The sequence below is a fragment of the Cupressus sempervirens genome, chromosome 5, assembly GCF_028749045.1.
Source record: "Cupressus sempervirens isolate cs-2001-9-10 chromosome 5, ASM2874904v1, whole genome shotgun sequence".
In the NCBI taxonomy this organism is placed as follows: Eukaryota; Viridiplantae; Streptophyta; class Pinopsida; order Cupressales; family Cupressaceae; genus Cupressus; species Cupressus sempervirens.
In genome coordinates this window covers 38215420-38287508 of record NC_143122.1, presented here as the reverse complement: position 1 = coordinate 38287508, position 72089 = coordinate 38215420, and positions in this window count along the sequence as shown.

The following is a 72089-nucleotide window of genomic DNA, read 5'->3' as shown; positions in this document are numbered from 1 at the left end:
ACCTTTAAACTTGAGATTTCCAAATATGAACACTAATAAGTCTTGGGGGCATAACATAGGCCCTCTGAACCTAGGAGTGAATCCTACAACACTGCCAAAATGAGGGACTAAATTTTTACCTATGTTTAGTGGTAATGACAAGGTATATATAGATGATTATTTGAGTGCCTTTCATACAACATGTGGTGTTATTAGTGTACCCACTCAAGAAATAGTAGTAGGACTCTTTGTCCGAACACTCACTGATGCAACAAAGGATTGGTTCAATCATTTACCTGAAGCTTCCATAAGCAATGGGATGACATGAAAACAAATTTTGAACTAGGTTTGAAACTCTTGAAAATGAGTGCACCTCCTACTCCAATTAAGTCAATTGAAAAAGGAAATTCATGAGCCACGAGCGAGTTTGTAGCCAAGTTCAATAGATTGTTCCAAAGAATTCTTGTAACCTCCAAACCTAGTGATGAGAATAGAAAGATCTCTTTGAATGATGCTCCACCTAATATAAGTTTTCACTTATTAAAAGATGCAGTAGACTATCTAGCTACTACATAGAGATAAGAAATCTAGTTAGAAGAATATTTTATTACAACGAGTAAATGGAAGAGAAGTGCAGACATCTAGGGATCATTCTACATCTATCCCTACAGACCCTCTCATATAGAGGCTAATGAATCACATGGCCATGCTTAAGAGGAAACAAAATAAAGCTAGCACACCATATTAGTCATCTTACCAATATATTAGCTAGAGACATCACAATCCATCTCATGGTAAGACTCCTTTTCTAAAAACACCTCAAAAAAATTGCAAATTGAAGAAGCTCTTAGAGAAACTATTGGTTCTTTTCATCTAACTATGGATCATGATGGGCAGACATGTTTGGATTGGTTGAGATGTGTTAAAATTAACACCACAAGAGATGCCATTAGTGGAGAACATCCAATGGAGAGTGAAGGGGTAGAATTTGAAGGCTCATGGTCATACTTCTCGGAGTATGAATTTGATTCAGATAAGGGAGGAGACATTTTAGTAACACTGTAAGATCTTGCATATGTGATCCTCACGCAAAATCAAAGAAGTTAGAAATTTAATATTGGTGCTAATGCCACTAGTGGAAATTCTAAAGGAAAAGATTAGGTATAGAATGATTCCTCTTCAAATACCAAAAGTTTAGAATTTAAATTTTTTCCCAAAAAAAAATCAACCACTAACCCTTCTACTTTTGGCTTTGTTGAATTTTGGAAATCCACCACCATTTCCATTTCCCCGGTCGAATACCTAAGGATGAATCCTAAAGAACTCGACAAATTGATTCAATATGTGAGGAAAGAACCTAGTTCAAATGCAAAATTCAATGTATCCTTTATAGCTAAAGCTTCTACAACCCATTAAATCCCTACTTTTATATTATAAGGTGCATCACCAGAATCTAACAATAAATCTTACACCCATGCTGTAGAAAATGAAGTAGAAGAAAAGAAACCCAATGCTTTATACACTTTTTTTTTCATGAAATGGGCAAGAAATTAGTAATTGTATTATAGAATTAGGAGCCTTTGATAATATTATGCCTTCCCCTGTTGTCAATGCTCCTAGTCTCCCCCTTACATAAACCTTCGGGCAACATTATTCCATGGATGGGAAACAAGTGCCACTCATGAGACAAGTCAAAGACATACAAGCTATTCTTGTTGCCTATCTAGAAAAAACATTAAAATTAACAATATTAATGATCAATATTCTTGAACTTTTTGCAAAGATATGGGAGGAGAAATTGAGATGGATTGTTTAAAGGCATTGATCCTAGTGGGAAAAAGAAAGATAAAGCTAGAGCCGGAACCCAAAAAAAAAAAAACTTTGGTCCCTTCTGACAACCCTAAAGCTTAGATACTATATGAAGAATGCCAACTTGGGAATTATGTGAACCTTCATGATGATGAACCTGAAATTATTACAAATTATCTAGAGATAAGGAAACTGTGGATAATGGATTTTGATGGTAGTTGTTCGAACTCAAGATCTGGCAATGGAGTAGTACTAGTTCCTCCTTTAGGAGAGTCTATTCCCTTCTCATTCAAACTAGATTTCAAGAATATTAATAACATAGTGGAGTATGAAGCACTATTGCTAGGATTGCAAGAAACCAAGTCAAAAGGAATAAGAGAACTGGTAGCTAAAGGTGATGTCAAATTGATTGTAAAGTAGGTAAGGAACCAAATTTTTGTAAAGAATGATAGGTTAAAGCACTATAGAAATTTGGTCTGGAATGAACTAGAATCTTTTGATGCTTTTTCCATAAATTTTTTTCCCCGATCTCAAAACTCTAGGGTTAACTCTTTAGTAGTTTTTGTTTCATTGCTCTTGCCTCATGTTGATTTTAAAATTGGCACTTATAGGGTAGAAATGATATATAGACCAAGTGTGCTAGATAGTGTTGACCATTGGTAGGTATTTGATAATGACTCATAGTTGAAAAGTTTTATTAGGTGTATCAAATTTTTTGTTGAATTGTTATTCAAAGGTTCCAAGGTAGAAAGAAAAGATGTTGGTGAAGAACTTAACGAGACTCACAAGGTGAGACAATTGAAAGGAAATAAAATTCTAAAGGGACTAGTTTCTCTTAAAGACCTATTTCAAAGAAAATATGATAGTGCTATTAAGAGGAATAGGAAGAAAATAGGACCTATCAATCAATGGAGAATAGGGAGAAAGGAGATCCTATGGTCTTGCTATTTGAGAAGTAAGTACTTGAGATTTGAAATAAATAGAAGGTAAATACTTACCTTGAAGTAGGATAAATCTTGAAAATGCTGATTTTTAAAGTTTGTGTATAGTTTTGGGGATCTCTACAACTTGTTTCAGATTGGAAATGTCAAGACAGAGAAAAATCAGAAAAATTTTGTCCTTTTGAAGGGAGGTCGACCTTGACACAAATAGAGGGGCACAATCTTACCTCAATGCACAATTGTACTATTGGATACAATTATCTAATTGTGTGTTATCTTTGATGTTACACAAATGTCATATCAGTTATTAGTCAATGTATACCGAGCTTAGTTGGTCAGCAAAGCAATTCCCAGTATCTATCGAGCTCAGTTGGTCAGCAAAGAAAATTTTAGAGTCTATTGAGCATTACTAATAATTACTCTGTGGAAACAATTTCTACTGAGCTAACTCAGCCATCAAAGGATTTTGTGGTAGAATCCAGTGTTAACCAAGCTCAGTAGGTTAACAAAGGAAAGTTAGTGTTTATTGAGTTCACTCAGTCTCTAAAGGATTTTGCAGAGTTCGCAGTGTTAATCAAGCCTCTATTGGTTAACTCAAGAAATCAATTCTGAAGCAATGATTACCAAGCAGGGTCGGCCCATAAAGGATTTTATTGTTTTGGGAAATAAAGTTTAAATGTTTTATGTAATGATTGAAGCCGACTGATGTAATGATTATTGGTAATTATAAGTTGTAAATGAGTTGACTTGACAATTTGCAAGGTATATATGAAAGGTTGAGTTGAGAATTCTAAACCATGGATGATCAAGCATGCAAGTGTATTGATTAAAGAAGAAAGTGTGACCAAATTTTGAAGGATGTTCAAGTATCCTTGAGTAGCAGAAAAGTTTTATTTGATCAGAGAGGATCTAGTGGAGCAGAATAGAGATCTATATCAACAATTTAGTTGCATCTCATTTAGGCCATTTTCATTGTTACTTTCTCATCATTGTAGTAGTGATTCCTAAATCTCTTCACAGAGTTGGTTTAATAGCCATTTGTAAATCCTCTAACAAGGTGATAGTTCTATTGAATTGTTCTAAAGACATTTAGCATGGCCACTACTTATAGGGTGATTAAATCCTTTAACAAGGTCACACCTAACAGTGTGTTTTGTAACCTTTAACCATGTTGGCTCCTAATAGGGCTCACTTTAGAAGAGTGAAAATTAGTAACTAGTTACTTGGTGGTTTTTCGCATATTGGGTTTCCATGTTAAATCCGGTGTCTCATGTGTTCATGTTATTTCTTTTATGGTTGCATGTTAATCACTATGAATGTTTAAAATCAGTAATAAGTTAACATACAATGCATCTACCGAGTTACACCATTTTTCTATATGTTTACCAAGTGATAGCAGTAACTAGTTTACCAGACATCTAAGGGATCTATGTATTTGTTTTTGTGGTAATTGATTCATCCCTCCTCTCAGTTACTCCATCTATATTTCCAAAAATTGGTATTAGAGCTTTTGGTGCTTGTAGGAAGGATTTCAAGGATCTAAGCTAAAAGATCAGGATGTCTTACAAGAGGGAAATTCCAAGGCTTAACAAGCATAACTTTTCAGCATGGAAAGGACTAATGAGACTTCATCTAGCTTCCATTGGAGATATAGGATTGAAATACCTTGATCAAGAATACATAACTCCTTCTAATACACTATCTATTAATGATATTGCTAAGAAGAAGACTCATAACACCATGATGATTGACATTGTAGCTGCCCTAAGCTATAAAGAATTTGATGATATCAAGGACTGCAAAACTACCTTTGAAATGTGGAACAAGCTGAAGGATATCCATGGAGGTGAAGACAATGCAAGAAGAGCCAAAGTAGAGAGTCTAAGAGGAAAATTTGATTAGATGAGAATGAGAGAGGATGAAGACATTGCCAAATATGTTGAAAGAGTTAAAAGGAAGTGTCAGTGCAATCAAATCTTCTGGAGGAGATATAAAAGAGGAAATAGTTGTAAGTAAAGTTCTTAGAACATTGCTTCTCATTTATGCAATTAGAGTATCTAAAATTCAAGAAAGAAGATGTGAAGCAAATCATAAGATAAATTTGGATGCCATAGTAAGAAGATTAACTACATTTGAGCTAGGTAACTATGAAAATTATGTTCCAGCTTCCAAGAACATTAAATTAGCATTTTAAGCCAAGCTTTCACTTAAGGAAAATGGGAAGAAGATAAAGGAATCTCAGTTAGAAAGTGAAGAAGAATCAGAAGAAAGTTTTGACAGTGATCTTGAAGTTGTTGAATCTCTCCTTGCAAGGAAATATTCTATAGGCAAAGGAAAATACAAAGGTATGGTTCCCCTAATCTATTTTTCATGTGAGAAAATTGGTCATATTGCAGCTAGGTGCCCAAACAAGCAAAACAAGGATGAGAAGAAAGGTCACAAGTGCAATGGTAAGAAAGATTTCAAATCATTCAAGGACAAAGGAAAGAAAACATGTTTTATGGCTAAGGACTCTAAGGATTCTGATGATAGTGAAGATGAAATTGTTTACATTGTTGTGAAAGATGAATATGATAATGATGAGGAAGATAAGATGGCACTTATTTCTCATGTAAGAAAAAATGATACATGGATCATAGACAATGGTTGTTCTCATCATATGACTGGTGAAAAAACTAAGTTTGAACATTTTGAAGACTATGATGGTGGTAGTGTAAGGTTTGGAAATAATAAACCTTGTTGCATAAAAGAAAGAGGTCAAATCTCAGTGACCAAAGAACTTGTATGTGATAATGCCTATTGAGTTGAAGGACTAAAATATAATATATTGAGTGTAGCACACCTAATCAATATTGGATTCAAGGTGGAATTAATGAATGGAAAGGCTAGACTAGTGGATGACAAAGGAAAGCTGATTGGATCAGGCATACAAACAAAAGGTAACTTTTTTTATCTTGAACTTGGTGAGTGCTCATGTTTTATTGCTCAAATTTAAGAAAGTTGGTTATGGAATAGAAGGTTATGTCATGTAAATTTTGATAACATGGTAAAGATAAGAAAATTTAGGAAACTAAGAGGCATTCCTAGTTTAAAGAAACTTGATGTTGGTCTATGCAAGAATTGTCAGATTGGTAAGATGGGAAAGATTAGCTCTAAAAGTAAAAGCTATCAATTTGAAGATATTTTGTAAATTGTGAATACTGATTTGTGTAGACCTATTGGAATTGAGAGCTAAACTGGATAAAAGTTCATTATTCTTTTTGTTGATGACTACTCTAGAATGATGACTGTTATGTATATGAGAGAGAATTCAGTAGCATTTGAGAAATTTAAATGGTATTTGGCCAGAGTAGAAAAGGACACAGGTAAAATACTAAAATGTTTGAGATCAAAAAGAGGTGGTGAATTCATCTCCCATGAATTCAACAACTTTTGCATTGAAAGAGGAATTGAAAGACATGTATCAACTCCTGGAACTCCCAAGCAGAATAGAATAGCTAAAAGGAGGAACAAATCTATCATGAATTGTGCAAGGACTCTAATGATTGAAAAGACCATTGTTATACAATACTGGAAGGAAGCTATTAGTACTACAGTTCATACCTTGAACCGACTATAGTTGGAGAAGGAATCATTCAAAACTCCCTATGAGTTATGGTATGGCTATAAACCCAATGTAAGTTACTTGAAAGTATTTGGAAGTAAATGTTACATTTTGAAAGAATTTAGAAAAGGAAAATTTGATGTGAAGGGTGATGAATGTATATTTTTGGGATATTTTTGTAAGAGTAAGGCATATAGATGTTTGAATTTGTCTACTCACAAAATTATAGAAAGTGTACATGTGAAAGTTGATGAGTTTAAAGAAAGAACTGAAGAAGAAAGTGAAAAGGAACTAGAAGATTATAGGAGATTTATTTTCATTGAACCTGATACATTGCCAAATACATCTGTCAATCAAGTGACTTCTACTCCCAAGTCTTCAATCACTGAGTTGCAAGAAGTTCCAACTGAGTCATAGGAACTCGAGTCACAATCTAAAGCTATCGAGCTAATGTGTACCAAGCTAGAGCAGCTAGAATATGAAGTTGAAGTGCAAGAGGATGACAATGCAATTCATTCAAGAGACAAGGAACTTGTATTAGCCAAGTATGTCAGGTGACATCATCCACCAGATCAGATTATTGGAGACAAATCTGAAGGTACTATGACATGAAAAAAGCTAAAAGGTACTTGTTTAATTGCTGATTTTGAACCTAGAAATGTCAAAGATGCATTGGAAAATGAAAGTTAGATTGAGGCTATGAATGAAGAGATAGAGAAAATAGAGAAGAACAAAACCTAGACTCTTGTACCTAGGCCTAAAGATAAAAATGTGATTGGAACAAAGTGGGTATTTAGGAATAAGTTGAATGAAGAGGGTAAGGTATCAAGAAAAAAAGCTAGATTGGTGTGTAAAGGCTACTCTCAAGAAGAAGGAATTGATTATGGAGAAACCTTTTCTTTTGTTGCAAGATTGGAAGGTGTCAGGACCTTACTTGCATATGCTGCATACAAAGGATTTAAGGTATATAAGATGGATGTTAAATTTGCATTTCTCAATAGTATTTTTGATGAAGAAGTCTACATTAAGCAACTTGAAGGTTTTGTTGATCTAGAAAAGAAGGACATGGTCTGCAAATTACAAAAAGCATTGTATGGTCTAAAACAAGCTCCTAAAGCATGGTATCAGAGATTGCATAACTATCTTATTCAAATTGGTTTCCAAAGAACTAATGATAAAAATAGCTTGTACATCAGGGAAGGGCCAGATAACAAGATTATTTTGGCAAAGATATTTGTGGATGATACTTTTTTTTATAGGAAATGATGATCTATGCAAAGGTTTTTCAGAGAAAATGAACAAAGAATTTGAAATGTCTATGTTTGGCGAGATTATGTTCTTTTTTGGTCTTCAAATACAATAAAGAAAGAATGGTATCTACATCATTCAGTCTAAATATATCAAGGAGATACTCAAGAAGTTTGGTATGGAAGATTGTAAACTAGTTGGAACACCCATTTGTATTGGACTAATAGTTACCAAAGATGATGAATCAAAAGAGGTAGATCAGACCCTATATAGATCAATGATTGGAAAATTGCAATATGTAGTTCATACAAGGCCTAATATTGCTCTTGTAGTTGGCATAGTGGTAAATTTTTTAGCAAAACCTAAAGAACATCACATGATGACAATCAACAGGATCTTGAGATACTTAAAAAGCACTGAAGATTATGGTTTGTGGTATAAATTTGGAGGAAATTTGGACTTGAAAGTGTTCACTGATGCTGATTGGGTAGGAAACATTGATGACAAAAAGAGTACAAGTGGTGGAGCATTCTTTCTAGGAAAAAGGTTGGTATCTTGGACAAGCAAAAAGCAAAATTGTACATCCCAATCTACAACAGAAGTAGAGTATGTTGTAGTAGCAGTGAATTGTTCTAACATTTTTTGGTTTAAATAGTTGTTGGAACGCATGAAGGTTGAGGTTAAATAACTAGTTGTTATGCTCTATGATAATACTAGTGCAATTAACATATCAAAGAGTCTAGTGATGTATTTCAAAACCAAGCACATTGCTATAAAGTATCATTTTGTCAAAGAATTGGTGTAGGATAAGGAGATCAAATTGGAATATATCCATACAAAAGAAAAAATTGCTGACATATTCACCAAGCCATTACCTAAGGATGAATTTTTGTATCTATGAGGTAAGTTAGGGGTCATTCCCCTATTTGAATCTCACTAAAATAAAAGTTTTAGTGATGCATCAACATGAACCAAGTTGAAGATCTATCAGTTGATCCAACATAATCATGGGAACATTTCATATGAATCAATACTCAAGGTACATTGTTACTCATATGGTATGTGTTGTCTTTAACATGTGTTTTCAAAGAGGGAGAGTTTACTGTCATATCTTTCTAAAATTTGAATTTGTTTAAGGAAGAGATTGCCGTTTAGAAAAGAAGCTATGTAATTCCTTCACAGAGGGAGATTACTACATTAGAGAAGTTTGTGACATAAAATCTAAGAGGGAGAAAATTTTCTATTAGAAAAAGACTTGTTTGCAAATTTCATTGTGCTATGACATGTTGTGTTGCCATCAATGCCAAAGAGGGAGATTATTAGATATAATTATCCAATTGTGTGTTGTCTTTGATGTTACACAAATGTCATATCAGTTATCAGTCAGTGTATACCAAGCTTAGTTGGTCAAAAAAGTAATTCTCAATATCTACCAAGCTCAGCTGGTCAGCAAAGCAAATTTTAGAGTCTACCGAGCATTCCTAGTAATTACTCTGTAGAAACAGTTTCTATTGAGTTAACTTAAGTGTCAAAGAATTTTGTGGTAGAAGTTAGTATTAATCGAGCTCACTATGTTAACAAAGGGAAGTTAGTGTTTACCAAGTTCACTCAGTCTCCAAAGAATTATGCAGAGTTCATTGTGTTAACCGAACCTCTATTGGTTAACTCAAGAAATTTATGTTTACCGAGCAGGGTCGACCAATGAAGGATTTTGTTGTTTTAGGAAATAAAGTTTAAATTTTTTATGTAATGATTGAGGCTAACTGATGTAATGATTATTGGTAATTGTAAGTTGTAAATGAGTTGACTTGACAATTTTTAAGGTATATATGAAAGGTCAAGTTGAGAATTCTAAAGCATGGATGAGTGAGCATGCAAGTGTATTGATTGAAGAAGAAAGTGTGAGAGAATTTTGAAGGATGGTCAGGTATCCTTGAGGAGAAGCAAAGTTTTATTTGATCAGAGAGGATCTAGTGGAGCAGAATAGAGATCTGTATCAATAATTTAGTTGCATCTCATTCAGATTATTTTGATTGTTACTTTCTCACCATTGTAGCAATGATTCCTAAATCTCTTCATAGAGTTGGTTTAACAACCATTTGTAAATCCTCTAACAAGGTGACTGTTCTATTGAATTTTTCTAAAGACCTTTAGCAAGGCCACTCCTTATAGGGTGATTAAATCCTTTAACAAGGTCACACCTAATCGTGTGTTTTTTAACCTTTAACTAGGTTGACTCCTAACAAGGCTCACTTTAGAAGAGTGAAAATCAGTAACTAGTTACTTGATGGTTTTTCTCATATTGGGTTTGCATGTTAAATTTAGTGTCTCATGTGTTCATGTTATTTCTTTTATGGTTGCATGTTAATCACTGTGAATGTTTAAAATCAGTAATAAGTTAACATACACTACATCTACCAAGTTACAACATTTTTTTGTATGTTTATCGAGTGACAGCAATAACTAGTTTATAAGACATCTAGTGGATCTATGGATTTGTTTTTGTGGTAACTGATTCACTCCCCCCCCCTCTCTCAGTTACTCCATCTATATTTCCAACATGTACCCCAAAAAGTCAACCTTGACCTGCACAACTATGATGAACCTTATGTTCACGAATCTCACAAGTTCAATGAAAAGCGTATCCAAATCTGCTCTTTAATTCATTATTCCACAAATGTATCTACAAGAAAAATAATTTGTTTGTTTGGATGGGGAGATTTCCTTGGTCAGACTCTAGTTTGGAATCAACCTTGAAATATAATTAAAATTGCAATATGTATAAACAAAGTAAATGGAACTATTCACCTTGCTTATATTGAAATCCTTGTGGAGGATTTGAATCCTTGAATCCACAAGTATAGATGCTCTGAATGAATGTAGAAATGTATGTAGGATGTCCCAAATCAATGACATTAGATCTTCAACACCAATCTTAAATGTATCTTTGCATGGGAAAAGGCTTGAATGAATGTGGATGGAGAAATTTTCAACAAGAGGGCTCCATAGAGATGGAATCATTCAATAGCTAACAAAAGATCTCCTTGATGAATTTGATGCTTGAACACTTGAACACCTGAATGCTTGATAGATAGTAGATCTTCAATTCATAGAATAATAATTTTTCAATATCTCCTATGTGCATAAATTTCCAAATAGGTGTATGTCAAAATGAGGGAAGAAGGCTTCCTTATATAGAGATCTAGGGTACAAACTCCTAGAGAAGGTCGGCATGGGAGCATTAAATCCCCATTAACCTTAACCCCTAGAAATGGACCTAGATTAAATTCAATTTAAGAGTCTACCATTCTAAAATTTGAAACAACTAACCTGGAAGTGGGAAAGGTCAAGGTCATCATTGACCTAGGTTAGGGTCAAGGTCAACCTTGACCTAAAAGGTCATCCTTGACCCAAAAGGTCAACATCATTAGTTTCATAGAGAAAGTTATCAAAAAGAGGCTAGAAATGTAGGGAGAGAAGAAGAATAGGGGAAAAACAACCAGATCTATGCAAAGGCCCATTCAAGGCACTTGACATGACCCCAAACCACTTACTCGGAGAGCTAAACACTCTTAACATGGATGTGCTTCCATTTTAAGATGATATATTTAGCCCCCACTTTAGCAAGAGTATGGACTCCATGAAAACTCCTGGTAAAGTAGATTGTAATGAAAAGATAATCTTAATACAATCAAAGAGACAAAGATATCCTCAAGCCCCTAGGGACTCAAGTCTTCACCAACTCTAAGATCACAATAAGAGAGACATCGCTAGAAAAAAATAAAAATAAAAAGAGTGTGTTTATCTTGCCCAATGAGAACTTATATCCCATTGTGAACCACACAAGGAAACTACGCAATTGAAAAGATGGAATTGAATCATCTAGTGAATGTGGCTACTCACTAGTCAACCCATCAAGAATTTACTCTTAAGAATATTCTATTCTATAAGAGTAAAACCAAAAAGCAAAAGAGATCCAATCTTAAGGACACCTTCAACCTTAAGGGATCAAAATATGTTTGAAACTGGAGGGATCAAGAGATCCTAAAATATAAATCCATGCTTTAAGGATTAGTCACTAATCAGAAAAGGGAAAAATAAAGGAAGCATCTTGAAAATATATATATATATATATATATAGATATATGTTTTGAAAAGTGTGTGTATGCAATAAGTGAGCAGAGCATATGCCCCCATGTTAAAGTCATTGCTAACACTTTAAGAGGAGCAATGGATTTAATGGAAACATAAACAACTCCATTGATTACATTCCCACTACAAGATGTCCCCACATGAAGATAAATCAAGGGAAATAATACATAAACATGTAGAGAATATATAAGGGATCTACCTATTGTGGGGTTAGTATGGTCATAAGATAATATATATGATATTATTGCAAATGAATTGACATCATTCCCCAAAGAAAGTAGAACTACAATCACAAAGGAGGAAAGATCACATAAGAGATACAAAGGAGAATCTTTTTGGACCATGACCTGGAGACAAAAAATAATCAGTGCTACCAAGTCGTGAATCTAAGAAAATTACACAAGGAAACATATACTAACAATAGCACAACATAACATGAAACAACATATGTAAGAATAAATATACCTATAGAGGAATAGTACAATAGGTTTGATTCTTTTATCACCTTGCACCAACAAAGAAACAAAGATCGTATAAAAGAATTTAGCAACATTTAGAAAACACATCACAAGAGAAGCACTGTACAATAGACAAAACACACAATAAAGGCTACCATGGAGGACTAACCAATCAAGTGCACCACCTACTCTCCCCATCTCATTGTATATAATTTATTGAAGGTGGGTAACTTGCAAGAGGGACTATATCCAACATAGTAGGAATGATAGCCGGTTCCAAACAAGGATCCTCTTAAGAATCAAAATGTTCAATACTAGGTGTAAGTGTTTATTGTGAGGAAAGCATATTAGGTAAATCAATGTCAATGTCAATAGTTTCATATTCATCATTAACATCATCAATATCATTAAGAGTATCTTTGTCATCTAGATTAATCAAAATAGGATCTAAGATATGAATAGAATCATTAGAATCATGCATCTTAACATCATTATTAGCAATAAATTCTTTTAACACATCATGCATAGTTGTATCCAAAGAAGGTAAATCTTTTTGAAGAACCAAATTATGAGCTTTAGCTTACGCATGATATTTTTTATGATGTTCTCATTAGCAGATCAATTACATTTTGTCTTGCTTGAAATATGTTGAGAACTAGGAGGAACAATTACAAGATCCTTCACAGGTTCTGTAGGAGGATGAATAGGATTATCATAAAATTGATAAGCATTAGGAGGAGCTTGATTAACAATTGTAGAAGCCATATATAAAAGAGGTATGGAAGGTGTAGGAAAGACCATGGTTAAGATCCATAGGAGGTAAACTTAACTCAAGAATTTTACAATGCTTATAGCCTTGATATGAACGAAAAAGATGATCATCTCAAAAAGGACATGAATTAGGTAATGAAGGCCAAAAGAAGTAAATGGTAGAAAAATTCTTGGGCCTAGAAGTATGATATAAACTATGATTAACTATCTTCATTTTTCCATAATAAAAAAACTTAAGATATTTATGAATAGGGGAAGCAACAACATGCATGACATTTAACCACGACAAACCAAGCTTAACTTGAAATTGATCAGAAGTAGGAACAAAAAAAAAGTTAGTACTCACAATTTTTCCACAAGGTTCAACTAATAAATCAATAGAACCAAATGATGGATAAAGAAAACCATTACAATTTTGAATCCACACATCTAATGTATCATAAAAATCACATTGCAATCCTTTCATAAAAAGATTTTCTTTTGTAATCACATTAACTAAGGAGGTAGGCTCAACAAGACAACCACAAGTGAGTATCTCAGCAATCTTAGCATAAATATAAAGGGGACAATTAGGAGCTTTAATAGTCTCAAAATCATCAAAGGTAATCAAAAGTTCCCGAGGTCATTTTTTCTTAGGTTGTTGTTGAGGTTTACGTTGTGGCTTCAATTTAGGCTCAGGGTTTAGTTGTGGTGGAGTTGAAACTTGAGATTGAAGAAGAGGTTGAGACTGAGGTGGAGATACAGATTGAACCACATGCTCAACTTGATTAACAACATGATTAAGATCATCCATCTTTGAATCATACACAATATCCATAGAAGATGGCTAAGCAATAGTATTAGTATCATGTGTAGGTAAAGCATTCGTTTAAATTTGAAGATTTTAATTAGGAGGATAAACATATTTATTCCCACTACCATAAAAATTATCAACAAATAAAGCATTAGAATCAATTAAATCCAAAACCTTATGTTTTAAAGAATAACATTTCTCAGTATCATGACCATTATGGTGATGATATTGAAAAAAAGTTTTCAAATCAAAATATTTAGATGCCATTGTAGTAGGTAAAAGAGGTCGAATAGGAGGTAAAGTAATCATATCAGTAGTTAACAATTTATTCATAATAGAGTGTAAACATTTAGAAAGAGGAGTAAATGTATGATTCAATTGAAAAGCAATGGATGCAGAAGTGGAATTATGAGATGCAACATCAACTTGATCAGCAACTGCATTTTCTTGTTTATTTATCTTGACATAGTTGTTGAATTTTTAAACTTTATTTGCATAAGGAGAAGCATCACCTTTATCAATTGAAACAGGAGCCATTGGAGTGCTACTCTAAAAATGACTCACTTATAATTGATAATGATGAAGCACTGCAAAAAGTTGTTGAAAAGAAGTAAATCCAATAAGAATAATGTTATCTTTAATATCCTTTTGCAAATTTGAAATAAATATATGTTGGATATCAATATCAGGAATAGGATAGGAAATCTAGCACACAAATGCTTAAATCTACAAATAAATTCAATCAATTATTTTTTAGAATTGTGTTTACAATGCATCAAATCAGTCAAAGACACTTGCGGTCCAATGTTGTTTTGAAATTGTTGAATAAGGGCATTAGCAAGTTGAGGAAATGAATTAATAGAATAAGGAGTCAAGAAACAAAACCATTGTAAAGCCTTGTCACAAAAAGTTTGAGCAAACAACTTAGCTAAAATCCTATGATCATGAGAATAATCACTACAAAGGATTTGAGATGTTTTAACATGATGAACAAGGTCTCCCTTACCATTATAATTCTCAAGATGAGGCATATTAGCCTGCTAAGGAATGGGAGTATGAATGATATCTTGAGACAAAGGACTTCCCATGTCACAAGTAGGAATACTAAACTTATTTTGAGTCAAGGATGCAAGTTTTTATTGTAAAGATGACACAGTTTGAGCCAAACTAATTAATGTGGAATAATGAGAGGAAGTATGAGTAATAGCAACATTAGAAACAATAGGTAAAGTGTAAGAAGTTGTAGGAATGGAAGATACAACTAGAGGAATGCTAGGAACTACAATTGGCAAAAGAGTAGAATAAGTAAAAGGAACATCATGATAAGAAGGTTGTGATATAGGAAGGGACACAGGAGGAACACTCATAGGGATAGAGGGAACCGTCATAGTCACCAAAGAAGGAGTATAGGTAGGAACACTAGGGAACAAAACATAAGAAAGTTCTACACTAGTGACAGGAGGAATCAACCCTAAATCTTAAGCTTCTTGAGCTAAAGGTTTCACATTGGAATTCACAAGGTGAGTAATACCACACAAGAGATTAACAAATTGGTCACTATCACGAAGAACTTTCTTAAGATTCTCTATAGCTTGAATAGAATCTTGATTATAGCTTTCTTAAATAAGATAATCACCCATTTTATCAAGTTCAGTTGAAAGTTTTTGGACTTGTTCACAAGGAACTCTTAATGCATCATCATCATCATGAGACGAGTGAGAATTTGTTTGCTCCATAAGAGGATTAGAATAAGAAAGAATCAAAGTCTAATATGGAATCCTAAGGAAAGGAGAAGAAGACTTGGGATCAAAGGTACCCATAAGTCTATGATTGTGTCTAACCCTAAGATTAGAAGTAGGACTAGAAGTAATAAAGATCATAAAATAATGCAATGCAAATGAACTAAAGTAATAAAAAAATAAAGCATAAATATTTTTTTATTTTGAAATAAATTTTGCAATATTTTTTGTATTTTTGAATTTTAAAATACAAGAGCATAAACTAAATATAATCTTAATGCAAGAAAAGACCTAACAAATATGAAATAAAATATAACACCAAAAAATACAATAGGGTATCTAATTCCACAAAAGAAAAGAGGGTAAGTGTGTTAGTTTCACTAAAATGAATAGGAAGAAAATAGGACCTATCCTCAACCCAAATTCCCAAAAGGAATGATCCAAATTGATTAACTACGAGGAAGTGATCAATGCATAAATGGATCAAGCAATGGATAATAGGGAGAAAGGAGATCCTATGGTTTTACTATCTAAGAAGTAAGTACTTACAATCTGAAATAAATAGAAGGAAAATACTAACCTTAAAGTAGGATAAAGCTAGAAAATGTTGATTTTGATGTCTGTGTATAGTTTTGGGGATCTCTGCAACTTGTTCTAAACTGGAAATGTTGAGATGGAGAAAACCTAGAAAAAATTTATCCTTTTGAAGGGAGGTCAACCTTGACCCAGATAAAGAGGCACAATCTTACACTGAGGAACAATTGTACCCTAGAAAGTCGACCTTGACCTGCATAGTGTTGACAAAATTTATGTTCATGATTCCTACAAGTTCAATGAAAAGGGTATCTAAATCTTCTCTTTAGTTTGTTGTTCCAAACCTGTATCTACAAGAAAAATGGTTTTTTTGTTTGGATGTGGAGTTTTCCTTGGTCAAACCCCAGTTTGGAATCAACCTTGAAATATAATTAAAATTGCAATATGTATAAATAAAGTAAATGGAAGTATTCACCTTGCTTATATTGAAATCCTTGTGGAGGATTTGAATCCTTGAATCCACAAGTATGGATGCTCTAAATGAATGTAGAAATGTATGTAGGATGTCTCAAATCAATGGCATTAGATCTTCAACACCAATCTTGAATGTATCTTTGCATAGGAAAAGGCTTGAATGAATGTAGATGGAGAAATCTTCAACAAGAGGGCTCCATAGAGATTGAATCCTTCAATAGCTAATAATAGACTTCCTTGATGAATTGGATTCTTGAATAATTGAATGCTTGAATGTTTGATAGATAGTATATCTTCACTTCGTAGAATAATCATTTGTTCAATATCTCTTGTGTGTGTAAATTTCATAATAGGTGGATGTAAAAATTAGGGAAGAAAGCTTCCTTATTTAGAGATCTAGGGCACAAAATTCTAGAGAAGGCCAACATGGGAGTATTAAATCCCTATTAACCTCAACCCCTATAAATGAACCTAGATTAAATGAAATTTAAAAGTCTACCATTCTGAAACCTAAAATAGCCAACTCAAAAGTAGGAAAAAGAAACCTTCCCAAGCTCGATATCCTGACTCCCAAAAATTGAAAATTGGATATGGGGTCAGGGAGGAGGTCAACCTTGCCCTAGCTTGAGGTTGAGGTAGACCTTAACCTAAAATTTTGTCCTTGACCCAAAAAATCAAAGTCTTCAGTTTCACAGAGAAAGTTGTTAGGAAGAGGCTAGCAATGGAGGGAGAGAAGCATAATAGGGGAAAAACAACCAGATCCATGCAAAGACCCATTCAAGGTGCTTGACATGACCCCAGACCACTTACTTGAAGGGTTAAACACTTTTACCATGGAATTGATTCCATTTTGAGATGATACAATAATGAAGTTTTGAAAGAATATGACAAGATTGATATTGACCATGAAGGTGACCCCAAATGGATCTCAATTGGAAAGACCTACTCTATGAGAGAAAACAACAATCAAAAAAAAAAATTAGTGAGGTACATGGTTTTTTTTGGCTAGAGATATGAAGATCTAAAGAATTTCATAAATGGAGAATGTAGGCATCATATACCTCTGAAGCCTAGTGCAACACCTTGCCGTAAAAAACTCAGGAATTATAATCCAAAGGCATCAAAGGTCTTATTAAAGGAGGTAGAGAAGATGTTGAAGTAAAATCATCTACCCCATCCATAATTAAACTTGGATAGATAATATTGTACCTATGAAGAGGAAAAATGGAAAAAGCAAAATTTGTGTAGATTTTAGAAACCTCAACAAGGCCAGCTTGAAAGATAATTATGCACTTCCAATAATGGAATACATTCTACAGTTAGTATTAGGTTATGAGGTTATGTCCATGTGCGATGGCTACTTAGGGTATAGAAAAATAAGTGTATCCCAAGAAGATCAACATAAGATAGCCTTTCTAACACCCTGGGGTATGCATGCCTACAATAGAATGCTCTTTGGACTGATTAATGCATGAGCAACATTTCAGAGGACAATGAATTCTTCATTTAGAGTCCTGTGGGATAAGATCATTGTAATATATTTAGATGACTTGATTGTTTATTATAAAAGAAGGAAACACCATTTGAGGAATCTTGAAGTAGTGTTGGAGAGCTGTAGGAAACATGACATATCCATAAATCCCAAGAAATTAGTTTTCTTTTTGGAAGAAGGTAGACTTTTAGGACACATTGTTTCAAAAGAAGGAATCAGAATTAATCTCAATAGGGTCAAAGAAATTCAACAACTCTCTCTTTCCATAAATAGGAGCGAACTAATGTCTATCTTTGGCTTGATTAATTTCTTGAGGAGTTTTTTCCCCAAATTCTAAAAAGGGTAAGGCACATGTTGAATATGACTAGTGAAAAACACCCACTTAAATGGGTCAAAGAAGGGAAGATTTTAAATAGTGGGGCATATACTTCAAAGGACCCTTGAACCCACCATCTAGTGTTGGTCATGTTTATTTTTTGATGGTGATTGACTATTTTACCAAATGGGTAGAGGTGATCCCCATGAAGAAGGCAAATTCTCAGGTAGTATGTGATTTTATGATGAACTTCATTTTTTGTTAGGTTCAGGATACCTTAGAAAATAGTTGTAGAAAATGCTACATACTTTTCCCCTAAAGAGATATCAATGTTTTGTAATGAACATGGAATATCCCTAGCCCACTCTTTAGACTACTTTCCTCAAGAAATAGACAGGTAGAGTCTAGCAATAAAAATCTAATTACAATAATGAAGAAAACTAGTATATTAAAATGTTTATAATTGACACAAGAGATTGTATGAAGCTTTATGGGATGATAGAATTACACTAAAAAGAGCTATAGGAATGACACCTTTTGAACTAGTCTATGGAGTGAGAGCACGAGTGTCCTTATCTTTGGAACTATCAGCTACAAAACTACAATCGGTGATTGAAGATCCATTTTTTTAAAAATCCTTGGAGAAAAGAGTAATGTAACTCAACAAAATTGAAGAAGAGAGAAAAAATGGAAGATCATATCACTACACATCAGATGAAAGTCAAATATATTTTTGACATGAAGGCACGAGTTCATAATTTTATGAAAGGAGATGAGGTCTTATTGTGGGACAGAAGAAGAGAACCAAAGTTGGCACATGGGAAGTCTGATTCTTTATGGATAGGGCCTTTCATTATTTCAAAAGTGATTGGCTTGACTGCTTTTCATTTGATCTATCTGAATGGTACTCCCTTACCTTTCACCTATAATGGGTAAGACCTTAAATTATTCAAATTATAATACTTCTCCCAAGTTCTTCCTCTATATATAGCAATTAGTTTTTCCCTTTCTTTCTATTTTTGGGTCTTTTTAAAAATTTCTTCCCCTTGTTGCTAGTTTAAGATTCTAGTGATCTAAATTCTCTATGCACCTCATGCACGTAGTCCCCAGTCAGAGCCAATGTTAGAATAAATTTTTGAGTCACCATTGTATACATCTTCTCTCTTCATTTCTTTCTTCAAAGTCAATTTCTTTTAGCCTTGTCATCTCATCTCTTTTTCATCTCTCCCTACCAAGTGTGTCTTTCATGAGTTATGTTGATGCCTTCAAAGGTCTTGTATCACTCTAGGCATATAGGATTGAATCTATTGTGAAATACGTATGGTCAATTCTCCCAAACCACTTTGAACCACTTTGTACCAAAGTTCAAAGGGGTTCAAACAAGTTCTATTGAAGGTTTTTGGACTAACAATTGTTTTGCAAGTGGGACCTACCAAATGAGTTGTGAGTTGTATCCAAACCACTTTGAACCACTTTGTACTAAGGTTCAAAAAGGTTCACATGAGTTCCAACACTGAAAAATGATGTCAAGAGGCAAAATCAATTATTGATATGAAATCTACCTTTAAAGTATGAAAAGTGACATCCTAATGATGATAGAAAGGTCATTTCAGAATCAATATTGCCGAGTGTGGATAACAAGTTGGAAATGCATGTGGAAAAGCCAAATCTTCTAATGAAAACTAAATACCAATTATCAAAAGCATAATAATGATGATTGGAACATTTTTTTCAAGCAATCATATTATGAAATGACATCATAATTTATTGAAGCATGTATTCTACACCATGATTACCTCACCATTAAGACCCAAATACTTAACGATAGTTTCTAGGGATGCAAATCCTTTTAAAACTAGTTTGAACTTATTTTTGTTCCAGTCTACAAAATTGAAGGTAAAGAAATGTATAGAGAAAGGGAAGTGTTTCTAGTTTTCATCTGTTTGTATATGAGGGTTGTAAGCTTTTCATTCTACTCTTTTTATGTCATTTTCCTTCAAGAAGGAGGAACTTGAAAAGTGTTTGTCCTTGTTGCAAGTATGAAGTTTGTTATGCATATATTTGTGAATACTTATATTCTAGAATGTTAGCAACATGTAATTTTTGATACAAATATAAAGGGGGTGAAAGTGGAAACAATTGTGAGAGAAGTTTTTGGAACAAGTGGAGATTAAGGGATGTCTTAAAACCTTGGTCAGTGGGCTCCTTGGAGCCATTGTCTTTCCTCACGCCTTGCCAAGCCCATAATTACTCAAGTATTTCCTCATCCATTATGAAGATAAGTCCAATAGTATTGTAAAGAGAAATGCTGATACCCTTCTATTAATTACTAGGGAGACTATCATGTTAGTCTTAAAAATCACCTAAGCCATCATTTGCTAGTTTTAACCCCACTCAATCCTTGGTTCAATTTTGAGAGGACCCTCAAAAGAATCATAATCAAATATCTAGAAATTGGATTGAAACCTTCTACAAATGAGAGTCAAGGCTCCAAAAGTTGTTAACTAAAGGTCATATGAAGCCTCACATACATGACTTGGTAGTTTTTTTGTGTAGAGCTGAAGGTTCAACTAATGTCTGTATTTTTGAAGAATGAATGTTTCGCTACATAGATATCATTTTGACTGGTAAGCAATTCTTGATTGGGCTAAATTGATAACTAATTTATTGAGTAATCAACTTAAACATTCACAAGCTACCAAACAAGAATTCTACATGTCCTCCTATTTAACCTATTGTCTTGCATGCTTGTGTAATCTCATCACAATTCCTCATGAACCATGGAGCGAAGATATCATAGTATACGAATACTGCCCCCTCCTAAGAAAAGATAGAGTGTTAGAGGATTTTTGAAAGGTACATGATGTCTTCTTTGAAAACTTGTGTTGATCTCAGATTAGTTTTGAGCAGTGAGTGTTAACACACTTAATCCATTTACCTAGTTAATGCCAAACTAGTTATACACATCGAGCACAACATGTAAATATTAGATCATGTTGAGATGCAATGAGTGTCGAGTCACTCAAGTGTCGAGCAGATAGACTATGCTAAGTGATTCAGAAGCTGAGTAAATAGTGGATGCCAAGCAATGCAAGTGTTGAGTCACACTATAAAGATTAGTGCATGTCAAGCATCAAAGACTTCATATGCTAAGTGAAACAATTTTAACATATTTGTGTGTAATGGCACAAACAACTATGTAAACCATTTTTGAGCTGACTTAAGATTAAATTGTGATATTTTTGAGATAAGGATGAATCTCTATTTGGATTCCCTATGCAATTACATGCTACCAATTAGAAAATGGGAAGGATCAAGTGAAAAAATGGATGAATGTTAGTCGTAGATTCATACCTAATCCTAAGCCACCAAAGTATTTTTAAGGGGGATGAAGCCATAAACTCTTTATGGTATGGAATGTTTAAGGAATTGAAGGAGTGAACATGATAGTTTGCATGTAGAGCATTCATGGTGTCTTAAAAGTTATGAAGAAAGAGTGAATTGCATAATTAGAAAGAGAATAATAGAGGATAGAAAAAAGGATACAACACTGAGACATCTGATCATGAAGGATCAAGAAGACATTGTTTAGAGGTGATCTGTTATTAAGAAAGAAAGTGCCAACCACAAGATCTACGCTAAAACATTTTAACATGTGATTTCAGTCAAATCTCTTAACAAAGTAGTCCTAACAGGCTATATGAAATCCTTTAATCTGGTGCTTACTTAGTTGTAGGTTGAAGTCCTCTGACAAGTCACACTTTGAATAGGGTGTCGAAATCCTCTAACAAGGTGAGACCTAATAGTCTTTGTATGCCTTTAATAGGGTATAACATAGGGTAGATCATGTTTTATGGTCAAAACATTGTAAGCTTCATTGGATACACTTTATTACTACAATAGTGAAGATTTCTGAGTGTCATGCCCACCTCCATTTTACCTTCTCACTTGGAGGGTTTCTCAATAATCATATCTAGTGTTATGTGTGTGAATGCTTACATGGTTATATGATCTAGATGTATATACTTTACATATTATTTTAGTTTATTCATTGAATGCATGTGATGAATATGTGCAAGACCAAAATACAAATCAAAATGCAAAGCCTAAGAACATGACTCATTGTCATAAATGCAACAAGCAAGGTCATCATGCACATGAATGCAAAACAAGGACCATGCATACACAAAGATTTGAAGGATATTGCTATGATTGTTAGAAGTACAAACATAGAGTTTTTTAATGCAAATCAAAATCTATGTTGTCATCAAACAAGTGAACAAAGGTAAAAAACAATGACAACTCTTATAATTGGGATTATAATACAAGATATAGCTATCATCACTGTCAAGAATATGGACATGTTCCTAAAAATAGTATTAGGACACACTTCAGAGGTAACTACCAAAGATGGTTAAATCAAACTACATGTTTTAGCTATTTGAAGACTGTTCATATAAGTAAATATTGTCCAACTAGGAAAAAGGCACCAAGTTGTGAATTTGATAAAGGTAAAGGCAAGGTAGATGTTGAACACATCAGAGATGATATAAACAAGACATGGCAAAAGAAAGATGTTTGTAGCACATGAAATGGAGAAGGGATCACCTCACCCAATGGGTCAAGTGATCACACCTCATCAAACTAGGCAAACAAGAGGTATGTGGGACAAATATTTAAAGGCTATATCATACATTAGTTCCAAAAGGAGATAGTACTAAAAAGACTACATTAGCATGAATAAAGATGCAAGATGTTGTTATAAATTCAAGACAAATCTTTAAGTTTTTCATGTTGTTTCTGAGTATAAAAAGTTTCCTATATGTGTTGAGTGGAATGTAAGAGGATGTCGAGCTATCAAACTAGGAAGTTAATGCCAAGCTTGTAGTGGCTACTAAGTGATGGAAATTTTAATGGATGCCAAGTGAACCAAAAATTGGTTAATGTTGAGCTTACAACTGTGTAAGCACTTAGCATTAAATGCAAGGTTTTCAAAGGGTATATGGTCAATTTGAGCTCATTTTTTCATCATTTAAAAATAGAGAAAGAGAAAGAAGAGCAAGAGACAATCTAGAAATCAGTCCAAAGTAGTTTCAAGAGATTTGTGTAGTGATTCATCACCATTTTGTCTGATCTTGCAAGGTATTTATCAAGAGCCAAGCTACACAGTTTAAATTTTCATAAACCCTAGCTTGACACAATGACATCAAGCTTAGAAAATGTTGAAAGAAAGGAAGTTTTAAATGTTCAGCTAGTTATTAATGAAGTTAAGCAATCCATGTTTAAAGCCATTCCTGACATTGCTTATAAACAAGACCCTTCTGGCACATTGTCAATGATCCCACCAAATGTGATAATGGTACAAGACATGAGGAAATGCTACAATTGCAAGATAGGAAGAATTGGTGACATGGAAATAAGAGGTGCATATAACAGGTTGTGTGAAAATGGTGTTTTGAAAGAATAATTAAAAATTGTTGAGAAAAAGGGTTTAACATGTGCCCTAGATTTTCCTAATGTATTAAGATAGGGTGGATAAGAATTGTGCCTAGCCAAATTCATGATGGTTCCTTGTGGCTGGAGAGTGAAACAATCAAAATAAATAAGAGAATAATTCATAGGGTTATGGGCTACCCAATCCTAGATCGACATAAGACACTCAAAAGTGATTCCAAGGAAATGATTGAAAAGAATACTGGAGCAATCTGAATAAAAGAGGTATGAGCATAGATACAATCAAAGATCCTCTTATCAACTTTACTATAAGGGTAATCTCACAAAAATTCTATCAATCTAGTAGATTGAATAGTGTACCCTATATAGTTGTAGATGTTGGTTATAAGATTGTGAAGAAAGATCATACATATGATCTAGGAGAACTTCAATTGCAATATCTAATGGAGAACCTTGGAGCAATAAGGAAAACCAAGAGTGCACAATGCAAGTTTGGTTCTATATTGATCTTCATATTCTTCTATGTACAAAACACAATCCTCTCATTTGGAATAGTAAGATGGAAGACTAAAAAATTAGGTGCAATATAGATTGGTGAGTACATTGAGCAGTTAGGAGACAATTTTGAATCCTTGATGACTAGCTACTTTTATGACTTCAAGAAGTCAATGAGGCAAAGACTTAGCATACCATTTTCTTTAGTTGAGAAACATTATAATGATGTATGTTTTCTTGTTGATGCTGATTACACATTTGTGCAAGCCGCCACATGAAGGGTAAGATGGTTGAGACTCTTAGGGTATGAAGTAAATGTAGATGAAGCCTCTGTAGCAATAACAAATTTACTTGGAGAAGAAGTAGACAAAACTACAAAAGTTTTTGGAAACTATGAGATGGTAAAATCTAAGATTACCATGGATTTAAAGACTACCTCTTCCATGAAGAAAAAGGAAAAGATAGTAAAGAAGTTGAAAGAAAAATTTGAAGAAAGTGTCAAAGAAGAAAAGGAAGAAGAAGAAGAGGATGATGAAGAAGAAACTCAAGCTCAAGAACCTCTAGCATTGACATTGGGCATGGGAGAAGATAAGGAAGCAGAGGATACTGAAGGTGTTGAGGGAGAAGAAGCCAAGGAAGCACCTACTCTTGTCAAGCAAAAGAAAAGAAAGGAAAAGTCACAACTAGTGGAAAGTGTAGAGCTTCCACAATAGATAAAGATAATCACACTATTATTCCTTTTGAGGATACTATGCCTATTTTGAGAATTATCTCTTCCATCATGAACTACACTTGAATGTCAACCCAGGGATGTAGAACTTGAAATGGGTCAGCACAGTATGTGCACTAAGTTCCTTTAAGTCTTAACATCTATGCTACAAGAAAGTAAAATGCATGAAAGGAATCTATACTATTGATACAAAAAAATAAACATGTTTAGACTAACAATAGATAACTATATAAAACTTTTGAAAAGGAATTCAAAGCTATTTAACAACTAAAACATCCACTATGATCATTTTCCACAAGTGTTGCAAGAACTTTCACAGTAACTATGTTGCAAGACTAATACAATAAATCTATCTTAAAATAGGACACTGTGAGAAATGATTCTAGTGTACCTAAATCTATTCCACCTGCTAAGTGTCCCCCCTTAGTATGCTTCAACTAACTAAAAAAGCTAGCAACAGGTATTCCAAAATCACTTTCTCATTAGAATTCTTCTTTTGCTACATGAATGAATAATTCATAGAGAACAAAAAAGAGCAGCTTTAGAATCTACTGACTAACTAACTCCCCCCCCCCCTTTTCTTATATATATAGAGGATTGGAATTTATTACATAACATAAAACCATGAGCAAACATTGTCAAAAGAAAAAGGTTGAATGTCAACCATGACTTTTAAAACATTGATTGAACAGCATAATAATAGTCCGCAAATAATATAACAAGTCAAGTCTCCTGGAAATAACTCTTCTCACCACTGCAACTTAACACTCAAAACTAACCTACACTTCTCATGCTATGATTGGTCTTCATTAATCCTTCTTTAATATGGTGTTCACCACTCTATGCACCACTTCTCCATTTCCTAAACATTAGAAACATTCAAACACATATGCCCAACAATATTTCTACTCTTATTCAAATATTAGAACATAGCTTAAAATATTTATATGAAATACTACACTTTATATATAATATTAAGCAAGGTTTTTCATATCCATTATCCATAGGTTTAATAAGTTCTATCCACATTCAACATGAGACAAATATGTTGGAAATGTTTTTCACAAGGCTCAAAGAGTAAGTTCGGAATATAAAAATTATATCAAATTTGAGACACTAATATGCCTCATCATCTGCCCCCCACTATGTAAATGCTTTTCCTCAAACATTTTAATTCTTTTCCATTGCTCTTAAATCTCCCACTATATTCTTCCCTTGTTTCCTACTTCTAAAGGTGTATAAATATCCTCTAGTTCATCTCCACTCCTCACCCAAGTGTTCTTCAACTAATTGATCTAACCTGGTAGCACTGTTCTCATACTAGGGCCAAAGAAGGGTAGGAGGTTGAAAAGTTAGTGGCATCCATAGATATTTCCTACTCTACCTTCCCAATTGCATATATTTAGCCACTTTATTAACTACTACGTCAAAATTAACATAGTTGTGTGTTTTAGCCTTCTTGAAAGGTTTAGACAATTGGCTCCATCTATTTCTAAGCCCTACAATTGCTCTTTGTTGTGTGAAATTAGGAAGTGTTTGATATTCTCTGTAAACTTTTTCCCTTTCTTCAAACACTTTTTCTCTGATTTCTAGTTTGGCCTTCCATAAGTTAATCTAAACCAATCTCTCAAGAGATCATAAGGGTTATGGGATTCAGCCTAGAGTGGCAGTGGTTCAAACTTTTCAAGATCTATAAAGGTATCCAACTATCTATCATAATTTGTTTCATTATGCATCCATGACATTAGAGCTCTTAAGTGAACATCCCCTATGTAAAGTAGGGGGTTTCACTCTATTTCATGTGGAATTATGAAATTATGCAAATAGAACTCACACAACAAGTTCTTTTTCCATGAAGGAAAAGTTTGATACACATTATAAAAATCTTGAGCATTCTTAAATTCACAATCAATATTTCTCACTATCATCATTAACTGAAATAACAGAAATTGTTCTTTTGAATAAATAGCATACACCCTTGGGGGTGGTGTATAGACCATAACCTGATCAGCTAACTTCAAAGCTTTATTCATTTACTGCTTCTATTTTTCTAGTTGCTCCTTTAATGATTCAATTTCCTCATCTTTGTCAAATATTGCCTTCTGCATCTGGATTCTTTCTTGCTTCCACAAGGTTTTCTAAAAAATAAAATGATTGTATAGACCAAACAATATTGACTAAATTATGGATGACAAAAATTCTTGAGCTTTAGATTTCATCTTTTGTTCTTTGGCAACTTGTTGGAAATGTTGGGTGTACCAGGAAGATTTATAAGGTATAAGAGAAACATTGGAATATTTAGTGACTAATAGCATGGTAGGTTGATGATTGCTAGGGGCTTTTTTTGGAACAACAATAGGATTTGATTTGCACATTTCTTGATTCTCTTGCAGTATCTCCTTGACATGCACATTTTCATACGTTTCTACATTTTGGGGCTCTAATTGCATAGGAGAATCATCTAGGACATTTTCAACTACCAATTTTGTGTGAGACTTTGAAATTGGGGCATTTAGATTTCTAATGGAAATTGGGGATGACCAACCTCACATATGAGGGCTTCTACATACTAGAATCTCTTTAGCTTCAACCATTTTACGAGTCTATTTTGGTTTAGGCATGGTTGGAGTAGATGCTGAGGGAATAGTTGCTATAGGAATAGACCTTTTCCTTTTTATTACTTTAATAGAGGGGCTTTGGAATTCCTTTTCAAGGTTAGGGCTTTCTTTACTAACCTTACGCTTGCCCTTTTTTGTAGAAGAACTCAGTATAAAATCCTCTAACATAGGTTTAACTGGCTTATCTGAAGAGGGTTCTTTTTTTGATTCAACTGGATTTTGACTCGGCCCTGTGATATCTTCCTCATTTTCTAAGTTTTGAGAAACAAGGTTAGCTTGAGGCTGTAAGGTCTTGGATTCAACAAATTCTACCCATGAAATAGGGGAGGAATCCCTAAGAGATCTTTCAACTAGAATTTTAATGAGGGCATGATGGGAAACACAATTTTGCTTTCCTTTTTGAGTTTCCTCAACACTTATACATAGCATATTATAAAGAAAGTTGGGAACATTAACTTGCATGTTATGTCTCATGCAACTGAGCAATTTAAAATGATGAGCATGCAAGTTTGAAAACATGCCTTCACAAGTTAAATATCTCATAATGTGGGTTGCTAACTCTGGATATAGAGGTGGAAGAGAAAGTCTCTTACATCCTTGTTTTGTAATGTCCAGTTTTTGGTCACCTAGTTGAGCGAACTATGCCCTTAAGGACCTAGCATCATTTTTATTTAGTTAATGTTCCCCAATTGTTAGTAATCTTATAACTTTTGCTTTACTAGAAATCACTCTTAATCCCCAAACTAAGGCTTCCCCTTCATCAAATGTCATCATGAACTCCATTGCCACTTCTTCATTGAACTCTATTAATTGTAAGAAGTAACCAAGGTATCCACAAGCATGAAATCGCCAAACTACTTCAATGTTTGTGAGTAAAATATTATGAATGACTGGCTCATACCTCATTAACTATCCCCCATCTTCAAAATATCTAGCTTCCACTCTCACCACTATGATAAAAAAATTCCCCTGGCTCCTCTACAAATTCCCTCTTTCTTTGAGTTCCAAACTAATCCTTATGAAAAAATGTCGTATGTCGTTAGCACTTTGCTTAACAAGACCCCTTTATTTCTAGCATGTAAAATAATGATACATTAATAATGAAGAACATCTAGGCTTTGACTGAAGGTGTTCTTGCAATAACTCTTAGTTATTTCAGTTATGCCAAGTATAGGTGATCTTTTCCCAAAAATCTAAATAAAAGGTACAACGAATACAAAAAGATTTTTAAAATTAATGAAAAATATGAGACTTCCACCAAAGTATAGCCTATAACATGGACATGAATAAGGATAACATGGAGATGACATGTGGAAATTAATACACTTTCTTGGCTCCCCACTAAAATTTTGACAAGTGTCCACACTTTAAAAAAAATAGTATAGGAATGAGAAACTAGCTTAAGTCCTATATGACATATATAATGCAATATTATATATAAATATCAAAACCTATATTCTAGAAATGAATAAAGAGTAAAAGAGATTGTTATACCTAAAAATTTGAGAGTGTACATTGGCATGTAGGTTGATGAGGTGATGAAGACTGATGAATGTAGAAAAAGTGTTGACATAATTATTTATTAAAAGCAGTAAAAATAGAATGTGTGGGTGACGTGGAGTGTGGGTGGATGGTAGATAAAGAAATGAGATGGGTTGATATGAAGATAGAGAAAATTGAATGGAAGAATAGCCCTCATATTAAATGAGGTTTTATCATGGAGGCTTCTAAAATTTGGTCATGGTATGGCTATAGGAAGAAGGTTTTCACCCTCTGCTGCAGGAACTATGTTCATAAGAGTTGGTGAACTAGTTGGTTGGAATTGCTATAGGAACTATGTTTTAGTCTATGGTTTATAATAGAGATGTAGCCTATGGACATTTACAAGTAACTTAAACTAGATAGGATCAATGGTTGTCAGTTGTACTGTGTCATTGTCAAATAAATATTGAATTTCATAAGGCCCTAACCATTGAGTCTGCAATTTCCTTGGATTCTCTTTGAAGCAAGAATCGTAAAGGAGAGCCCAATCTCCTGCTTGGAATTTTTTTTTTCCTAATATGTGTATCATGCCACTAATTTTTTTGTTGTTGAAAAATTTCTATTCTTTCCAAAGTTATATTTCTTATTTCATCCAATGAATTCAAGTGGAGAAGTCTCTCTTCTTATGCTACAAGAAGATTGATGTTCAACTCTAAAGCAGTGCATAATGTTTTATGCTCAAATTCAATAGGTAACATGGATACTTTACCATAGACAAGCTCAAATGGAGTGAATCTAGTTGTTGGTTTCCATGTGGTCTTGTATGTGCAAACAACTTTAGTTAATCTGTTGGTCCAATCCTTCTTGTGTATGTGCATTGTCTTAGTCAGTATGGCTTCAATTTCTCTATTGGTGACCTCTGCTTGCCAATTTTCTTGAGGATGATAGGGATTGGACTTACAGTGTCTTTTACTATATTCTTTCATAACCTTAGTGATCAGGTTTGATGTGAATTAGGCTCCTTGATTTATAAAAAGTTCTCTGGGGACTCCATAACCTGTGAATATTTCTTCATATAGGAATTTGGCTACTTTCTCATCTCTTGCATGTTTCATTGCTCTAACTTCCACCCGTTTGGTTACATAATCCATACATACTAAAATTTAGGATTTTCCACTTGATGGTGGGTCAATTAGACCTATGAAGTCCATACCACACTTATCAAAAGGTGTGACTGCAATCTGTGGAGTGAGTGGCATCTCATTAGTTTTGGTTGTTTGGCCCATCCTTTGGCATTTGTCACAATTAGTTGTATAAGTCACTGCATCCTTATGTAAGGTTGGCTAATAATATCCAGTTGTAAGTACCTTATTGCTGTTCTTTTCCCTACAAAATGGCCTCCACATGGTTCATCATGAAAAGCATGTAATATATCATATATTTCATCTTCCCTGACACATCTCCTCATGACCTAATCTGATCCAACTTAGAAGAGATTGTTATCTATCTAGGAGTAATCAAAAATTTTCTTTGTTAACTTTCCCCTTTCTTTGTGATAGAAGTGTGGAGGCATTCTATTTGCAGTAAGATAATTTTCTATATCTGCATACCATGGTGTATGAGTTGATATATGGAACAAGTATTCATCTAGAAAGGTATCTTCAACTAGAGTTGGATCTTCAATAGTAATGTTTAATCTGGATAGATAATCAGCAATGATGTTGGATTTGCCTAGCTTGTCAATAATGATAATATCAAACTCCTATAATAGCAAGGGCCATCTTGCCAGTCTACCAATGACAATTGGTTTATTGATTAAGTACCTTATACTTGAGTGATTAGTATAAACAAAAATAGGATATCTAGTTACATAATGTATGAATTTTTTTAATGCATAGACTATAACTAAAATTTCTCATTCAGTTACTATGTAATTCAGCTCAGGTCCATGAAGGCTTTTACTAATATAATACATGGCATTCTCAAGATTAGCAGGATTTTGTCCTAATACAACTCCTACAACATAATCTAATGCATCACTATGGATATGAAATGGAATTGACCAATCGGATTCCTTTGAAACTAGTGTTGTAGTGAGGAGTTTTTTAAGCTACAGGAAGGCTTCATCACATTCAGGTGTCTAGATGAATTCAACTTCCTTAGTCAACAATGTATACAAAGGACTAGCTATTTTACTAAAGTCTTTTATGAAACACCTATAATATCCAACATGGCCTAAAAAAGATCTTACATCTTTTGGTTTTGTAGATATGAGTAGTTTCTATCTTAGTTGGATACACTTGTATTCTTGTAGCTGATATGAAATGACCAAGCACCACTCCTTCTTGCATCAGCATGAAACATTTCTTACTATTGAGTGATAGAATATGTTCTTTACATTGGATAAGAACCTTTTCAAGATTCATCAAGGCTTCTTCAAAGGTGACTCCAAATTTTTTGAAATCATCCATATATATTTCCATGCAATCATGTGATATATCAGCAAAAATGCTGATCACAACTCGTTGAAATGTTGTAGGAGCATTAGACAGGCCAAATGGCAAAACAAAATATGAAAAATTACCCCATGGTCATGTAAATGTGATTTTTTCTTGATCTTCAAGAGTGATACTTATTTGATTATAAAATACTTCTTTCCGGCTAGAGTGTCTAGAACTTGATCAATGAATAGTAAAGGAAAGTGATCCTTCTTAATTGCCTTATTCAATTCTCTGTAATCTAAAAAAATCCACCATTTCCCTCCCTTTTTAGTAACTATGACTAGAGGTGACACCCATCTACTATCAGATATAGGATATATAAAACCAGCATCAAGTAATTTTTGCAACTCAGTTTTAACTATTTCTCTAAGGGTTGGATTAATCCTTCTCTAAGGTTGATGGAGTGGTAGGAACCCTTCATTGATGTATATTCTAAGATTGCATAATGTAGGACTCATCCCTTTCATATCCCCATAGTCCCATGCAGAAGCCTTTTCATGTTTTTGAAAAAGCTCTGTTAACTGTTTCATCTGTATAGATGATAATTTGGGATTGACATGGAGATTATGACCTTTTGACAACTCAATAGTAGTTGTAGAATCTATTATAGAAGCTCCAAAGATTGGATTTATATCTAATTCACATGGTAAAATTTGATGGATAATTTTTGGCTCCTTGAGCAGAGCACAACTCTCACTACATTCCTCATATGTGGTTAATTTTAACACAAAGCTCTCAGATACATCTTTTTCTACCACATAAGTATTATTAAGAATACTTTGAATTACTAAATCCTCTTCATATAGCTTTAGAAATGATTGTCTATGTAACATCATAAGTTGTGCTATAGAGTTTAACTCTTCTTCTCCATCCCCTAAATCTGGCCATATAGATATACTTAAATCTAGTTGTGGTTGTGTTGGATGACATAGATCAAATTTCTTTGTTGCTTGAGAATTAGATATGGTCATATTTCGTGATCTACAACTTATATTTTCATCAGGTGTAGCTAACCATGGTCATCCTAAAATGACAGGGTAACCAAATAATTTGACTTTTGGGGACATAATCATGAAATCTGTAGGGTACTCTAGAGAGTCTAGGGTTACTATTATGTCTTCTATCATCCCATCAAGAGTCTGCAAGTTGTAGAATTGTTGGGGTAGCCCTTAATCCTTCTATATTCAACCTTTTCATAGTATCCTTAGTCATGACATTTATAGCAGCACTAGATCAATTAAAGCATTTTTAATAGGCGGACCATTTATAATCACATTCACAATTGGACTTCCTGGTGTAGACACCTAAATCTAATTACATCACTAGGTAATCATATTTAGTCATCTCCAAGGACATTACTACTTAAATATTAATTATTTAATTAATTAATCATCATCCCCTAGTTAATTAATTAATTAAATTAATTATAGTCCAATTAATAAAATCAAATGATAACCCAAAATCAATTTATCAATTAAATCCCTATTCCTCTATTAAATTAAATAAATTTAATTTAATCCCATATCACCATTTTATTAAATAAATCACTTAATAAAATATCTAAACCCCTAAAACCTACCTTTATCCCTAATCCAACCCATTCACCCATACTAACCTCACTTAGCCTCCTAACTAACCCATCCCATCAAAGGTAAGCCACATGCCCCCTAACCCCCTTTCTAAGCTAATCCTAATCCCCCTCCTAAACATGTGCACAACTTTAAGAAAGGGTTAAGACTTGCTAACCCAAACAAGGGTCAAAAGATCTTTCTTATCCTCTCACATCCCTCTTACATACTCAACCTCCCTCATTACTCCCTTGACCAACCCTTATCTCATCCCCTCACACTCATCCTCCTTGTGAAAAGTGTCACTCCCCTATTGGCTCCAAACATGCACAATCCATGTGCTTCCCTTTCAAAGTATCTTAGTCCTCCCTCACCATTCTTCCATCTTTGCATCCTAACCCTCAATCTCTCTACCCTTTGTCCTATAAATAAAGTCCTCTCTCACAATCCATCAACCACCTTCATGAAAACTTATAATGCAATTTTGAGAGTCTAAAAACTACCAAAATACCATCATAATATTGAAATCCCTCCATACGTCCATTCTTGAAACCTTCATCCATATTCACACATGATAATCACCCATCCATTTTAATCTTGAGCACACATCTCCATCCATCAGGGACATATCCACTTCATCATGGGTTATACCATAAGGAGCCTACCATTCTTGGTTTTCCTTCTTACTTGGTGATGACCTTAGTCCTATCACAAATGTTGGCATATTTAGTATTGTTAATGCTTTCAATATTAGTTAGTATTAAATTTACACTATTAGATTAGGTGATACATTTTGGCATGCCCAATGGGACATTTTCTTATAACATGATGTCGTTTGGGTTAAAGAACACTAGGGAAACATATCAACATGCCATGATGGTCATCTTCCATGACCTCATCCATAAAACTCTTGAGGACTACATGGATGATATTTTAGTCAAATCTCTTAATGCTCTTGATCACTTGTCTCACCTCAAGGAAGTGTTTGATTGAATGGCTAAATATCATCTCATACTCAATCCTAAGAAATGTGTCTTTAGTGTTACATTAGGAAAACTCCTCAAATTCATTGTATCACAACATGGTATTGAGATTGATCCCAAGGAGTCAAGGCCATCATGAATATGTCTCTTCCTAAGACACTCAGGTAGCTCTATTATCTTCAAGGAAAGCTACAATCAGTTAGGTAATTTATCTCATAATTCATTGACAAGTATTAACCATTCACACATTAACTAAAAAAATATAAGAATTTTAGGTGGGACCCCATTTGCCAATGCAATTTTGAACTAATCAAATAATACTTGGCTAATCCACCTATTTTGGTTCCTCTAGTTGTAGGCCATCTGCTCATACCCTACATCACAGCTACCCCAACAACACTAGGTGCTCTTCTAGCACAACTTGATCATACAGGTAAGGAAAGGGCTATTTACTACATCAGTCCTACTCTAGTGGGATAGGAGCTCAATTATACCCAATATAAAAGGCTTGCTTAGTTGTAGTCTTTGCTACTCATAAGTTGCATCATTACATGTTAAGCCACATTGTGCAACTCATATCCAAAATTGATCCTTTAAAATATATGTTGTCATGTAGGGTGCTCATAGGTCATCTGGCTAAATGGGTAATGCTTCTCAACAAATTTGATATCCAATAGATCGATTGGAAGGCTCTTAAAGGACATGCTATAGTAGATCACTTGGCAAATGCACCATTGGTTGCATATCACCCCATCATTATGGAATTTCCAGACAAGCACCTTTGCTTAATAGACAAACAACCCTTGTGGAAGTTATACTTTGATGGATCTTACACATGCCATGGCTCTGGAGCCAGCATACTTTTGGTCACACCTCATGGAGATTACATTCCTAAATATTTTAAACTACAATTTTAGTGTACCAACAACATCTTAGAGTATGAGGCCCATATTGTAGGACTCAAAATAGTGTCAAATGGAACATCACCAAGTTATAGGTCTTTGGAGATTCACAACTCATCATCAAATAGGTTCTAGATGAATATCAAACCAAAAATGACAAGATCTAACCTTAAAAAGAGTTGTTAGATCAATTAAGGGATCATTTTACTCAGATATAGTTCTTACAGATAAGCCAGTTGTAAAACAAAGCTATGGATGCCATGTCCACTATTGGCTCACTTTTAGAGATCCAATGGGAGGCTACACAATATGAATTCTTAGATGAGAAACTACACAAGCCTACATACGAGAATGATGAATCAACATGAGTGTGCATCTTGGTTGCCTCCAAATCCCCATGGTACCATGAAATTAATGCTTACCTACAAAATGGTATCATATCTCCTTGCCTCACACGAACCCAATGCCAAAAACTTATTCACAAAGCTTTCAATTATACTATCATCACTCAAACCCTATATCATTGTGGTTATCATGATACTCTCTCTTGATGTTTAGATCAAAATGAGGCTGCAATGGCTCTTAAGGAGGTAAATGCTAGACTTTGTGATGCTCACACGAGCAGAATAGTTCTAGCTAAGAAAATCCTCTGAGCTGGGTATTATTGGCCTACTTTAGAGCATGATGCATGTGACTTTATGAAAAGATGTCTACCTTTTCAATAACATGCTAATCTCATCCAAGCCCCAATTCAGGATCTACAACCTATTGCACTACCATGGTCATTTTCTTGTTGGGGGTTTGACCTTGTTGGTGTTATCATAACTCTCTCTTCAAAAGGACACAAGTGGATAATCATCGACACTGATTATTTTACTAAGTGGGTAGAAGCAACCCCCCTTATCATTTCCACAAGCATTTGGGTGTCCAAATTTATCCTATATCATATCATATGTCACTTTGGCATCCCAGCTACCATTTTTACTGACCATGGAGGTAATTTTGAAAATCTCAATATGGAGGAATTGTGCACTTCCCTTCATATCCATCACCATTTTTCTAGCCCATATTTCCCACAAGGCAATGGTTAGGCAGAGGCAAATAATAAAACCCTACTCAAAATCCTAAAGAAAATTGTCAATGACTTTGGTCGTGATTGGCATTTATAGATCAAACCTTCCCTATGGGCCTACGACACCTCATTTCGTACATCCACAGGCAGAACTCTGTACTCCCTGATTTATGGTGCTAAAGTAGTATTACCTATTGAGGTTGAACTTCTATCCCTTCACATTTCTCTGTGGGGCCAGATATCAGATGAAGATTATAGGGTAGCTAGACTTACCTATCTTGACTTACTTGATGAAGAAAGGCACTAGGCCTATGACCATCTCATGGTCTACCAAAATTGCCTCAAGCACAACTTCAATAGGAACGTCCAACCATTCCACTTTCAAGAAGGAGACATGGTCCTCAAGGAAAACATGGAAGTCCAAGCTGACTGAGAAAAGAAAGGCAAGTTTGAGCCCACATGGATTGGTCCTTATGTGGTCACAACATCTTTTGGATCAGGGGCCTATCAGCTATCCACACTTGAAGGTGAATTCCTAAATGATCCCACCAACATCATTCACCTTGAGAAATTCTATGCCTAAAAATCCTTAGTGTATCTTGCCCCCTTTTAAGGAAAAATCAAGTAAAGAAAAACAAGCATCCAATGGTGAAAACTTGACAATTCAAGTGCCTTGCATAGGTACCCTAGTGAAAACCTAGCAATTAGGCATTAGGTGTAATTAGCCTTTTTATTATCTATCCATGACATACATCTCCCCCATCACCCCTTTACACCTCATCACCCATCTCTCCATTTTTCTAAGGTGTTCCCCATAGTTTCACTATTCACACTCCCACACGCCTCACGGTGTCACCTTTTAGCATCCATCAATTTGAAAACCTTACCTAGATCCTATATTATATCTATAATTCATATATCTATCCTATCCTTGTACTCTACTACATGTGTACTATTAGGTGTAGCCTTTCTTTTTACCATTCCTATGTATCATATCCTTGTGACAACATCATTAACCTATGTATCATATCCTTGTAACAATAGCAATACCCTATGTGTCATATCCTTGTACAAATGATGGTCACTTATGTGCCATACCCATGTAAAAATAACTATATTACAGTAATGCTATCTCCCCCTCTTGAGCTTTCCCCCATCATACACATAACCACTACTGTATTCTATCATATGTTCCCAAGTCACCCATTGTATAGTCATGCCTGTACATTTTTTAGTCTTATATCGAAACCCTGCATCCTTTTCTAGTAGTCTATGGGAAAGTTACATTGCCAATTTTTGTCACCATCCCAACCATACTGTCACAAAATCCTTATGGAATGCTTTCTTCCTTGTCCCAAATGTTAGCCCATCAATATCTAGTTCTTTCAATCTCTTTGGCAAAAGGTTACTTTATTCTGGATTTTGTTCTTTCTTCTTCTTTTTTTGGTTTTTTCTTGTATATTTTGGTAGATCATTTCCAGGTGATTTAGTTGTTCCCTCCTCATAGTTGCCATGGTCTTCCATATCATGGTGTGCTTTGATTGGGGCCACTCGAAAGCATTGTTTTGACCACGATCTTTTTCTACTTCTGAGTCAGTTGGATATCACCCTTGCATATTCCAAACATGTTTTCATTTATGATCACATGATGTAGCTAGGAAATATCATTTACTTGTGGATCACCCAACATTGTTTCCATGCATATTTCTCTGGAACTCATGTGTGATGTTGGGGCAATCCTTGCATGATTTTTTGAGTTATTTCTATGTAATGTTAGGGAAAAGGCTGTGACATTCTTAGTAACCTTGGTAGATCCCTACTATTCCTATATCAAATAAAGTGCTCACAATACATGGTCATACTTCTTTATGAAGTACCCCACTCTCAAGCTTCCAGTATACCCCCTCACTCTCACTATTTTCCCCTGTACAAATAATTACATGTTCATATCACCCCCATGAACATCCATACTCACCCCCTCCTACACATTCTCTTAGCCTCCTACCCTCTCTACCCCCAATCCCTTGCCACTCTTATCCCCCATGACCTAACCTTTCCCTGTCATCTTGATCTCCTACTCATTCCCATCCCCTTGAGTCTTCTAAACATGTCCTATTTAAAGTTGTGCACTTGTTCCTATCCCCTGACCAAGGTCATAACTGATCAATGATATGCTACACTATTCCCCTATCCCCCACATCTGTTTTCCCATCGCCCTACTTACCTTTCATATCATAACCCCTCATCTTTCCTACCTTATCATCTCATAACCCCAAGCCATTTCCATCATCAGAATCTAACATTGAGCTATCTTCATTATCATATTCTTACAACTTTTTAATCCCTAGGCTAAGGTTTCACCATCATATTATGTTCTTTATCATAGTTCACTATCCTAGCTCTAATTTTACCTATCCTATTTCCTGTCATCCTAACTACAAGTTTGTTGGTTAATCATTTTCCAACATCATATTCTTAAGAGTTAGTATCTCTTATGTTTTAAATTTCATTCTTTATCATAGATCATTATCCTAGATTGAGTTTTGTTTATCCTTTCCCACCATCAAAAATTTTCCTATATCTTATTTTTTACCAGCATTGCTTATATCTATTTGTTATCTCCTCGCATCCTAGTGTTTAATTTATTTAGCTTGTTATATTATCATAGATTGAATTCATTTACCCTTATCATAATTTGGCTTTATCTTATCATACTTCCCCATCATAGGTTCAATTCTTTCATCACATGTTAGATATATTTCTCATGTTGTATCATCATAATCTTTAGTCCCCTTATCATATGCTCTCATCATAGCTTTGAGTTTATTTACCCCATTTTATCTTAGTTTGTGTTCATTTTAATTATGTGCCATCATCATAAAACTCACATTCATTTTATCTTAGTTTGTGTTTGTTTAGTTCATAAGTCATTATCCTATTTTATGTTCATTTTTTCATCTTTTTATCATAGTTTAACATTTATTTTTAACATACTCATCATCATAAGTTTGCATCTGTACTATCAAAACAAATCACATAATCAAATAACATCATATCCTACACTAATAAAAAAAAATCACATCATCAAATAACATCATACCCTGTGCTATCAAAACAAATCACATCATCAAATAACATCATATCCTGCACTATCAAAAAAAATCTTACCATCAAAACACATCATATCCCGCATCACAAATATATCAGCACTATCAAACCAAATCTCATCATCACAGCACATCATATCCTGCACCACAAACTATCAACAAAATATCATATCTCTCATCACACATCACATCCTACATACAAACACATCGATCTCTCATTTACATCTAATCATATATAAACATCCACATCATCAACATAATCATAACATCATAAGTACATACATCTGTATCCCACCCCAAAGAATAATCTTCTCTATATCTATATCTCTCATCCACAAAGAATAAATAATTAAATAACCTCCCTACAAAAATCCCAAAGTCCATCATAGTCTAGATATCCAGTATCCATATCATACATATAAATACATTGGGTTTGTGCTCGTAAAAATACATATGTTGATACATACAAAAGAATAATAATAAATCACTAGAATACCCAACATATTACTAGTCTCCCTCATTATTCATCTCCTCATCCTAGCCCTCATTCATATCCCTCTCTCCCCTTGGCACTAATGGTGGTAGAGGTGGTGGCCTCATCCGTCCTCCTCCTATACCTGAGCTGTCTGCCTCATCCCTCCTCCAACTCATCCCCCTTGTCTCACCTCTAGCTCTACCCTATCCTATGGCTCTGCCCTATGCTCTAGGATCCACCTATCCTCTCTGATCCCCTCATGTTTCATCCACTCTCCCCCCTCCTCCCTACATCCCAGTTTGGGTCCCAACTATCCCTGACCGTTTCGGCCACCTATAATGCTCAATCTAATCTGCTAGGACTGTTACATGATACCTCTCATGATAAAACATGGCCCTCTCTCTCAACTCCTCCACCTCTCCCTGCAACCTCCTCAGCTCCTTCATCTATCCACTGATCACCACCTGTGCTCTCAGGGTCACCACCTCCACCACAGTCTATCCCACTCTTGTTGCATTGCATCCAACCTCGCTTGTATTGCCTACCTTGTTGGGTGATGCGACGCGCTTCCCTACCCACAGGTGGTTAATTATGTGGTGTTCCATGTTCACTAACAGTCATGGCTTTTGGTGCAATGGAAAATGGGTCGTACAATTGGTATCAGAGCCTTGTTTTGGCCTAGTCATGGGTTCAAATCTCCCCGGTGCCTTCCTGACCCGCGTAAGCACTTGGTATGCACGTCGAGGGGGAGATTGTTGGGTGATGCAACACGCTCCCCTACCCACAGGTGGTTAATTATGTGGTGTTCCATGTTCACTAACAGTCATGGCTTTTGGTGCAATGAAAAATGGGCCGTACATACCTCTCCAAGCTCACCACATCTAACCTACCCTCCATCCACCCAACCTCCACTCACAGTGTCCCCACCTCTATCCTCACCCTGTTTGCCTATCCCTACACCAAATCACGCTCCTTTCGCAACTAATCCTTCTCTATCTTGAGCTAATCTCTCTCCTACTAAGTGTCTCACAACAACTAGTTGGTAGTATCATGTGTCTACTATAGGGATGTGTATCGTTGCACCCAACCATCATCCCCTCCCCCTTATGGATGAGCATTTTCTAGGATAGGTTGGCACTTATGTCCCACATAACCTTGAGAAAAAGGTTAGGCTACACACTTGATCCTTCTTTGTCTCCAAAAAGTAGACATAAGGCTTTCTTAGGGTTTGATATGACCATCACATTTTTTTTAGATCACACTTAAGGGAAACACAATTTCCTTCACTTAGTACCATATCATTTAGGTCCCTAAAGTATCATTAAACACACTTCCACCTACTCTTCTTTGCATATTAGGGAATTGATCCACCCTAGTCACACTTAGGAAAATCACCTTTTCAGACACACTTAGCATCATCCTCCTTGCATCTCATCCTTAGGGAAGTTATTTGTTCATGCCAACCACCACATGTTTCAATAAGAACAAAGAAAAAAAGAGACATGGATCCTAGTCATAGTAGTAGCATAGCCTAGGCTCAACCATACCCCTTAGTTTCCATGACACCACCAAATCCACCATCACAAACCTATGAAGAGATAGGTTCATCCATAGATATTGTTTCTTTCATGAACCACCCTAACCATACAACCATTATTAATGCCATCATAGACTAAAATAAAGAAACCATCATGATAAATTTCTTAAGGGACAATGTTGGTGCCATGAGTTTGGACACCCACCATCTACCAACATTACGGATCCTACCCATCCTTTGTTTGGGTGGAAACCACCATCTGCAAGGTCATCACCCAAAAGTGGGTACCAACTACCACAGAGAAAACTAGTAGACCTGAATATACCCTCAACCCAGGTGACTGCCCCCATTCTACAAAACACCCATCCCATCCTCACTCAACCCTTATTAAATACCACATCTCAACCAACCACAAGTGTATCATCTACCTCTACTTCTACCACCCATTTCCCCACTTCACCAAATCCCCCTCTTACACACAACAAAACTACATTTTCCATTCCATCTCAAAGCACATCCAATCCATTGACCACTAGAATACCTCTACTAGGGGCAAACACCTCATCTTACATCCCACCCAACATCGCTATCAATCCATTTGTTACTAGACAATGTACTTTGGCCTCATTTCCTTTAGGTCCTTGAAGTATTGGTATGGTACAAGGGCCTACCACTAGCCTCCCATTCAACATTGCATCCATATCCATACCTTAGTCGCTCTCATCCTCCACTCCTCAAGTCTATTCATTACCACCCATGACCAACTATTTTTTTGTCACCCTTAGTCAATAGTCAAATCACCCCTTGACTGCAATATCTTGCTATGAACACTTTTTCTCACATTAATTACCTTGCCCCTATTAATACTCAAGTGCTCTCTCAAGCAAGAGCACAACCAACATATATTGGGCAAAGTATACATTCCCAAAGCATAGCCTAGGTACTACCGACACTACTATCTTTTCAGCCACAATCATCACACTGACAGTATGCCTAGGTATCTACATAGAATTATCTAGTAGGGAAATAACCTCATACTTACCCTCCTCATTAATAGTCTACCTGACAGATGCAGTAGTATGCACAAACTACATTCCAACAACCCATAACATCCATCCCACCACTTGTGCAACCTATTTTTCCACACCCACCATATGGCAGTTAAGGTTTCTCATATCGACCTTCAACATTTGCTATGTATATCACAATGGGGGCACTTGGATTGGGGGAATCATTTACCCTACCTATAAACTTTGAATGGTAAGAGATGAAAAATCCTCTCAAAGCCCTCAAGGATGGGATGGACTCCAAAATGTTTAAATTCAAAAATGATTGTCCATACCCATTTGAAAAAACCATCATAATGACACCTTTTCCTAAACACTTTGAGATCCCCAAGTTTGATAAATTTAGAGGGAAAAGTGATCCAATAACACATGTTAAGGAATTCTATATGCATTACCAAGAAGTGTCTTATAATAATATATTCCTCATGTGACTTTTTCCAAAAATCTTAGGGGGGCCTGCCCTCAAATGGCTCTGTCATGTATGCCAGGGTACCATTAAAACCTTCACTAATCTTCATGAAGCTTTTGTGACTCAATATGCTCATCTCGTTGAGACTAAGTTATCTATAGTAGACCTAGTTCATACCAATCAAAAAAGAGGAGAAAGCCTTACATAATACTTACAACATTGGCAAGCCCTCATAGCTAGGATCTCATGTACCGTCCCCGAACGTCACCTTGTCAAAATGTTCATAAAAAATGCACATCCTAGTCTTCCCCATCACATGGTTATGAACTCATTACAAACATACAAGGATATTAAGGAAAAGGGGATGGGGCTCGAGTAGGGGCTCATCAAGGATGGTGTCATCAAAATTTACAAAGAAAACATTGAGGACTGAGGCCCAAGCAATGAAAAACCATGATATTGGAATAAGAATAAGAACATAGTAACAAATGGAATCACTAACACCTAACATGTTCATATTGTTGGGGCAGCTACCAACAGACCTACCACATTTTGTCAACAAAAAAATTATCAGCAATAACTGTCAATCTATTAGCAACCTCCTATGCAAAACAACCCACACAATGTCAAAATGCCTAGCCATCAAAATTAGACTAATGCTATCACACTTTTGGCTAGACCTAAACCATGTGTTTCAAGACAACCCCGTGTATGCACCCCATTGGGGGAACCTCTTGATATAATCTTTGAGAAACTACCAAGGATAAGCTTATCTGACATCCACAAACACAACCCTTGGAACCTAATTAGTCTAGAGCATCCTGGTATAGGGATAATGAGTTCTGCAAATTTCATCGTGTCAAAGGGCATACCACCCTTATGTGCATGCAACTCAAGGACTACGTCCAAGACCTTATTGACTAGAAAGAGATCACAATGGGGGCACAAGCCTCACCCAATGCAAGGTTAATGATATATCAAAATTCTTTTCCTCCACATAACACAAACATAGGAAAAGCACCTACGAATGCTCCTACCAACAAACACAACAATGCTCAAAACAAACAAGGTGATAACTAAGATAAGTCTCAAAACTATACCTCAGCATACTTGGACTATGAAAATATTATTGGTTGCATATCACAAGTTGAGCGATCTATCAATGTTATAAAGATCAAAGGCCTAGATACCCAATGTGCAGTTACTACTCACTAAGCTCGACTCAATATAGCTAGTTCATCTATATCTACACCATTAAGGAAACCTCCATCAAGAATACCTTCATCAGGATCACCCCCATTAGGACAATAGTATAATATCTTTGAACACCTTGGAAACACGCTAGCTCAGATTTCCATTTTAGATCTCTTATGAACAAGCCCATTTTATCAAGAGATCCTCAATAGTACTCTCCATGAGTGATGCATCCCTACTCACATAAATGCCACTAAAAACTATAACTTTGTGGGCCACCTTTCTATATCATGTGCTTTGTCCTTCAAGACCTTTGACATCCCAGCAGTTGAACTTGATAATATTCTTCCACTTCGCATAACTGTCATGTTTTCTAACTTTGCAGTCAAATGGGTCATGATAGATAATGGATTGAATTTAAATATATGTACTTTAAAATTCAACAAATAAATAGGATACACTGAGGTAGATATCATTAATGAGGTATTTACCATCAAAGCATATGACAACTTAGAGCACAGCACTGAAGGAACCATCTTGCTCCCTCTCAGAGTCGACTCAACCACTCATGAAATAGTTTGTCATGTAGTTGATCTTAACCTTCCATACAACATCCTTCTTAGTTGACCATGGATTCATGCCATGAAGGCCATTCCATCCACATACCATCAGTGTGACAAATTTCTACATAATGGCACTAAGGTAACCATCCACACAAATCTTGAACCCTTTGCTTATTTCAATGTGGCCTAAGCTTCATACACCAACCATTTTCCTGAAATCAAAGTTGGCCACACCACAGCTAGTTCCCCTAGCACCTACCATGATTTGGATACCATTTTAGTTTCTATACTTTCCACAATTAAGATCAACTACCAAGGTTGTGGTGACTACAGTCTCATAGATAATTTTGTTGTCAGGGCTCTACGACTTGATCTGCATACACAAGGGTGCCTAACACACCAAGGGCCAAGGTTGAATACCACCTTTCAACTCAAATAGCTAGACCCTACCACATTTATTACCAAAGATATCCTTGATGGAGAGGAAACTACTCTAGACATTAGCACATGGCTATACAAAGAGCCACCTCCAAAAAGTGAAGAACTTCATTATCACTTTAAACAAAAATATCTCTAGTCACATCGCCTTGCCATTGAGCAATGGTATTATCAAGGAGGTGGTCTAGGCCATCTAGAATTAGGAATTACGAAACCTATAGAAACATACCAAGAAAAGGAAAAGAAAGGCTTAGGCTATGGACTTCCTGAAACTGGGGGCACTATAAAAGAAAGCCATGCCTTCACAAACATCCAAAATAGTCTTGTTAAGGTCGAAGACATTCCTAAGGAGGTATAAAATAAATCCTACGATGATATTTTCCTTGATGACATTATCCTAGGAGCCTCTATGCTTTGCCAATTATCCTTAAATCTCATAAAACCACCACTCGCTCACCTTGAACTCATTGATTGGGACCAACCAAGTGTTGTCCATGTTCATGAATCCTCTACAGAGCATGTGCTCCTTAAATTCATGGGGGAAAATAAATGGCATAAATAATTGTTTTCACCATCAACATATGTCTACAAATTGGATCTATTAGGTTACTTTGGGGAGGAGGAAATCTCTAGTCACAAAAGAGCAAAAAAGAAAAAGAAAACCATCCTCTAGTGAAAACTCCTCTGAAGCGCCATTGAATGATTCAAAAAATGAAAAGAAAATAAAGGACATATTTGATGGTGAAAACCTCTTAGAGGAACCCAAAGATGGAGATTTCATCCTCCCCCCATAGAATCATAGGCCTACCATATCATCAGTCTTAAAAGAAGAAACTAGATTGGTCAATATCAGTCTAATCAAGATACCACAGATTACATATATTGTGGCATCTCTACCACCTAAGCAAGTAGACCTTCTAATCAAAGTCCTCTATGAAAATGTTGGTCACTTTGCATGGTATTATCAAGACATGCTAGGGTAGGACCCAAAGTTAGTAGTAGACCATTTGGCCATGGATCCAAAGGCCAAACCTGTCAAGAAAAAGCTCCGTAAGATGCATCCCACAGTTGCTTTATTGGTTCAAGAAGAGTTATAAAAATTGCTAGAGGAAAATATCATTCAATCGATTGAATATTTAGAATCGATATCCAACATGGCACCTATCACAAAAACTTTTGGTGATATCAAAATTTGTACAGACTTCAAAGATCTCAACAAGGCTTTTTCAAAGGATGAATTCCTATTACCAAACATAGACATGATTGTTGATCTCACCAAAAGCCATGAACTCTTATCACTTATGGATGGTCTATTTGGATATAATTAGATTAAAGTAGTAGAGGAGGACTAGCATAAGATGACATTTACCACCCGTTGGGGGAAATTTTTTTATAACATGATGCCATTTGGGTTAAAGAACATTGGGGCAACATATCAGTGGACCATGATGGTCATCTTCCATGACCTCATCCATAAAATTCTTGAGGACTATGTGGATGATATTTTAGTCAAATCTCTTAATGCCCTTGATCACTTGTCTCATCTCGAGGAAGTGTTTGATCAAATGGCTAAATATCATCTCATGCTCAATCCTAAGAAATGTGTCTTCGGCATTACATCAAGAAAACTCCTCAGATTCATTGCATCATGGTGTGGTATTGAGATTGATCCCAAGAAGGTCAATGCAATCATGGATATGGCTCCTCTTAAGACACTCAAGTAGCTCCACTCTCTTTAAGGAAAGCTGCATCAGTCAGGCAATTTATGTCACAGCTCGCTGACAAGTGTCAACCATTCACACATTTACTCAAAAAAGATTAGAATTTTAGGTGGGATCCCATTTTTCAATGCAATTTTGAACTAATCAAACAATACTTGGCTAATCCACCTATTTTGGTTCCTCCAGTTGCAGGCTATCTGCTCATACTCTACATTACAGCTACCCTAACAACACTAGGTGCTCTTCTAGCACAACTTAATGATGCAGGTAAGGAAAGGGTTATTTACTACATTAGTTGTACTCTAGTGGGATATGAACTCAATTATACACCAATGGAAAAGGCTTTCTTAGTTTTAGTCTTTGCTACTCAGAAGTTGCATCATTACATGTTAAGCCACACTATGCAACTCATATCCAAAATTGATCCTTTAAAATATATGTTGTCACATACTATGCTTATACGTTGTCTGGCTAAATGGTCCATGCTTCTTAGTGAATTAGATATCCAATATATCAGTTAGAAGGATCTCAAAGGATAGGCTATAGCAGATCACTTGGCAGCCCCTCATTATGGAATTTCTAGATGAGAACCTCTGCTTAATAGACAAACAACCCTCATGGAAGTTATACTTTGATGGATCTTACACATCCCATGGCTTTGGAGCCGACATAATTTTGGTCACACCTCAGGAAGATTACATTCCTAAATACCAACAACATCTCATAGTAAGAGGCCCTTATTATAGGACTCAAAATAGTAGTCGAATAGAATATCACAGAGTTATAGGTCTTTAGAGATTCATAACTCATTATCAAATAGGTTCTTAATGAATATCAAATCAAAGATGACAAGCTTCAACCTTATAAAGAGTTGGTAGATCAATTGAGGGAACATTTTACTCAGATATAGTTCATACAAATACTTCAGTTGCAAAACAAAGCTATGAATGCCATGGCCACTATTGGCTCACTTTTAGAGAACCCATGGGAGGCTACACAGTATGAACTCTTAGTTGACTAGCTACATGAGCTTATGTATGAGAATGATGAATCAACATGGGTGTGCATCTTGGTAGACCCCCAATCCCCATGGTACCACAAAATTCATGCTTACCTGCAAAATGGTATCATATCTCCCCACCTCACATGAACCCAACACCATAACCTTATTCGTAGAGCTTCTTGTTATACTATCATCTCTCAAACCCTATATCATTGTGGTTATCATGATACTCTCTTGATGTTTAGACCATAATGAGGCTACAATGGCTCTCAAGGAGGTACATGCTAGACTGTGTGGTGCTCACATGAGTGGAATAGTTCTAGCTAAGAAAATCCTTTGGGCTAGGTATTGTTGGCCTACTCTAGAACATGATGCATAAAACTTTGTGAAAAGATGTCTACCTTGTCAACAACATGCTAATCTCATCTGAACCCCATCTTAGGATCTAGAACCTATTGCACTGCCATGGTTGTTCACCTATTGGGGGTTTAATCTTGGTGTTATCATACCTCTCTCTTTAGAAGGACACAAGTGAATAATCACTACCATTGATTATTTCACTAAGTGGGTAGAAGCAATCCTGCTTTTCACTACCATAGGCATTTAGGTGTCCAAATCTATCCTATATCATATCATATGTCACTTTGGCATCCCAACTACCATTTTTACTAACCATGGACCATATGTTTCTCAGGCTATCTCCTCTATCACCATTGTAGCCCTAGTCACGTGCGCTCAGCCTACCAGGCTTGATCGCTAGAACTAGTCTTGGTACTCCTGTGTGGAGCCCACATCTACTACCCTTCCAAACCAATACCATTATTGTGGCTCTAACTCTTGTTAGGCTAGAAGTAACCCATCTCTCTGCAATGCTGGCCCAAACATTGATACTGGCTTGCGTGTGACTCGTTGATAATAGTTTGGCTCCCTAGGAGCCACTTACATCTATCTAAACTACCACAACACCCTATCTGGCCAATACTACTTAGCTATATACTCCTACCACCCAAAAATGAAACATGGTGAGATAGTTTATGCCAGATATTATCCCTCCTTTTCCCATGGCCCTAGACCCATCTATGGTCTCCATACCATTACCTTGATCTCATCTACCTAGACTCGTTAGTAGTCCACATCCTTTCTGTGGTGATATGTCAAGGGCTTTCCCTAGTTGTACGCCACCGACTCCTCTGCCTGCCTATCCCTTTGTCCAATCGACCTGAATGTTGCAATGTTCTCCCATGCCCAAACTTGTAGTAATGTGGGGAATCCTATACTCCTCCCCTACCATCTGGCTCCTTGATAAACAATCTGATGCAGATCTTGATATAGCTCTTCTAACATCAATAACCCCCAAGTTGTTGGGACTCCTGCATCCACTATCTACATAATCACTAGTATTAGTGATAAAGTGACTCTTCTCCCACTTGTATCTAGGGAAATATACCTCGATACTAGACTGCATACATAAAAGTAGATCCACCTCTCCATAGCTACTCGGTCCAGATGCCCATCCAATGCAAACTATCCCTGATGAATCCAATATGCTACTCCTAGCCCTACTAGCCTCTACACTGCTACTTCCCCAGTCATCTCCCTAGATTCCATTACTAGCATACCCAAAACAAGTAACCTAAAGATCCTATAAACATCCTCCAGAGTGACTGTCATTTCCCCTGTAGGTAAGTCAAATGCCCCCATCTGACTATGCCATCACTTACATAAGGCCATCACCATCGCCATATATGTATATATGTCAGGTAGTTTTGTTAAGTACCCCAGGCCAATGACATCTATCCTTGCCTAGTCCATTGGCATAAGCTACTCTCTGGTGAGTAGTATGGCTACCTATCGCTCACGTAATGCTAATGTATCTAGAGACCACTGCACACAAACCAACCACACATCAATTTTTGTTTTTATATTTTCTTTGCATAAACCAACCCCCATCTCTTTACCCAATCCCCCCGTTGCCTACGCTTTTTTTTACTAAACCCACTTTCCTACCAACATGTTCCTATGAGCCTATAACACTCACGATGCTGTTGACATATGTTCCTATAGGATTGCTATTTGGCACTGTATCCCACTCAAAAAGCCTAATTGTGTCCCTGTAGGCATGTTCCCACATGACTAAATCCTAGCAATCCCACTGACACATCTCATTGTAGGATTGTGTCCAACCTACCTCTCCCAGTCAACCCCAACCTATTCTTGCATTGACCCAATTCATTCAATGAGATCACACCCCCGCTAAGAAAAGTGCATTCTTCCTCATGAGATTATGATCCTACTACCTTACCCTCACTCTTGAAGATAATGTCTACCCAAATTTGTGATCTCACAAATTATTTTTTATGGCCTATTTTTAAACCCTACCCCGAGCCATTTTTGGAAGACGACAATCTCGTTGATCCTGCTAGCAATCCTGCAAGACCTGTGTCTATGGGATCTCTTTTTAGTCATTGCAAAAATGCTAAAACAAACATAAAGTAAAAGCTAGAAGGTTGTTTTTTTGACCCTACCAATCTATCTGGTGTCTATCACACTCGTACTCACCATACCATGTCCACTCGATGCTCTGGTCATCCAAGAATAGCCATCATATCACCCAACTCAAAGCTCCTAACAGCAATATCTCCTCATCTATATGAAAGAAAATAAACCTACCTAGCCCCCCTCAAGCCCCTTATAGGCCCCCTAGGGTACCCCATCTTCTTCTTTGCTTCCTCTCACACCCTCCTTGTCCCCTAGCCTTATTTCTTTTTCCTTTTATCCCCCTTTTCCCACCCCTTTTTTATCCTTCTATGTCCTCTTGCTCCCCCTAGCTAACTACAACTTTTCAAGAAGTCGTTGGGCCTTGCCTTCTTTCCCTGCCACCTTTTTGAAGGGACATCACTCAGTCCATTCTCTCCTCTTCTATTCAAAATTGGGGCAACCATGTTGCTTCAAAAAAGTCTTCTTCATGTCATTTATATTTGAACTTCTTTAAAATAGTGTTATTTTCAACACTATGTCAAAGAGGGGCAAAATGTAGACACCTAAATCTGATTACATCACTAGGTAATTGTATTTAGTCATCTCCTAAGACATTACTGATTAAATATTAATTATTTAACTAATTAATTGCCATCCCCTAGTTAATTAATTAATTAAATTAATCATAGTCCAATTGATAAAATCAAATGATAACCCAAAATCAACTTATCAATTAAATCCCTATTCCTCTATTAAATTAAATAAATTCTCAAATATATTAATTTTAATCCCATATCCCCATTTTATTAAATAAATCATTTAATAAAATATCTAAACCCCTAAAACATTCCTAGAACCTACCTTTATCCCTAATCCAACCCATTCACCCATACTAACCTCACTTAGCCCCCTGACTAACCCATCCCATCAAAGCTAAGCCACTTGCCCCCTAACCCCCTTTCTAAGCTAATCATAATCTCCCTCCTAAAAATGTGTGCAACTTTAAGCAAGGGTTAAGACTTGCTAATCCAAACCAAAGTCAAAAGATCTTCCTTATCCTCTTACATCCCTCTTACATACTCAACCTCCCTCATTTCTCCCTTGACCAACCCTTATCTCATCCCATCACACTCATCCTCCTTGTGACAAGTGTCACTCCCCTATTGGATCTAAATAAGCACAATACATGTGCTTCTTTTTCAAAGCATCTTAGACCTCCCTCACCATTCTTCCATCTTTGCATCCTAACCCTCCATCTCTCTACCCATTGGCCTATAAATAAAACCCTTCTCTCTCACAATCCATCAACCACCGTCATGCAAACTTATAATGCTAATTTGAGAGCCTAAAAACTACTAAAATACCATCATAATGTTGAAATCCCTCCATACCTCCATTGTTGAAACCTTCATTCATATGCACACATGATAATCACCCATCCATTTGAAGCTTGAGCACACTGTGAGCACACATCTCCATCCGTCAAAGACATATCCACTTCATCATAGGTTATACCATAAAGAGCCTACCATTCTTGGTTTTCTTTCTTGCTTGGTGATGACCTTAGTCCTATCACAAGTGTTGGCTTATTTAGTATTGTTAATGCTTTCATTTTTAGTATTGAATTTACACTACTAGATTAGGTGATACACCTAGATCAGAATATTTAGGAATGATCAATTTTCCTAACATAATGTCAACCAATTGTCCTACAACATGCACTATTGTTGGGTCTTTTTTCTCCTTGCAGGCTTCCTTGATGGCTTTTCCATTCATAGGAACATCTTAAATAGCTAGGAATAGGGGTATTTGGACATGCATGTTCTTTAACTAATCAATAATATAAAAAGATTGTTCCTCTATTTGTGCAAGTTTATTTTGTATGAGCTTCTCTACAAAAGGAGGTTCAACTACTGGTTGAGCTTGAGCTGAGCTAGTAGCATTAGTTGGGTCAACCTCTTTAGAAACTATGGGTTCTAATGCTACGGGAGCATCTAGTATTTTAGTTATAAGAGGTGGTTTAGGCATTGGAAGTGTTGTACCAGATCTCAAATGTATATTTGCAACATTTAGAGCATAAGCAGTGTATCATTGAGCACCAATAGAATACATTGGTTGTTTGACTACTATTTATTTAGTTTTGGCTGAGGTTGTCCAGGTAACTAGGTCTTCTTTTGAGGTCAAGGACTTTTAGGTCATGGTATTAGTGTAGGTTGTTGGACTGGAGGTGGTAATTGTGGTGATTGTGGATTACCAGTATTTTAGTTAAGCCATTGTTGAGGTCCTCTCCATTGATTTGTAGACTACCAATACCCTTTAGGTGGTTGCCATTAGTTTTGTTGATTCTGCCATTGATTATTTTGTTGGTTTGGCCAGGAAGATTGTGGGTTTTGAGGCCATTGAGGTTGTTGTGGATTATTTTTCCAAGCATTATTCAAATTTGGTTGACTATATTGTGAAGGACCTTGGGTATTACAGTTTTGCCATTGATTACCATATAGATTTGAATTTTACAAAGGGTCTTGAGGCATACCTTGATGTTGGGCCCATGGCTGGCATTGAGCAACAAAGAATACTTACTCATCCTCTCCATCTATTTTGATGTACTCAATTGGAAGATGTTGGATTTCCATACTAGTGACCAATTTGCACTAGCAATCTTTCTTCTACTTCCAGTAGTGTGGGCAATACTTAGCTAATTGTACCTTAGCTTCTACATGCTTCTTTTTTTGCATTCATTGTATCGAGATGTGTAGTGACATCATTTATTATGTCCTTCTTGAAATCTAAAAGTAGATTAGATATCTCGAGCTTTGAAATACTCTAACCAATTCTTTTAGTAGTTGTAGTTCAGTTTCCTTTTCCTTTCTTCATTGTTGACCTTGATTAGTTAAGATAGATTTTCTTAAGGTCATCCCAAGAAGATTGATATACATCTCCACCAGCCATCAAGTCTAATGCTTCTAGACAATCATCATTTACACCTCTCAAGAAGACTAGCTTTTGTGAATCCTCAGACAACACATGTCGAGGGTTCTTCTGCAGTATATACAAGAAACATGAAACATAGTCTTCCAATGTTTCTTCCTCCTTTTGTGACATTCTAAAGATATCATCTCCTCTTGAATCATTTTCTTTGCAATACTCCTTATATTTGTCCAAAAATAGAGTTTGCATTTCATTCCAAGTACCTGTTGTATTGGCTCATAAGCCCATGAACCATTGTAAAGCTGACTCTTTCAGTGTTGCTAGAAACAACTTGAGCTTATGGGCATTAGTCTTGTAGTCAAAGCTACAATAAAGTATGTCAAACTCAAACAAGAAAGTATTAGGATCTTTAGTTGCAAGGCCATAAAACTTTGGGAGAGTGTTTGGAGGTATATTTTTAAGATTAGCATTGGTTACTAGGCTTGGGAGAGGAAATGGAAAAGTAGGTTGTACCACTACTAGAGGTATTTGATAGTGAGGTTGTTGCTGAAAAGGAACATTGGATACTAGATTGTTAACAACTAGTGGATTTGGAGTAGTACTATCAAGGAAACTGGCTAAAATTTCAGCAAAAGGTTAAAGACCACTTATATTTAGAGATTCTTCTCTTGAGGATAATTCTGTAGGAAAAATAGGGCTTGCATCCTCAAAAGGCAACTCAGCTTCTTCCTCAATTTCTTGGTTCAGATTTGCAGAGTCCCATGGAATAAATCTCCCATATTCATCTTGTTGTCTTCTTTTTCAATGCATGCAATTGAATTGATGACTTGTTAATCAAACATGCAATCTTTTGGTTTCTAACTTAACACACTAATCTAAAAATAGAGGACTCACAAGGTTCCTAGTTTGACACCATCCCCGGTAATGGCACCAAAAAATGTAGAGCTTCCACAATAGATAAAGCTAATCACATTGTTATTCCTTTCAAGGATACTATATCTATTTTGAGAAATATCTCTTCCATCATGAACTACACTTGAATTGTCAACCTAGCAACATAGAACTTGAAATGGTTTAGCACAGTATGTGCACTAAGTTCCTTTAAGTCTTAACATCTATGTTGTAGGAAAGTAAAATGCATGAAAGGAATCTATACTACTAATATAGAAAAATAAACATGCTTGGACTAACAACAGATAACTATAGAAAACTCTAGAAAAGGAATTCTAAGCTAGTTAACAACTCAAACATCCACTATGATCATTTTCCACAAGTGTTGTAGGAACTTTTGTAGTAACAATGTTGTGGGACTAATACAGTAAATCTATATTAAAATAGGAGACTACAAGAAATGAGTCTACTCTACCTAAATCTATTCCACCTCCCAAGTGGGCCCCCTTGGTTGGCTTCAACTAATTAAAAAAATAACAAGTATTCAAAAATCACTTTCTCATTAGAATTCTTCTTTTGCTACATGGCTGAATAATTCATATAGAATAGAAAAGAGCAACTTTAGAATCTTCTGACTAACTAACTCCCCCCCCCCCCACCTTTTCTTATATATATAGAGGATTGGAATTTATTACATAACATAAAACTGTGAGCAAACATTGTCAAAAGAAAAAGGTAGAATGTCAACCATGACTTTTAAAACATTGATTGAACAATAGAATAATAGTCCACAAATAATGTAGCAAGTCGAGTCTCCTAGAAATAACTATTCTTGCCATTATAGCTTAATACTCAAAACTGACATGCGCTTCTCATGCTATAATTATTCTTCATTACTCCTTTAATATGATGTTCACCACTCTTTGCACCACTTCTCCATTTCCTAAAAAATAGAAATGTTCAAACACATATGCATAATAACATTTCTACTCTTATTCAAATATTAGAACATAACTTAAAATATTTATATGAAATATTGCACTTTATATATAATATTAAGAAAGGTTTTTCATATCCACTATCCATAGGTTTAATAAGTTCTAGCTGCATTTAGCATGAGACAAATATGTTGGAAATTTTTTTCACAAGGCTCAAAGAGTAAGTTCAAACTATAAAAATTATATCAAATTTGAGACACTAATATGCCTCATCATCTGCCCCCCACTATGTAAATGCTTTTCCTCAAGAATTGTACCTCTTGTACTTCTTTCCTAATCAGAAAGGACAAAGAAACTTGTTAAACCAAGTTAGCCAAAGTCCATTGTACCTACAACTAGAGCCAGCACATGTGCTACAACACAAAAGGCCAAAGAAAAGATAAAGCAGATAAAGCAAGGAGGTCAGGAGCAAAAAATATAGAGAAGGAAGTATGTGGCTCAACTAGATTCTAACGAAGAGAAGATAGAATATGATAACAACAGCTAATTCAAGGTGGCGAGTCACAATCCTCTCTCAGATCTTGAGAATTTATGTGTAAATGTCAAGACCAATGCAGATTTATCAGGTTTTAGTCATGTTGATTTTGAAAAGTTAGGTAAATAGGAGAAAAACCAAGTGGAAGAGGTAGTATATGCCATGATGTCAAAGTTTAAGACAACACCACTAGAATTTTCCAACTCGGTACTTAAGAGTCTATATGACATAGTTGAGAAAAAATAGCATTATTGTCTAAATTTGGAAAGACAAATCAGGGAGACAACACTAGGCCAAGTAATGCCTAAGTTGACTAAGGGACAAATTTCTAAGGTAGTTAAGAAATATGCAGTAAGGTTCACACCTAAATACAAAGCCTTTATCATTCTCCAAAATAACATTGAAGATGTTGTTAAGAAGTTGACACAAATATGGAAACTCATTTATGGGTTAACCATACTGAAGAAAGGAGTAACTAACCCTTCAGAGGTTAAAGATGATGAAAAAGAAAACATAGTTGGAGGAGAGACAGAAACAAAAGAAGATGATAAGGCAACAACTGAGCCTGAGTAGCAAGAAGAATGAAGCATGCATGACACACTATTTCCAAGTGTCAATCCTCCCCATGATACAAACAAGACAACTATAACTATAACTATCAAAGATTTATCTAATCCATCAGCTCAAAACATCAATCCTCTCACTATAGAAGATTTTAAAAATATCTTAGGTCAATCTACATTGCAAGCCAAACTATGTGGCAATCTAGTTTTGGTTAGTGTAGAAGAACTACAAAAGGAAGTAACTGATGTCAAAAGGGAAAAGATGAATCCAAAAGAACCACCTTCCATCATTCCTTTAGTTACTAATGTACAACCTTTGATCCAAATGATAGTTAATACAATTGAGAAGAAAACAACAGAAAAAGACACCACTGCAAGACAACAAAAGGAAACATGACAGATAGATTCATCTGTACCTACAACACAAGAACAAGGTGCAAGCCAAGTCATAGTAATAGACCAGAGAAAACTAGAAGAGACATAACCAAAGGTGAAGGAACAAGTGGCCATCCAAGCACTTGTAGCCCTACCAGCATCTAGCATTCCTTCCACACAAACTCTTTAGAAGTTGACCACATATGCTACTCTATTACAAATTCTAGTGCCAAGCCCAAGCTCATCAAAAGTTGAAAAGGTAATTCATTATGGAGATATAAGCCTTGGTAAAGAAATTGTTATACCAAAGTATGATTATGATACTATGACATTGAAACAAATAGGCATACTACAATAGGCCTTAGAAAGGAAAAAGCATCAAGAAATGCTTAGGAAAGAACATAGGTTAAAGCAAGCACTTCAAGATATTAAGGACATCTTTCTAGATGCATTTAGTCTGCCAAATCCTAAAGAGACCAAGCCACTAATAGAACAACTAACAGACATACTAGAAAAGGTTAGTAATGAAGACCTTGATACAAATGCAAAACTATTAGAATGGTCAGAAAAGAAGTTCTAGAATAGAGTAAATGAGAAAATATCTATTGAGATAACACTTACTCAAGTTGCATTGGCAACTAAGGTTGAGGATGTGAAGAAGGTACTTGAGAACATATTATCATTGTACACAAAACTATGCAATCCTACACTCTTCACCCAAGAGACTAGAAGTCACATTCTGAGTCTGGAAAGCCAAATATCTACATCAGGTGCAAGATTACCATCAAATTCATCTCAGAGTGAGAAGCATTTTAGGACATTGCTTGAGACACAGAGTGAATTAGTTGTCTCGAATAATAGATGAGGCTAACATTAGAGCCAAACTGACAAGCATACAAGCTACTCTCACCCCACACATGGAGATATTGCACAAGGAGCTAGCCTATGCTGAAACTCTACTAAAGAAAGACCTCAATCTTTCTACTTTAGATGGTCTAGTACACCTTTTTGCTAAGCTTGCAATCCAAATTAAGTCATTGGATGTTTCCTGTGATAACTGGGATGTAGCCCTCAAGATAATAATGGATGTCCATAAATATTTCCAGGACAAACACACAATAAGTGTATAGCCCATTTTACATAAGTGTCAAAAAGGGGGAGAATACAAGGGGGAGAAACATAATATGGGGGAGAATAAGAAAGGAGGAGCATAGTAAGAAAGATATATCAAAGGAAAGAGTATCAGTGCATTGAAGTCAAAGTGTATCAGCAAAGACACATTTAATCATAGAGGAGAATAGATTTTGGATACAAAACATACATATTAACTCAAGGGGAGTTATCAAAATTTGAGTTATCTAAGTTATTGTAGAATTTTGAAATTTTGAAGTTTTGTATATAAGTCGAGTCATGGATATATTATGCTTAAGAGATTAAGGATAATATTATATATTCAAGTGTTTTTGACACTCATGTCAAAGGAGGAAATTGTCTATCTCAAATTAGTTTTGACTAGTGAGTGTCAACACACTTAAGCCATTTATTTAGTTCATGCTAAACTAGTAATACATGTTGACCACAACATGTAAATATTAGACCATGCCAAGTTGAAATGAGTGCCAAGTCACTCATGTTATGAGCAGATAGACCATGCCAAGTGATTCAAGAGCCAAGTAAATAGTGGATGCCAAGGAATGTATGTGCTAAGTCATAGTATAAAGATCAATGCATGCTGAGCATCAGAGTCTTCATATGCTGAGTGAAACAGTTTTGACATATTTGTTTATAATGGCACAAACAACTATGTAAACCATTTTTAAGATGACTTAATATTGAATTGTGATATTTTTGAGATAAGGACAAATCTCTATTTGGATTCCCTAAGCAATTACATGTAACCAATCAGAAAATGGGAAGGATTAATTGGAAAAATGGATGAATCTTAGTTGTAGATTCATACCTAATCCTAAGACACAAAATTCTTCTTAAGTAAGATGAAGCTGTAAAATCTTTATGGTATGGAATGTTTACAGAATTGAAGGAGCGAACAAGATAGTTTGCATGCAAAGGATTCACAGTGTCTTAGAAGTTATGAAGAAAGAGTGAATTATAGAATCAGTTAGAGAAGAATAGAGGATAGAGAAAAGTATACAAAATTGAGACATTTGATCATGAAGGATCAAGAAGACATTGAGGTGATATGTTATCAGGCAAGCAAGTGCCAACCATAGGATCTATGCTAAGACATTTTAACAAGTGATTTTAGTCAAATCCCTTAAGAAAGTAGTCTTAAGTTGAAGTCCTCTAACAAGGCACACTTCTAACAGGGTGTTGAAATCCTCTAACAAGGTGAGACCTAATAGTCTTTGTAAGCCTTTAAGAGGATAGACCTTTCATAGGGTAGATCATGTTTCATGGTCAAAATATTGTAACCTTCATTAGATACACTTTATTACTGCAATAGTGAACATTTGTGGGTGTTATCTCCACCCCAATTTTACCTTCTCACTTGGAGAGTTTTTGCATAATCATATCTGGTGTTATGTGTGTGAATGCCTACATGGTTATATGATTTAGATGTATATACTTTACATGTTATTTCATTTTATTCATTGAATTCATGTGATGGATGTGTGGTGAAAATTTTATGGGTCCAAGTTTAAACTACTGATTCACCACCCCCTCCCCCCCCCCCCCACCCCCATCAAAAGTTTACCTTTCCTATTGTAATTCCAACTTGTACCTCAACCTCACTAAAACCCTGATGCAAAGAATGTCCCCAAAAGCCCAAAATTTGGTCCAAAACTATGGAAGCTTCTACATACAATTCCCCAGGTTTACTTACATGGGAGTAGGAGGGTTTGATGGGGAACTACATAGGTTGTCAACGTATGTGTTGGACTATTTTGTTCTTGCCAAAGTTTGTGTTAGAGTAACAAAATTTTTTCTTATTAGTTAAATCATATTGATTTAATTATTGAGTCAGTTATTATCTCTAATTTACTTAAGCTAAACTTTGGACATATAATAATTAATTATTTCCTGCAACCTAGGTTTTACCTGTTAAGGTTTTGATCTCCTTTTATAAGGATTGATCTCTTTGCAATTTAGTGATTCACTTTTGATAATAGAAATTTCTCTTTTTGCTCATCAAGAATGTCTTATCTATGGATCTAATAATTTTAGCCTCCATAGCTTTTTTCTTTTCTCTTTCTATAGGTGGTTGCATGTAGGTTATTCTTGAAAATCGTGGGGTTGATCTTTCATCAACTTCAACATTGTATCAGAGCTCCAAATCTTCATACCCCTATTCTATTTATGAGAAGATTGGATTGGCTTTCAGATCTATGTTTTTATTTTAGAGGGGTTCATTTTTTAGATATTTTTTGTATTGAATCTTGGGGTTACCATTTTTTGGTGCACTTTGAGCCCAAACAGACCTCGCTGTTGAGGTTAGAGTGCAAAAAAACCCTTTTTTATTTTATGAATAGACATTTTCCATTAATTAAAATAATAAAGATACATATTCACAAAAAAGGGGTTCAGAGATACAGGATCACCCTACAAGTTCAAATGACCCAAGGCTAGAAATTAGTTATTCATAAAAAAATATGTATAAGCAAAAACAAGAAACTTTAGGGTGCAAGAGTAGTGCCAGCCAACGAAGGGTTTTTATCATCAAAACCCCATAAATCATTAAGGTCAGTGGTTGGCTGACGAGGAGCCCAACTATTAGTAGGAGCAATGTCTTTATCAACTTATTTTTCTTCCTTAGCCCTAGGAGGAGAAATGGCAAGATCTAGCTGGGGGAAGCCCACATGGGTTCAGAAGAAGTAGACAACTGACTCACATTAGTGGAAATAGGGGGAGCTACTGGGGACCAACCTAAGACCAACCTTTGAGGAGGTGAGGCTGAGTGTTGATAGCCACAAAATCCACCACTAAGAGAGCAGTGGTGAGGCTACAACCTTGGGGTCTATGAGTGGTGATCAAAACTACTTTGGCCTCACTAACAACCATGGGCAGGAGTGCAGTCACTGGAAAAACTATCTAGAGGTACTTAGGCAACTATACAAGGGGCATTTCCCTAGTGAGAAAGTAGCTCCTAAAGGTGAGAAACTTTCAATGTGACCATGTTAGTTTCTACTTGAATCTACAACATGATATTATTACATATACGTGCTTTAGAGTACATTGCAACATAAATATTAAAAAAGCTATGAGAGAATAAAACAACATTACAATCTTTCCAAATTGTAAATGATATCTCCATTTTGAAAGCATGCTAGATCTGGGCATATCTAAAAGGTAGTTTGGGAGCATCACCTAGAACTATCATATACCAGGTGAAGGTCTCTAGATTAAAAGGCCCAAAAAAATCATAAATCCAAAGCTAGTAATTCTGAGCTCTTCTAGAGAACCAAAAAATATGCAAAAAGCTTTTAGGCTGGCCACAAAAAGGGCATCTAGGATTTGGGACTCCCAAATGGAAAAGCTAAGGCCCCAAAGGTAAACCCTAGAAGAGGAGACACTAGGAAAAGTGAGCAATATTTGGCTCTGTGATGATATTCTAGAGTGCCAAATCTAAGACTCCAAGTCTTATGAGAAGAATGTAAATATCAGTAGTGGTTGAGAGTGTCAACCATCAGAAGATGGGGCACCAGCCACCAATACCCAAGGCTGGGCTTATAATTGGTCATTGGAGTGGTAGGGCACTACTTCCAATCTTTCCACCATGGGTGTGATGAGTGAATTCCTAGCTTGTGCAACAAATTGGGAGGAACAACAAAAAATAGATGATTAATTGTTTATTGATCTAGATGGATAAGCTTATACTTGACCCGCAGATCCTCCCATGAGTGAAGGCTCATAGTAACCCTAGAGAATAAATATCTAGGAGCTCTAATAACCCTACAAAATAATCACAAAGCATCAGCACCTTAAATTTTGGCTAAAGGCACACCTTGCATGGCAAACAAGGATGAGCACCAAAGGTTTTGTTCATTCATTGAGAGCCCATCTCTAAATCCATTACCAACCTGATAAAGCCATGGTTTGAGAGCTTCCTAGGACTTCTAACTCTTAGTGATAAAAGTGCCCTAAATCTAAATAGGTTTAGAGATCACAAGAATGGTTTGAAGACCAATCCCCTTCTAGGTTGGATGGTTAACTAGAAAGCTTGAAGAAATTCAGTGGTGTAGTAGAATTTTCCAGGCTTCATCTCCTAAGAGAGCCCATTTGACCCACTTGGCACATAGGGCTATCTTTTGCTTGTAGGTGGAGAGTAACCCAAGGCCAGCAAGATCTTTGGGCAAATAATAAAAGTCCCAGGAAACTCTGTGGAAGCCATGATGCACATCATCAGAGGCCTAGAGGAAGTCACTGAGAAGATGTTTGAGCTTAAGGTATGAGGCTTTATAGAGAACCCAACAAGAAGAATAGTAGACATGAGTAGCAGCAAGCACTTTGGAGCAAATTTGAAATTTTCCTACAAGAGAGAGGGGCTTAGTAATCCAATAGTCCAACTTCTTCTCACAAGCACAACATTCCATAGCTCCATAATAGAAGCTTGAAAAGCAAATGGAATGCTCATAAATCTAAATATTTGATCGTGTTGGCCCCATTTCCATCCATATTGTTGCAACCAGTGAGGCTTGAGCAAAAAATACTAGTGGTAGTAGAGGGTTTTGTGCCATTGGCTAGCAGACCCTAAAGTAACGCAAAAAGTATCCAAATATTCCAAAGAATTGACAATATTCTCCTCATTCTCAATCAAAGTGAGGAAAGAATCATCTACAAAATGACCATTGACTAGCTGAGTGGTCAACTCTAGTAAAGAAATACCACTTACCAACCCTTGGGAAATGGCATTGGCTAGCAGGTAGCCAAAGCCCTTGACTGCCAAAACATAAAGGGAAGGTGCAAGAGGACAACCTTGTTGGATAGATTAGAAGAGCCCAAATGCTTGAGACTAATGTCCATTAATGGTGCTACAAGTAGAGGCATCCCCAAAAAGCATATGCACCAAACTGACAAAATATTGGGTTGAAGCTGAGAGCTTGAAGCATGGCTAAAATAAAGGGTCATTCAATTTGGTCATATGATTTGGTAAAATCAATCTTCAAGAATAGGGCCTACTATTTGGAATGTTTGGCCCATTCCATCCCTTCCCAGATAGTAATAATGTTGTCCAAGATATACTAGGACTTAATAAAACTAGTTTGTTTGGCTCGAACAATCTAAGGGAGAAAATGCCAAATTTTAAGAGACAGAGCCTTGACAATGATTTTGTAGGAGATATTCAACAATGTAATGGATCACCAATTATAATTTTCTACAGGATCACCAGCTTTAGGTATGAATTTAATATTCCCTTTGTTAATAATATTGCCCAATGACTCTGATATGTAGGCTTCATGATAAACATGAAGCAAATTGGGTCCAATGTCATCCCAAAGCACCTTCTAAAATTCACAAGAAAAGCCATCACATCAAGGGGCTTTGTCATTAGCCATGGAGAAGGTAGCTTCCTTTAAATCTACAAGTGTTAGCTTTTGTTCACAAAAGGCATATTGCTCAGGGGCAAGCCTATTAGGATTAACATCAAGACAAAATTGTAGTGCTTGGTCATGTGTAGTAGAGGGCCCTTGAGCTGTAAAAACCTAGTCATACTAATGCACAAAACCTTAGAGAATATTCAGTAGGTTAGTAAAAACTTGATGATATTCTTGAATGCATTTAATACCCACTACAGAAAGTCAAGCCCTTAAAGCATTAAAAAATTCCTTGGAAGCTTTATCACCAACCTCCAGCTAGTGGAGATAGGCCTTGATCTAAGCTCCCCGAGTAGCATAACTATCTGCAACTTGTTTCTAGTGGTGAAAGTTGGCAATCTAAACCTGGAGATCCATGTCAAATAGATTCATGGCAAGAGCCTCAAATGCCATACATAGATTGAGAGTAGTGGCTTCATAAGATCTCCTGTTGTACATAGCTAGCTATCTACCATAAATGTGAAGAAGCCTCACAGTACAAAGGATACCGTCATTCCACCATTGAATCCACCAAAAATGTGTGTGGGGATAAGGCTCAATTTTTTAGACATGTAGAATGTGAGCAATAGCTGGCATATGAGCTAATAAAGAGGTGTTGAGGTAACACTAGGTTTTACTCAGGCGAGGCTGAGCTATCTGCTAGGTGATAGAAAAGAGAATGAGGGATTGGTCTAACAACATCACATCAAGTAGAGAAGTGACAAGCAAGGAATTCTTTTGAGAAAAAGAAAAAAAGGACTACACAAAAATCATAGTCCTATCAAGTCTCTTTAAAATTTTGTCTGACCCATCTCAAAAATTGGACCAAGTGTGCCAAATCCCATCTGGGTAGCAACGAGTAACATTAGGATCAAAAAGGCCTAATTTTTTCCACATGTAAAACAAGGTCTCTTGTTTTCCAATTGCCCACCTAAATGGCAGAAGGCCTTCTTTTTCAGAGGCCAGCTCAACCATGTTGAAGTCCCCACAAAAAACTCATCTCACAGTTGGCAAATTATCTACCAACCAATGCCACAGATGAGCATGCTCCACAACATCATTGGGAGCATAAATGTTAACAATACAAAAAGAATGATTTTGAAAAGACAATAGAATCCAAATCACTATGTGAAAAGGATTAGAACCATGAGAAATAATAGAAGAAATTAAACAAGGAAAGAGAAGAACAACAACACCCCCTCAACCAGCTTCATGTTAAGAAGCAAAAAAGACACTATCTTGTTTATCGTATAGGTAAAATGAATACTTAACACATATACTATAGTAATATATAACACAAAATAGATACTTTATTCATATATGCAATATGTGCTCAATGCTTACAGTCAGATTACAATGATGATCCAAAATCCCTTCTAGACGGTGTATAAATACTTTCCCAAAGGGGTGCTTCAACCGTCATGCACTCATTCAAATACTATTCTACCTATTAGCTACAATATAGAATTTACCAACAACATCATCATCCCTAAAAATAAAATTCATCTCTAGATGAAAATTTAAAAATATCTGAGATAGATTAACAAAACAAAATATATTAACTAACTAACAATAACAAGATAGATCTATTTCTAACACATCACATTCACATTCCTCCTATGCCTGCACCAAACTAGTCTCCAAAAACACATTGCATTTGTAGCCTCTGATAACACAATACTATCTCCCTATCCAATCTAACCTTGATAGCCATCCATGCCACCTTCTCTGCTTCCAACTCCTGAGTACACTAAGCCAAGTGTCACTCTACTCCCTCCAATTGGATGATCAGATCTCTGAGCTCTCTATACATCCACCAAGATAGATTCACATCCAACACCTACTTTGAGTGCCTCAAAGCATAGCACCCCTCTTGAAAGGCTTCTCTAGCACCCTTTCCACCTCTGGTATACAAACACTCCATAACTATAGCAGCTCCAGGTCTCATCAATTGGTCACACTTCCCATGACTAATAACTAAATTGACTAGAGGTGTAGGGGGCATCACCCCTAGCAAGGTTGATGGGTAGTGTCCCCACGGGGTCCTGGGGCAAAGCCCCAAGCATGCTCAGGGTGAGGTTGAGGGGTAATGCCCCTACTGCCAAGACCAAATTAGTAGTCTCAAACCCACACAAAAGTCCATGGAACACACCATTTTTGTGATTTTCTTCTGATCTCATACTCTTCCTACCAACTGCTTATGTTTTACTACCTATTTATGTCTTTCTCTTCCCTTTGGTATCATACGTTATTCATTATGGACTATTTTAATTTTTCATCATTTTTTTTATGGCTCCTTCCTCTTGAATGCCCTAGTATGACCTTCGAAGGGTAAATTTATTACTGTACCTATATGATCACTTTTATTATATTACCACTTAACTCTGTATAGCATATGACCACTTGATGCAATGCTTTTGCAGTGATGGTAGATTATATTATTATCCTTGTGAACTGTATGGTCCTTTCTTTTGTTATCCTTAAGCTCATACGCCTATAAGACACATCTGCATGTATCCTTCATCTGTACAATCGTACAGCCTAATTTTCTTCCACTTCTTGCTTGACCATACCATATGGTGTGGTTATTAGATTTGTACCTTCTTCAAGGTCATATGACACACTTTATTGCTTCCTCACATCTGTATGTCTATACAGTGACCTCAATCCTTTGGTTGATGTCTGTACCTTTTCCTCTACTTGTCGTACGACTTACTTGCTTCTCCTCCTACCTTATTTTTACATCATACAATGTTTATCTTTTATGTATGGTGCCTCCTCTCTATCTGTATGGGTTGCATGGTCAAGGTTCTATAATGTCTTTTGTGATTTTTATGAAGGTTGTACAGTATAATCGTTGCTACGAGCTTCTCCTTCTATTCATATGGCCATACAACCCCTATTTTAGTCTTTGTGGGTCATCTAATGGATTCTCTTTTAACATTTTAATCCTCAAAAGGTTGTACAATTGTGAGATGAATCTTTTGACTACTATTCTCCTATCCACATTCTCAGCTAGTCCTACAATACCTCTTTACAATCTTAATTGTCCATACGGTGAGCTTATATGCCTTTTGTGTTTTAAATGTTCTATAGACCTTATGCTCTAAGTTCATATTTCCTCATTACGCATTTAATATTTATCTCTTTTCTTCAACTTACTTCTAAAAATATTAATATTCTATTTCACATTTTATTTTACATATATACACCAATATTTATTATTTTTAGACTATCTCTCAGTTGCTCGTCCATGGAGGTGTGTTATTTCTTTCATGATAGATTCTCAACTTCGACCCATTCACTACATCAGCTACTTCCTTCCCATCGAGTGTCCATAATTTTATTGTTCTATTATCACCTACTTTGCAGATTTTATGTGGCCTGACCCACTTGATTTTAAATTTTCCTGGTTTGATCTCATTATGCCTCTTATGTACTTCAAAACTAATTGTCCCGATTGAAATCTGTTTAACTTCAAGTGCTTTTTGTGTCATGCCTTATGCTTTTTCTGTACAACTTTCATGGCCCATTGTGCCTACAATTGTCACTCATCAAGTTTATTTAAATTATATCATCCCTACCTCAGACTTTCCATATCTCCAAGCTTGTTTTCAATCGCAATCCTTGAACTTGGTAGCATGAATTCCATTGACTGCCACTCCTCATTGTCAATAACTATATTCTTGATTTTAGAACCTTCACTTCATACTGCTACAATTTTTATTAAGCCCTTCCTCTTTATTTCCTATGCAGACTATACAATGTGTTTTCCTTGTTGTCAGTACCTTTCTACTATATCCATGGTGTAGTGTAACCTTTTCTTACCATGTGGTCCATTCACCGTGTACCACACGGTCAAATCTTTCCTTTTGCTAAGTTCATAAGATATGTTCTTCCCTTTAGCTTCAACTATAATGTCTTTCCTTCTTCCACTTCTTTGTATTCCTTTGGACATTTATTTTCCTCTCCTTTCTCACCTTCATCAACTCTTAACATAATACAGTTCAGAAAGAGCTCGTAATCCTCCATCTGTCAGTGGAATAGGTTGTTCACTGAGGCTAGGTCATCATCATTTGACCCTCCTTCTAATCTCAACACTCCTTCTTCATATCATTCCATTCTCTTATTTCCTTCATCATCACCTTCATGTTCACCTTCAAAATTTGATGATGTTGCCTCCTCACCTACCATTTGTGTGTGTTGGTCAATTATGAATCTTCTAATTTTGTGTTCCATGGATAGAGTCTTTTATTTGTAGTCATGTTTTACTTTTTCTTGCACCAACCAACCCCATCTAAGGATAGCATCATACCCTCTTATTTTTAGTGGGATGACCATAAAATCTAGTAAAAATGGTTGTGTTCCAATAGTTATTGGTTGTGCCATCAAAGTTCCCAACGGTTTGATCTCATGTTTATCTGATGTGAGTAACTAGAATGTAGCTAGCCATAGCATGGGTTGTCCTAACTTTTTCAATATATCTTTCAGTAACACATTCACACTTGACCCTCTGTCCGCAATTGTGTCTATTAGACCAGTTCCCAAAATGCCCATCTCGACTACTGCTAGATGTCTTCCTGTCATAAGTGCCAGTAGCATGGGGTTTATTGCCATTATTCCACTACCGTCCCTTCCAATTTCCTTCATCATTCTCAAGAGTGGTTTCATATTCATGATAATTATTTGCAACTATGGCATTGTGAGAAGAAGGTCATTTAATTTAATAGGAACTTTTGTTTGCATTATCTACCTTATTATGTTTTGTTCAGCTAAGTTCCTTTTTGAGGTATCGAAAATGTCTTTTACTTGTGACTTTCCTATTTTCATCTATCTTTCCAGCTCTATTTGTGCTTGTTGTAGCTTTTCCTTTTCTTCTTCTACATCAGGGTATTTTTCCTTCTTTGCCTGCTCACATGTAACCACTAGTACCTTCTCATCACATGTTTCAATGCTTAATAGATTTACCCCTTGCTTTGGGAATTTTCAATCTTTGTGGTCTCTTAGACCACACCATCTAATAGTAGCTATGGTGTCTCCTTCATGTTACAATCTCTAGTGAAGTGGCCCTAGAGATTGCATGTACAACATTGTATCATTGGTCGTCCACTCACATTGTACTATATTCAACTCTAGCCTACATTATTATTATTGTTATTATTGCCACCCCTTCTGCGTTGATTATTGTTATGATATCCTCCCAAAGTTGCATTTTTGTTTGTGTTTATTCTTGCAGATACTTCCTACATCAATAATACTTGCTTATGCCCCTTTGATTTCATGTTAGATGGGCACTCCTTTATGGAATGTCTTGCCACCTGGAAAATATCTTAGAATTATTTCTTCAAGCATGAACCCTTTGTGTGGCCATCCTCTTTACAGTCTATGCCACACAATTCTCCCTTCATTGAGTCTGGATTCTTTTTCAAATTCTTGAATTCTTTCATCATTCATAGCATATCTTTCTATAATGCTTGAAATTTCTTGTTTGATTCCTCATCACTACTGCTACTTTCGGATGATGAATTATCAAAATCTAATGATTTATGCTTCTTCTTCTTATTTTTTTTCTATTCACTTTCTAGTCCATTACATGATTATACACATCAACGTATGACATTAGTGGTACAATCTTCATCTTCTTTTTCAAATTTGGTCATAGCCCCTCAACAAACCATCATTTCTTCAATCAATCAGTTGGTTGACACTCCATCTTCCCAACTAGCTCTTTCAACCATCTTACATAGGCACGGATTGTTTCATTCTTTTCTTTCTTGGTGTTGTATATCTCTGCTACAATTTCATTATTATCCCATAACATTTGGAACTCTACTATGAACTCCTTTCTAACATCCCCCCATGTAGTCAATTTCTAAGGGTCAGCATCCACAAACCAATCAATTGCCACACCCTGTAGGGCTACTGGAAACTACCAAACCCAATCATCTTCATCTGTTACACCATTCACTATACATATTGTTTCACACATCTTATAGTGTCTGATTGGATCTAACATTTCATCGCCATTAAACTTAGGTAATTTATCCTTGGATCTTGCCATTGCTACTTTCTTTTGATTTTGAGGTACCTTCTATGTACCCACACTATTTTGCACACCCACGCTATTCTATACATCGACATTGTTCTACACACCCGCGTTGTTTTCCAGACTCACGTTGTTCCAGACAACTACCCTACTTCCAACAATTGTGTTACCTAGTGAAAGAAGATCTTCCTTGAGAAAAGTTGCTCAATTCTCCACCTGTATCTATTCATCAGCTATATCAGGAATGAAGAGTTCACTCTATGCTCGTGCTCCTTTGGCATTTTGAGTTGTGCAAGTTGCTTCCCTTCTATTTGGATGCTCTACCCTCGGTGTATATAGGTTAAGGAACTCCTCCTTTGTTTCTTCCACCGAATTCAATCATTGTCAAGTCTCTTCCAGTAATTCTTCAGCACTCCTCAGCCTACTAGGTGAATGCACTCCCTCTGTTTGTGCCCCTTCACCCCCTCAGTGTCCGTCAACAATTTGCTAAAACTTCTATCTGCACTCCACCTATTGTGCTAAAATTAAAACTTCTTTTGTTGTATGTATTTCATCCTTGTCTTTTATCTTATTTCTATCCTTGTTAAGAAAATCTAGCATTAATCTTCATAACATTTCCTTTATTCTAGATTCATCTAGAAATGGCACCAAATGTTTACCGTATAGGTAAAAGGAATACTTAATGCATGTAGTAGAGTAAGATATAACACAAAACAAATACTTTATTCATATATATAATATGTGCTCAATGCTTACAATTGGATTACAATGATGATCCAAAGTCCCTTCCAGACGGTGTACATATACTACCCAAAGGGGTGACTCAATTGTCACATGTCCATTCGGATACTATTCTTTTCATCGACTATAATATAAATTTATTGACAACATATCCAACCAAATAATATGACAAGCTAAGGAGAGAAGAAATCCAGCAACTTTAACTTCTTGGAGGCAAATAACATCAAGATCAAACTGACATTTGGTATCACAAAAAAAATATTTTCTAGGGAGGTCTATCAACCCCCACACTTTCCATCAAAGGAAATTCATTATAAACAAGCTTGCATATCATCCTCGTCCCCAAGAGAGGAAAAAATATTACACAGAAAAGAGGGAGACTCAAAAGAGGGGTCATCAATGGCTATAACCCTCTAAAGTTTCTCCCCGTTGTCAAAAAACTCCTTGCAGTCATCTAGGTTGTGAGACTAGCATAACTTTTGTTGGGTAATCATTGATGCTACTTGTGGCACACAAGTCTATAGAGGACACAGATCTAAGGAAGGAACCCCCACTAGTTTGAAATAGGAGGAGGAGGGAGCAATGAAATAGATGAATCACTTGAGCTATGTTTACTATGATCCACAGGCAAAGAACTTGCCTTAGCCACTACCAAACCCTTTCCTTTTTTCACCACCGTAGTCCATTCATCTTTTTTAGTGGCAGGAGTGGGCTTTTTTTCCAGAGCTGAGGGATGGGTATGTTCCAACAAGGGACAATCCCTAATCTTATGCTCAGCTAACCAGCACCGATAATAGGCATTCAAAAGGTTGAGGTATAACACCTTTTGAGTGAAGGTGGTACCACCTATTTGGATATTTGTAGCATCTTTGAGTTCCCTAGACAGGTCGACCTCAACAAAAACCCTACATTGGGGATGAGCATTGTAAAACTTGTCTTGTTCAAGGCACACAAAATTAACAACAATTTATGCAATAGCAGTAAAAAAAGAGCAGCAAGGAATGGGAAGCTCATGAAACTCCACCCAGATAGGCATCTTAAGCTTCTAATCATCAAAAATAGCAAAATTGTGTAACTAGTGTTAAAAAACCAAGAGGGATGACAAAACAATCCAAGGCCCTCGCAAAAAAATATGTTTAGCTTGGCTTGCACTGCCAAAGTGAAAAAGAAAAAAGCCTTTTGTAAGGCATTGAAGACCTTGAAGGCAAACACCTTGAGGTGTCCAAACCTTGGAAATCCATTCTTGCAACATGCTTTCAGAAGGAGTATGACCCAAAAAATACCCAATAAGGGTTTGCTACTCTAGCCATGTGCATGCAATATCAAATTCCTTGACATTCAAAATAATATCAAGAGAGGATTTACCTCATAAAACACCTTGGAAACAAACATGCATAGGCATTTGGTTAGCAAAGCCATTATCTCCAGTAGCAACAACAACTTCAATATCAATTGTTGGGTTAGAGAAGGCTGAACTCATTATAAATGAAAACTTATTCCTGTAGTAAATGTGGTATGACAAGCAGTGGAAACCAACAAGGATTCAGATAGAGGTCGTACAAACCCTAGCAATAAAACCCCTATTTTCATATAAAATTTGTCCAATTTGGGCTCAGTTGGAATATGAGAAAAATAATATTGTTCCTAGATCGGCACAATTCCCAAAGCAATGTTTTTGTGATTTTTGATAATTTTGACTCTAGAATTGAGGTTTTTTGGCATAGAAATTAAGCTTTTTTCACCAAAATTAAGATTTTTTAACACACATTGAAATTTTTGGTATGAAAATCAAGACAAATTTGTACATAACTAGCTCATTTCCCATGGTAATTTTTATTGTTGTTGAGCATGTTTCTTGAGAAATTTTGGCACAGATCCTAAGGAAATAATTTTATTTTATTTTCCCTTCCAACTCTATTTTGACCTACATGTGTTTTTTTGGCCTTAACTTGCTCATTCGGACTCCATTTTTCACAAGCAAGATATCATCAAAAAGATGGTTCTGAGCTTGTTGTGATGGTACAATTTATTTGAACTTTTGATGTTGTTTAGTTTCCAATTTATGCAACCAAATTTAGAGGTTCTATTTTGCACTCCAGGAGACATATCTTGAGATGTTCTGTTTTCTAGATTATGCTCTAGGCATATCCCATTATTTTTTTTTCTTTTTTGCATTCTAGTGGATATCTTGGTTGTTTCAGGTTTAGAGATCAATTTTGTTGCTTCAGATGATTTTTCATGGGTTGTACTATCTCTTGTATCAGCCTTATGTCTCTTTTGATCTTTGTTGACATTCTTTTATAGTATTTTTGAAAATGCATTGAGATAAAGTGCCACTCTATTGCATTTCAAGATCTTGTACATATTTGTGTTTTGTTGTACTTACACTACATTATAAAGTACCTTGGGTGTTTTCATGTTAGCCATATTCT